Consider the following 72,089-nt stretch of genomic DNA (forward strand, 5'->3'; position numbering starts at 1 on the left):
TTCTGTGTCCCTGAGTAACAATTCTGTGTCTGTCCCTGAGTAACAATTCTGTGTCCCTCAGTAACAATTCTGTGTCTGTCCCTGAGTAACAATTCTGTGTCCCTCAGTAACAATTCTGTGTCCCTCAGTAACAATTCTGTGTCCCTCAGTAACAATTCTGTGTCTGTCCCTGAGTAACAATTCTGTGTCCCTCAGTAACAGTTCTGTGTCCCTGAGTAACAATTCTGTGTCCCTGAGTAACAATTCTGTGTCCCTCAGTAACATTTCTGTGTCCCTCAGTAACAATTCTGTGTCCCTCAGTAACAATTCTGTGTCTGTCCCTGAGTAACAATTCTGTGTCCCTGAGTAACAGTTCTGTGTCCCTGAGTAACAATTCTGTGTCCCTGAGTAACAATTCTGTGTCCCTAAGTAACGATTCTGTGGCCCTAAAGTCTCTTTGGCCCTAACTCTGTCCCTAATACAGAGAGGTCTGTCTCTCTTGAATGACCGGAGGCTAATGGAGAATTCTAAGATGGCCGCAATTTATAGCTCGACCATTACACAGTGCTGGCTGGCTGGCTGCTGATTGGCTAATGCGATCACATGTCATGAATGAATGCATTATGGGTCAGCGCACCTTGTCTGCGCGCCTTCCCAGAGATCCCCGCTCCGTCGCCACACATGTCGCCGCTATTTTTGGAAAATTTCGATTCGCGCATCCGAAGTCTGCTAATATTCGGATTCGGATTTTTCCTAATCTTTGAAACGAATTCCACTTCGCCAAGTTCGATTCGCTCATCTCTAGATACAATGATCTCTGTGATCGTCTTGGTGCTGCTCCAGTGGCTCCCCCTCTGCACACTGACCACAGAGGATCACTTGCTTAGCACCACCGCCAGAATGCCTTGTATGTTTTCAATGAATACAAGACATTCTCTGATTGAATGAGGAAGAGATTACGGCATCACCACCCCACCTCTTCCCCTTGTCCAATCAAAGAACACCTTGTACTCATTGAAAAAATGTTTTTACTGGAATTAATGTTGATCTCTTACATCAGTCAGAATAGAAATAAGAGGTGAGATTTACTGACTTCTTTTATATGCTGATTCCAGGGCTGTCAACCTAACCCTGGCTATGCTACATAGTGAACTATTGGCCTAAAACAATTCTGCAATCACTGAAGTTTAAGTGCTCATGTACACTGCAGCTGCTAAACTGACGTTCAGGAGCTTTTCTGCGTTTTTTTCAGCAGCCCCTGAACTCTCCCTAATGTTTTCCTATGTGTCCATGTACACATCGTCGTTTACAGACACTTACAGACAGTTGAGTTTACAATCGGTTTTTTGAACGCACCAAACTTGCGTTCAGGAGTAGATTTTATAGGCGTTTCAAACGCCAAACGCTTGTAAACGCGGCTAACCGTGTTTATAAGCATTTGTGTTTAGAAGTGATTTTAAACTGTTCCATATCCAAATGCTGTCCAGAGCCCTTTTTTATCATCAGAAATGCATGCAAAGCGTTTTCCGTTTATTCAAATGGACCCAGTACACCAGCGCAGTCAGTTCCACGTTTTGTGTGAAGGAAAAAATGGTAGAACGTGCCGCATTATGCTCATGATAGAATCCATAGTGAATACAACCAGAAAAGACAGGTCATCTCAACACATACTGCTCTCTCTGCTTCTGCTCTCTCTATTTCTCTTAAAATGTCTGAAATAGTTAATTTTTTACTGTTTTTCAGTGCATTCTGGGCATTTTGGCAGGTCTCCTGATGCTATCTTTAAACAATGCTTCTAAACGCAAACACTATAAACGCGGTATGCAAACGCAGCTAAACAGATGTTTTTTAACCTACGTTTTCCAGCAGTCAGTTTCCATCGTTCAGAAGATTTTTCCAAACATCCCGTGTACATGGAGCCTAGATCAACTAAGAGAAATTTGTTCAACTACAAGAGGCATGAGTATTCTTTCTTCATTCTTGGTGTGCTTTGTGCAATTCTTTCCAGGGTGGATAAAAATCGATGATTTAAAAAAAAATCTGAAGATAGTTTTCTATTTAATTATTTAGTTTTTTATTATTATTATTATTATTATTATTATTATTATATGAAATGGAGCTTAGTTATGTAGCATGAGGCTGTATAGTTGGTATATTCAGCTCTGCAAGCTGAGATACCATGCACTGCATTGATGCATTCACAATTTCACAGTAACCATGAGAAAAAACATGAAATAATAGAATTTGAGTCGTTCTCCAGCTATGTGTGATTAAGCTATTAACCTAAAATCGGTTCTGATATCGATGTTTTACGAAACTGACAGCTTATTATTCTAAAAAGGAAACCTTTATGTGGTTTGAAAATATTAAAGATTCTAATTACCAACAAGAATGAGTCTGATTCCTTACATTTAAAGAGCACCTGTCATTTTAGATCCATCATGGCAGTGCCTGTTAGCGGGCATGCACTCACCTGCTGCCGCCTCGTCCCTCACCTTGTTAAATCAAGCATTTTCACTAGTGATTTAAATCATGATTTAAATTGTGATTTAAATCAACTTGATTTAAAATAAATCCACCCTGATTCTTTCACATCTGTGCAGTGAAGCAGTGTGAGGTTTTACCTCTATCTTTATGTAGAGTAAGGTTGCCACCTCATCGCTTTAAAACTGAACACATATTAATTACACAGGTTCTGTAGCTGATTTAATGCAGGTAAGGTACTAAGTGAGTTTAATTACCACCTTAATCAGCCACAGAACCTGTATGGTTAATATGTGCTCGGCTTTAGGGAAATGAGATGGCAACCCTAATATACAGCTGTAATAAAGACCAGTCACTGCTGCTCTCTCTCCTTGTGCAGGGTGACAGGTCTTGTCTCCGCCCTCTCTAGTTTCTGCAGGCAGCCTGTAGTGGGTGTGGCCTACACAACTAGTATAGGTAACTTCTACCTGCAGCACTTTGGGAGTGCCAGGGCCAGCACAAGCAGCCTTTCCAGCTCTGCTGCAGTACACATATGCTGGAGAAGAATGAGAGGAGAGTTTACCTCATCCATGTGCTGCTGCTCCTTCATCATCCAGTCAGTAGTCTGGAGATGGGTGTTTTTTTTTTTTACTGAATTATGTTGCTGCAGTAGAGTTTTTTTTGTGTTCAGATCACAAAACTTTCCGGACAAAATTACAAATCCTCATATATAGTACGTTTTTCCGCTGTGTGTTTAGCTGCTTGTCAGGAGTTTATTTTTAAACTGGTTGTAAACCCTTATATATACCTAGTGAAATGACTGGCCTCAGGTGATACAAAGGGATGAAACAAATCCTACATATGTTGTACCTATTTACTGTATCTGCAGTATTCTCTTCTCTACAGTTATGAAAAGTTCAGAATTTATAAAGCTTGTCTGAGCTGTCAGAAAAAGGGGTGGAGAGCTGAAGTTACACTCTGCAGAGCTCAGTGAGAGCTGATTGGAGGGAAGGGACACCCCCCTCCTCCACACAGCACACAGGAAGAAAGATGAGGCTGTCAATCAGCTGGAGGCCCCTCCCATGTCACCTTTATTCTCTTGGTGTCAGGAAAACTTGTCAGACGTAATTCATGCTGATAGCAGAGGAACAAGACAGCAGACAGAAATTACACTTAATGGTCTGGATTGAGGCAAGTACACGCTGTAGAGGGATAGGCTTTGTTCATATTTCATGTCTGAGGTTTACAACCACTTTAAGCTGCGTGACCCATCTGGCATTAGCAATAAAGGTACTGCATTATATTTCCCATTCTCAGTGTCTGCAAGCACTTGTGCTCAGCACTGTATATAAACAGAAATATTTGCAAAGACATGCAGATTTCTCCAATGTGCCCTGTGTGATAAATCACCGCCTCGCCCATAATTACTCTCAGGTACAGACGCTCTGCCTGAGGCACAATTATAAACAAAGGATTAATACTGACAGTGATACATCACATAGCACATTACAGAAAACAGTGCATGGTCTAATATTATTGTATGTAACGTGTTGCCTTACTCATAACACTTGTCTTTAAAGAAAACTTTATGAGATCTGACCCAAAACACCGACACAAGATTGTCTTTAAAGAAAACTGTATGAGATCTGACCCAAAACACTGACACAAGTTTGTCTTTAAAGAAAACTTTATGAAATCTGACCCAAAACACTGACACAAGATTGTCTTTAAAGAAAACTGTATGAGATCTGACCCAAAACACTGACACAAGATTGTCTTTAAAGAAAACTTTATGAAATCTGACCCAAAACACTGACACAAGATTGTCTTTAAAGAAAACTTTATGAAATCTGATCCAAAACACTGACACAAGATTGTCTTTAAAGAAAACTTTATGAAATCTGACTCAAAGCACCGACACAAGATTGTCTTTAAAGAAAACTTTATGAGATCTGACCCAAAACACCGACACAAGATTGTCTTTAAAGAAAACTTTATGAAATCTGACCCAAAACACCGACACAAGGTTGTCTTTAAAGAAAACTTTATGAGATCTGACCCAAAACACTGACACAAGGTTGTTTTAAAAGAAAACTTTATGTGGTTAAAAAAACATTTTGCTGTGCGAAAGGCTCATGCATTTGCTCAGCTGTCACAATTATTCCCATATTTTGCCTAACATGTTAATTTCCAATGAGATTGTCAGCTCCATCTTGAGGCCATAATGCAGTATTTTCCTGAAATTACTTAATCAGATAAAAACAGCATTATGGCCAACAGATGGCGCTGATGATCATAGAAAAAAAAAACATACTAGGCAAAATATGGGATCATGGCAGTTGTGCAAAAGCTTGAACCACTTGCACAGCAAGTTTTTTTAAAAATCGACCCTAAAGTATATCTAAACCCAAAAACATAATATATTACAACTAACCAATCCTTAGATGAGGTGGCTGCATTTGTTTTATTTTTTTCAGACTTTTTATGCCTTTAATTTTTTTTGGTAATCCTGCCAGCAGCAAAGTTTCATTTTTAGGGTGACACTCACTCACTGTGCTGTATCTATGGAAGAGCAGTGTTGTCATGCTAAGCTCTTCTCCTGATTTGGACTACAAACTTATTACTGTCTCCATTACACTGGGAGGAGAGGTTGTGTTGTTCACAGAAGATAATTTGGGAAGCTGATAACATTTATTTGACATATTGAGGGTTATTTATTAAAACTGGAGAGTGCAAAATCCGGTGCAGCTCTGCTTAGAAACCAATCAGCTTCCAGGTTTCAATGGCAAAGCATAACCCCTGGTTCACATATCCGCGTTCCTGTGGGCCGCGTTTTACGCGGGCATGGGAGCCCATTCATTTGAATGGACTCCCGTGCCCCAGGACACATAGGGAAGAAATCCCTGCACTTCTTCTGAAAACGCAGCCAGCACGGGAACCTCGTTTTTGCATTAGAATTAATGGCACCCACCCGCGGGTCCGCATTTTTCTGCGCGGGTGGTGCGGCTGCACGGAATTTTGTGCAGATCTGCAGTGGCACCACCCACACAAATGTGAACCTAGTCTTAGTGAACAACCTGAAGTAAGAAGCTGATTGGTTGCTATGCACAGCTGCACTGGATTCTGAGTGCTCCAGTTTTAGTAATTCTCCCCCCATTATTTTTGTGCATAGGAAGTTACAAGGGCAATGGATGAGTCAAGATCATTAGGGTTCCGGGGTCTTCTAGCTTCCTGACAAGCAGCCTATAGGGCAAACTGTCCCATTTAGCAGTGGTATTAATATGGCTTCTAAATCTTTTACTTCTCACTGCTGCCAGAACTTCGACTTGGCCGAACATCAGTTTAGTTGTCCATTTGTTGAATTTTTCGAACAAACAACACCAGCATCTTATTCATAGTTAAACCACCGTGTGTACCTTTTGTACTGTGTTTTTGGATACATATAGAAACATAGAAAAGTGATGGCAGAAAAAGACTAAGTGTTCCATCGAGTCTACCCTTTTTTTGTGTGCTTTTTTTTCGGAGGGGGAGGGGTTGTTTTTTTGTTTTTTTTGGGGTGGGTTTTGTGTTTTTTGTTAACTTTTTTGTCTGAGTATAGATCTATGTTTGTCCCAAGTATGTTTGAAGCTATTTACTGTTGCCTGGCTCACTACCTCTGCTGGAAGTTTATTTCAAGCATCAACTACTCTTTCAGTAAAATAATACTTTCTGAGATTAGGGTAGTTCTTTCTGATATTGCGATTGATTAATAAAACTGGAGAGTGCAAAATCTGGTGCAGCTGTGCATGGCAGCCAATCAGCTTCTAACCTCAGCTTGTTCAATTAAGCTTTGACAATCAAACTTGGAAACTGATTGGTTTCTATGCGGAGCTGCACTAGATTTTACACTCTCCAGTTTTAGTAAATCAACCTCATAGTGTTTAGTTGAGGTCATACATTATTTCATGTCAGAAGAAGTCATATTTTACAACCCTTTGGATCCTACAGTTTCAGTATTATGATGCCTGAAAATACATGTTGTCTGTGTTGTTGCTCAATATTTTATTGCTCTATTGTTTCAGATAATAAAGTACTGTATGCAGGGGTGTATTTACCACAAGGCAAACAAGGGAAAAATGCGCCTAGGGTGGCATTTTTTAGGGGGGCAGCACTCCCCCCTGGAAGAAGGGACATATGTGGCATGGGGACCAGGTGAGATCTGAGAGAGGCTGCAGGCTGCTTGACGGCGTATGCAGAGCCCGATTGTTGTCCTGAGCTGTGAAGGTGAGTGTCTTTCTCTCTGTCACTGTGCAGGGAGGGCGGTGGGTGTCAGTGGAAGGCTCTCTTGGGGTGGAGGGGGGGATGGGGTGTTGTTGGTCACTGTAAGGCTCTCTCATTGGGGAAGGGGGTGTTTAATGTTGGTTGGTGTCAGGCTCTCTCATTGGGGAAGGGGGTGTTTGGTGTTGGTTGGTGTCAAGCTCTCACCGTTAGGGAAGGGGGTGTTTGGTGTTGGTTGGTGTCAGGCTCTCTCCGTTGGGGAAGGGGGTATTTGGTGTTGGTTGGTGTCAAGCTCTCTCCGTTGGGGAAGGGGATGTTTGGTGTTGGTTGGTGTCAGGCTCTCTCCGTTGGGGAAGGGGGTGTTTGGTGTTGGTTGGTGTCAGGCTCTCTCCGTTGGGGAAGGGGGTAATTGGTGTTGGTTGGTGTCAGGCTCTCTCCGTTGGGGAAGGGGATGTTTGGTGTTGGTTGGTGTCAGGCTCTCTCCGTTGGGGAAGGGGATGTTTGGTGTTGGTTGGTGTCAGGCTCTCTCCGTTGGGGAAGGGGGTATTTGGTGTTGGTTGGTATCAAGCTCTCTCCGTTGAGGAAGGGGATGTTTGGTGTTGGTTGGTGTCAGGCTCTCTCCATTGAGAAAGGGGGTGTCTGGTGTTGGTTGGTGTAAGTCTCTCCCCACCAGGGTGTCTGATTTTTGTGTTTCCTAGGGCAGCACAAAACCTAAATACACCAGTGACTGTACTTTATAGTAAGCTTTAATGCCATGTGTTCTATTACTGTATAGCACCCTTTGTCAGCCAAGAGTCCTCCTGAACTTATGAGGACTTCCTCGAGCAAGACGCAATGGTGAATTGACCTCCTATGTATAATGACCACCAATGTAAAGGGGACATTTTCCACTAACCACCAACATAAGTGGTCACTTCCATATTGACTGCTAATGTAAAGAGGTGGCACATTTTTTTATTTTAGGATTATTGCAGAAAATGTTTTTATTATAAAGAGCAAATAGGAGATAAATATGTGTCCTGGGTGTCAAACATGCTAGGTATGCCAATTTTTTTTATTGTTTTGTATAAAACCTTCTACAAGTTACTGATCATGTTAATTTACCATGAGCTGTAGGCTTAATAATTTTTAGCAGGGACTCAACGAGACCTGAATATTATATAAAAGGTTCCTTCAAGGTAAAGAGGTTGAGAAAGGCTGCTTTTTAGTAGACGATGATGATACATGTTCAGTATTGTTTTTCTTGGCACAGATCCTAAACAGTTCTAGGGGTTTTGACTTTGGTTGGACATTTAGATTGAAATATTTACTGACATAAAACAAATACAGGCATGCCAGACACACGTTACTTGCTGAAATAATCGTATTTTAATATGGAAATGTTAGTGGTAGAGTGCTTGTACATATTTTTGAGGTCTGGTCTTGTGTATCTACATATTTCCGGTGCTGGGCCCATCTGAATTAGTTCGATTCATTCCTGCAGCAATCACAGAAAATGTAATTATCATCAAAAATAAGAAAGGTTAAAAACACGATATCTGCTTACACATTTTATGTATATATGCAGTATAAAAGTATAAAAACATAGAACTATAAAAATACAGACAATTCATTAGCAGATTTGATATGTCAGCCAAAATTTATTAGCAACTGCTACCAGTGCAACCTCCCCCTTTTTAGGTTCTTTAAATCAGTGCTACAAAAAAGGAGAAAAAAAAGTGAAGAATTAAGAACTTAGTAAAAAAATAATAACAAAATAAAATATAAAAATAATTAAACTTTTAACTATAATTTTTAGGGTTAAAAATAATTAACTTCCTTTTTCTTGATTGCTATGTTCACATATTGTACATTGTTTTAATTCTTTTTCCCTAAGGGCTAATTTACACATGCTTCAGCTTACAGCGCCTACTGCTTCAACATGCTTTTTTGAAGCTTTATTGAAGCTTGGCAAACATCCTATGTGTGTTGATTTTCTATTTGTTTTAAAGGGGCCCAGTAGAACCCTGGCTCGCTAGTACCCACACTCAGCAGATCCCCAGCTCATTAGTACCCCTGTCCAGCATTGGTACACTTGTTCAGCAGATCCCCAGCTTATTAGTACCATTGTCCAGCAGATACTCTGCTCAGTAGTACCCCCAGCTTTGCTGATGCCCTTCTCAGTAGTACCCCCAGCTTTACTGATACCCAGCTCTACTGATCCCCTGCTTAGTAGTAACCCTCAGCTCTGCTGATTCCCCACTTAGTAGTTCCCTCAGCCCTGCTGATCTGCCACTTAGTAGTCCCCTCAGCTCTGCTGATCCTCCTTTCTCTCAGGTCCCTGCTCACCTCCCGCTATATTGCTCCCATGCTGCACACCACATGTGATATTGCTAGTTTCTCCTGCTCTGATCCTCCACCACTCAGTCCTCTCTTTCTCTGGTCCTTGCTCACCTATAGCATTCCCACCTTGCACACCACATGTGCTGTCTTCTAGTTGATCCACTCCAGTCTGGACCCTGCTCACCTATCTGCAGCTCCTTGCTGCCCACCAAATGTGACATCTGCATAAGACACTTCCAGAATATATACACATGAATCAGAAGTGACTATCAATGACATCTTTCCAGTTTGCTTGTTGGTCTCCCAATGCATCCTGGGATATCTTATACTTGCAATACCTCCAAAACAAAGCTAACTCTGAATAAAAGCCCCTTAGAAGCTGCAGGTGCTGTAAGCGAGCTTTGTCATAGACTTCAGTGGAGGCTATGAAGATGCTTTAAAGCACCAAGAAGGTGACACGTGGCATATTTTTGAAGCAAAGCAAACACAAAGTGTGAACATGACTGTAAGCTTACCATTTTATTTTGTGACAGAGGCTTTGACTGGCATTCAGAATGCTTTAAAAAAGTGTGTCCAATGCCACATTTTGAAGCAAGTGTAAATGAGCCCTAACTTTTTTCTTTCTCTCCAGTAGAAAACCTATCTAGATGTATAGAGGTTAGGCCTATCTTTGTTTGCATGTGACTTCTTTTGTTGACTCATTAGGAGGCCATAATAATGTTGTTTCGCATCTCTGGGCGGGCAGCAACGTATTTCAGTTTCTCTGCCCACTTTGTCAAATCCCTGGCTTGGCCCCTGAAACGCGATTCTGCCCAACCACTCCATTATCGCTTCACTCACATACATAAAGCCGTGTACAGCTATGCCTTCACAATGCACATTTACTAGTATGTTCACTGATCTGATAGTGTAGATCTGAAATAGAACCTGACTTCACTGACCAGGAATCTGGAATCTGAAATCTATGTTGGCACTTAGTGTTTAGTGAATGTTAATGAAATATAAGCAACATAAAAATGTTTAATACAATTAGCAACAAAACCAAATTAACACCTTCAATCCACACATCTCTCTCTGTTCTAAATCTTTCAACCTTCCTCTCTCATCAATCGTGTTTATAGCATGCAAGCTATTTACAAGTCCTGCCCAATAGTTACATAAAGAAATCGTACAAACACTTTAAATGCTTGCTCATTATACTACATAAAATAAACTTTATACATTGATTAATGTAACTAGGAAAACAATACGTATCACAACTTTTTGCATGTCTGTACTCTCTGTAATCAATAAAAATCTACTGAACACAAAATCAAGTTACAGGAGAAGTTGAGGTTATAAAAAAAACCCCTTCACACTCATCATACTCACCAATGCTGCAGCTGTCCCCCACCTGCATGCCTGCTGATTGATAAGTTCCTGATCTTCTCAGAGAGGAGAGCAGTGACTGCTGGTCACTGCTCTCTGCTCTGCCCCTCTAGCGCTCACTGGAGCACCAAGCTGGGGAGGGTGTGGGAGCAGATGGCTTCAACTCCAAGCTACTGAGTGGCTTTAGCCTGCTGTCAGCAAATTCCGGGTCACAGGAGAGAAGCTAATGCACTCCTGTGACCCAGAAGAGAAGTGTGACCAAAAAGCTTTGCTCCTAGTTCTCTTTTAATATATAACAAACAAGTGTTAAAGTTGAACCCTCCCAAAAACTTTTAAACTTTAATTTAAAGTCCCACTAAACAATATCCTTATTCTCCAAAAATTATTTATTAACATCCCTTACATAATGGCTCTGTCATCTATTTTTCATGAAATTGTTTTCTGCCTCCTTATAACATCCTCATTGAGCTCCTAAACCTCTCCTTGTCCCTTTTATTTCCATTTGTTTGGAACGAGCATGGCATGTTAGTTGTGGCCATTTGCCCTGCTCCATACACTCTACAAATCAAATGGTTCTTAGTCCTTCTCTGGACATGCAAAAGTGGGGAGCTCCGTTCCTACATTCAGTCGGACGAAGGAGAATGAACGTAGCAACCCTTTAACAGTAAGTCAATAACATCAGAACAAAAAAGAATTTGAATATTTAGAGGAGGCTGAGAGAATTAAAAGTTACATTTCTGAGTTAGGAATACATGCTTGAATACAGTTTTTAAAACTAGAGTTTAGTGTCACTTTAATTCCCTAGGGGACCACGTGCATGTAGCACTCGGTCCCATTAGGATCTGCCCTGCTGTTGATAAGCAGTGTTATTGAATAGTTTACCCACTGCCTTCCAACTACCCCGCTGGCAAGGAGACAGAATTGTGAATGGCAACACTGGTCTTTGACAGCAGGGGTCACTCTGGAGACTAGCATTGCCATTCACAAAATATCATTTAGTGCTGCAGATTGTGTGTCTATATATGGCTGCTTGTAAACATACACAGCCCTGGCATAAATCACACAGCTCTGGCAGATAGATCACACAACCCCGGCAGACAGATCACACAACCCCGGCAGACAGATCACACAACCCCGGCAGACAGATCACACAACCCCGGCAGACAGATCACACAGCCCCGGCAGATACATCACACAGCCCCGGCAGACAGATCACACAGCCCCGGCAGACAGATCACACAACCCCGGCAGACAGATCGCACAACCCCAGCAGACAGATCGCACAGCCCCGGCAGACAGATCGCACAGCCCCGGCAGACAGATCGCACAGCCCCGGCAGACAGATCGCACAACCCCGGCAGACAGATCACACAGCCCCATTCAGCACTCAGTGATCTTTTGCTAATGTTAATGAGCACGCTGAGTGGGCGGGGCTTTGTCACGGACCCTGATAGCACTGATTGTTCACTCATAATAGTGCAGCCAGGTGCTGGAACACAGAAACGTGAAAAAGGAGACATTTCCTTCTCTACAATCAGTTTACTTTCATTTTCTGCTGTTATGCTAAATGCTGTATTGCTCTTTCCCCTCCAATCAGCAGAAGAAGAATTATAGCCAGGAAAGCCTATGGACTTCTATGCAGAATGCTGAAGATTTACAGTACAGTTCCCATAGGACATTGCAGAGGAAGGGAAGTGGTGCAAAAGCTTGTAACCTACTGCCCTAAGAACGTGTTCCTCTTGTCACTGTGGGAAGCAATGAGAGCATACTGCTGCATACTGACTAGACTGTTGAGAGGTAGACCAGTAGAGACACACAAGGCAGTGCAGCACAGACTGCAGAGATCGCCTCTGCACTGTTGCTGCAGGGAGACCAGAGCATCCTCTCACCCTCTACTTCCCCCCACTGAATCTCTGCAGGCATTCCGTGGAGTGACTGAGGGGGCCCCCTTGATTCAATGAGAGTTCACAGCTTCACCTCAGGGACTGGTGTGGGGGCTCACTGCCCATTGTTCACATTGCTAGCAGAGACTGAGTTACTGCAGTTATGACATTAAGTATATTGCACTTTTACTGTATTTTTATTGCACCTATACTGCTCCTATATACACCTGTACCACACCATTGCTACACCCTTACTGCATCTTTACTGCACCTATACTGCATGCTAGTTTACTGAAACTTTTGTTAAGTGCATCAACGCTACATAAAGGGCCCCAATGATAGCCGACAGAAGAACAACATAAGGATTTTATAGGATATTACATATTAATTAACAAGCAGCGCTATTGTAACTGTGATAGGGTTTCCAGTGCCCTATATGTTTGCTAACAGCTGGCAGCTCTATCACACTGAATGCAATGGGAGGCTGCCAGCTCCTGCAGTTAATCGCAGCCATTCGCATGCAATCACTATGCAGCTACGCGACTGTCTCGCTGTCAGCCAGAAATGCAGGTGAGACTGTAGCCTTATAAATGCTTACTAGCAGTACTTACAGCAATTCTCTAGCATAGGCTCCTCCCTCTCTGCATGTAATAGCCCTCTCCTCTTCTGGGAAGCATCTAATTACTATCTGTGCTGGCCCAGCTCTTTGACTCTTCCCCTTACCACCTAATATCCAGCAGCAGTCCTAGGGCTTTTAAATGTCTAATGAGGCATTTACAGGTAAATACCATACATAAAACAACTCTAAATTAAGTGAAGCACTGCTGTAAATAAAGAATTCAATAAAAATATTCCTCAGTATGCTGGAAAATATATATTATAAAACATACATTAAATAGATAAATGCACAAAAAAATTATGGGGGGATGGTTGTTGAACAATATAATATTAGGCGTATTTTTGCGAAGGATTTGCTTCTTCAGGATTCACTCCTTATATCCACAATGAATAAAGTATTTAGTAGTATAGACATAAGGCATAGATCCTGAGGAAGCAAATGCTTTGCGAAACGCATTAGTTCTAGCATGCCTAGTACTATTATATTGGTCATACAAATTGTGTATTTTTTATACCATTTTTTTCATTTCAAGTGTTTTTAAAAATGATGTAATAAAATTGTACTTTTATTTTAGGTTACGTGACTCCTCATTGGCACACATAAAGTCCAAATGACCTTTCCTGCCCTTCCATTGTTGGGAAGTGTCAGGATTCCTGTATTGTCTTTATGTACAATCTGCTCCATAGAAATTACTAGAAAGTTAAAAAAAACATTTTTTTTAAAATTATATTTGGCTATGCTGTGTGAATGGGAACACATTACAATCATACAGCATATCGGGGGTTTTCAGAAATGTGACTGCAAAAATGCAAATGCAATTTAAAAACTGGACCTTTTTATTCAGGTACAATATCTTCTTAACTTTAAAAACGCAATGACACAAAACCTTGTGCAATGTAATTGGGTTTTTAATTTTTTTTCATCAGTTCTTTATAGGCTGCAGTTTTTCACTTACCCACTTGTTACACTGATCCTTGCATGTTAATATTTTCAAACTGATGGCACTAAGGAACCAATCAGAGACAGGATAATCAATCACTATGCCAAGTACAAGACATCAATGTCACAATCATAGGTTATTATTGATGTATCACTGCATGCCTCACACGATGTTCACATGCAACATCAGGACACTAATATGTCCCAGGTTCAACTTTACCTGTGCCTTTGACATATGAGTTGTGTATTATTCATATTTACTTGTTGTCCATTATTCATATATAATCAAGATGGAACTGCATTTGTAATAAAATCTTGGATCCACTGTCCCACTCTTCATCCTGATCAATGCCTCACAGAATGTTAACAAACTAAATCAGGACACTAGTAAAGTGTATGTAAAGTCAGGTTATTCCCCCTTTAGACAGTTGGCACCATTACTGGTGTCCCCATTGGAAGATTAGCAGGAGTGCATCTTCATTTTGCAAAGTGAATTTTCACTTAACTTAGTGAATAGGGTGAAGCCATGCTCAGTGGTGTATTTAGGCTTCGTGCTGCCCTAGGCAACCCACCCACGCAGAGCCTGACATTGACCAACAACACCCCAGCCCCACCTGAGAGAGCCTTCCACTACCACCACCCCATACACACTGGCAACCACCTCCCCACCCCGGCAACAGAGAAGACACTCACCTTCACAGCTCTGGACATCCCCGGGAACAAGAGTCAGGCTCTGCATACACCATCAAGCAGCCTGCAGCCTCTCTCAGACCCCACCTGGTTACCATACTGCGTGTGTCCTTTCTTCCATCCCTTCTTTCAGGGGGCACTGCTGCCCCCCTGAAAAAAACCACTTCCCCCCTGAAAAATGCTGCTGCCCCCCCTGCAAAAATGCTGCCCTAGGCAAATGCCTTGTTTGCCATGTGGTAAATATGCCCTTGGACGTGGTGACCTCGAATGCCCGATCATGTGCAGGCGAAAATCACTTTTTAATTTTCCTTGAATATGATTAGAAATTATTTTTTAAAAGGAATTTTCACTTAACTTCACCAGGTTTTTTGGGGTTTTTTTGAATAATGGACTTATCAAGAACTGTTGCTTTTTTTAATTCACTTTTTCCACTATTTGGTGAATGAGTAGGAGTAATAAGTATCCCATACTCATTCACATAGGGAAAGGGGCTGGGATTTGGGGGTCCCCTGGTGAAGGGAGGCTTCCAGATTCCAATAATCACCCCACCCGCAGACCCCCAACAACCACTGGCCAGGGTTGTGGGGAAGGGGCCCTTGTCCTCATCATCATGGGGACAAGGTTCTTTGGGGGGTCCTTTTGCCCCAAAGCACCCCCCCCATGTTGAGGGCATGTGGCCTGGTATGGTTCAGGGGGGGGGGGGGCACTCACTTGTCCCCCCCATTTTCTGGCCTGCCAGACTGCATTGGATAAGGGTCTGGTATGAATTTGGGAAGGGAACCCACACTGTTTTTTTTTTACATTTTGGCATGGGGTTCCACTTACAATCAATTGCAGACTTGAAGAGCCTGGTATTGTTGGGGTGGGGGACCCCCAGGCTGTTTTTTTCCATAATTTTTAATTGCCTGCAATTGTTTTGTTTATATGATGACTCAATGGTTGTTAAAGGGCCAGGAGTCGCCTGCTCCTTAACAACTATGACAATTACTGGTTGTTAAGGACGCTGGTGCCCGCTGGCTCCTTAACAACCAGTTAAAATAGAACACTTTCGTTAGCCACCACATGCCTGGACCACTACTTAATTACTGTATGCATTTAATTATTTATTTCCTCCTGTGAATTGGTTTTAACCCCTTTGTATGTGGCATTTCGAAATGTTTTGACAGATCACCTAAATACCGCATGCTATCTCCTTTTGTGAATGAGCCCACTGGCTCTTAAATTAAATTCTCGCAATATGAAAACAGGAAAATCTTTAGGTGCCAAATTCACTTTAAAACAAGCTCTGCCAGTGACATAACATATTTGCTGTGAATTTTTCATATACAATATATAAAGTGGAGCCACAATTGTAACCAAAAGCCTGTATCCACCCCACTCCCCCTTCTGATCAATAATCTTCCCCTGCAGGTATGGTTACTGTGTGCCACTTACCTTTCAGAATTGGAACAGCACAGACACATAGAGGATTTCCACCAACACCTGAAATTACATTGACTTTTTATTTGTATGTTAAAGTATAACTAAAGGCAACACTTTTTTTTAGTTCTGGATAGAGGGAGTTGTCCTAGGGGGAGGGGGGAGAGAGAAATAAAATCACAGAGAGGAAGTAAGAGAATATAGAATGAGGAAGAAAAGAATAGAGAATGAGCAAGAGAGAAAGAGGGAGAAAGAAAGGTGGTTGGGAGGAGCGGGAAAGAATACTAAAAAGAAAGTTGGATAAATAGAAGGGGAATGAGATAAATGAAAAGGGAACAAGAGAAAGAGGAGGTGACATAAAAAGGTTAAAGACGGGAAGAACAAGACAGAAGTAGAGGGATGTAGACAGATGGGACAATCACACCAGCACAGCCATTATCTGGAGCACTTCTAGAGTCACGATAGTAATTTTAGAGGTTTGAACATAAGCTGACACTGTAATATTCCAGGACAGAGAATAGTGTAATAATGTACGATGGGTTTATCAGCCATCTACAGTTATTAGTGGTCTGTGTAGCCTGAGGCTAAAAAAGAGGTTTTGTTTTTTGTTTTTACCCACTTGTAAATGATTATCACAGAGTGAATGGAGGAATTTTGGATGTTCGCTGTCCTACATAGGGCAGGCTTTGGCTGGTAAAGCCACCAATCATTTCATGTGTTGACTCGATTTTATTGACTCCAGCATAATTATTGAGAAATATCCTGACCACACAATGACACCTCTAAGACATCTAGTAATATTGTGACCCCCCCTAACATTTCATCACAATTAATTTTGGAAAGTAGAGAGAATGAGCTCACCATTTGGGCAGTCTTCAGGACATGGGTTTTCATCGGTGGGGTTGAATACTCCGATTCTGGGTGGGACTGATGCAAGAGGTGGAAGTGATAATGCTAAATGTAAAGTACAAAAGAAAATATTTTCATCTTGACGTGGAACATTTATCAGATATACTGTATGTGTTTAGCAGGCATGCTATGTTATATGTAAGTATAATATATACAGTGGTGTCCCTAGGCAGGTGCGGGGGGTGCGCGCTGCACCGGGTGACACCTATCGCATGGGGTGACACCGGACTCGCTCCACGAAAAGGTAAGTTTTAAAGCAAGCTGATGATCCCCGCAGGATGGATCGGATCTGCGGATTAAACATAATGGATCGGAGTCCGATATATTATGCTCCCCAATCCACAGATCCGATCCATCTTGTGGGGATCATCGGCTTGCTTTAAAACTTAGCTTTTCGTGGAGTGATCAGTTAACCCCGTATAGGTTGCAAACCAACAATCCCCGCAGGATGGATCGGATCTGTGGATTGGGGAGCATAATGGATTGGACTCCGATCCATTATGCTCAGTCCGCAGATCCGATCCATCCTGCGGGGAGCGTCGGAGGGGTGACACCAACCCTAGGGACGCCCCTGTATATATATAACAAGTGGGAGGCACATATGCAAACTGTTGTAATTCCTACACCGTTCACCTGATTTGGATGTAAATACCCTCAAATTAGAGCTGACAGTCTGCAGTTAAAGCACATCTTGTTCGTTTTATTTCAAATCCATTGTGGTGGTGTATAGAGCCAAAAATGTTAGAATTGTGTTGATGTCCCAATATTTATGGACCTGACTGTATATATATATACATACATACACTGTCTGCATTAAGTAACACATTCAAATACTGACACCTTGTGGTCACTAATTGTATTGCAAGAGGTTGTTTGTATTTACTGTATTTAGTATTTCCTTACAGCATTCCAACAAACATAACATGTAACATAAACATTTCTTACCAATGGTATTTGAACTAGTGCTTCCAGAAGTCACAGTGGAAATTGCTGAAACATACAAAATTTTTAAAAAACTAATAACAAGGAAATTTTACTCATTTACAGAAATGCCTTTATAAAGTGTTACTAGCCTAGATGATAGTACAATTATTACTATTATACAGGATTTATATAGCGCCAACAGTTTGCTCAGCGCTTTACAATATAAAGGGAGATGATACAGCAACAATACAGTTCAATACAAGAGGGATAGGAGGGCCCTGCTCCACGGAGCTTATAATCAGAGTACAAGAATCCATACAATAAAAAACCAACACAGAGGAGGCGTCTGGAAGCGCTATAAATGCAACACAACCACATAACAAAATGTGTGCAAAAATGCATCAATAATGTATCTTAATGCAATAGAGTTGTTAATGGGTGTCCAAGGTATCTAAAATTTCAAAGCATGTCTAAACAAGCCCTTTAGAACAAAATGAACACTGTTGACAGTTTTTGGGCTCATCCACATTTGAGGATGGGGGACAGCAAAACCAAGTGGCTGAACTACAGTATTACAGCCCACCAATCACCTGCATGAAATCATAGAGCTGCTCACAGCTGTACACATACCATAGCCGTGATGCTGCGCTTTGTTACAAAATTTAAAGTAGCATGTCACTTTTGGCGTGCCATGCTGCCACAGTTCTATAGGGCTGTGCTGGAACTGCACTGTAACCAAATGCAAAGCGGTGCAGTAGTATGGCAATTATCGGGTTAAATCAGCCAGTGGGGAGGGAACATATTGCCTCCTCACCATGTGTCAAACACCTCTGTAAAGCAATGTGAGCGTGGATAACTTTTCATTGGAGTGCCTGCGACACTTCAGCACAATCCCTAACTAGATTTTTGTATACGGGTCTTTACATCAAAACCTAAAAGAGACAACTAATGAGGAAAAGTAAAAAATAAATGCAGTGCTTACACCAGTGAGCAATAAATATACAGTATGTATAAACAAAAGTATTGGGACGTCCCTCCAAATCATTGTATTCAGGTGTTACAATCACCTCCATGGCCACAGGTGTAAAAAAACATGCACCTAGGCATGCAGACTGCTTCTACAAGCATTTGTGAAAGAATGAGTCGCTCTCAGGAGCTCAGTGATTTCAAGTGTTGTACCGTGATAGGTTGCCACCTGTGCAATAAGACCATCCATAAAAATTCCGTGCTACTAAATATTCCACAGTCAACTGTTAGTGGTATTATAACAAAGTGGAAGCGACTGGGAACAACAGCAACAGCCATGAAGTGGTAGGCCACGTAAAATGACAGAGTGGGGTCAGCGCATGCTGAAGCACCCAGTGCACAGAAGTCGGCAACTATCTGCAGAGTCAATAGCTAAAGACTTCCAAACTTCATGTGCCCTTCAGATTATCACAACAAAAGTGCGTAGAGAGCTTCATGGAATGGGTTTCCATGGCTGAGAAGATGCATCCAAGCCTTACATCACCAAGTGCAATGCAAAGTGCTGAATGCAGTGGTATAAAGCACGCCACCACTGGACTCTAGAGCAATGGAGACATGTTCTCTGGAATGACAAACCACGTCTGTCTAGCAATCTGATGGACGTGTCAGGGTTTGAAGGTTGCCAGGAGAACAGCACTTGTCTGACTGCATTGTGCCTAGTGCAAATGGTCCGGGGTTGTTTTTCCAGGGTTGGGCTTGGCCCCTTAGTTCCAGTGAAGAGAACTCATAAGGCGTCAGCATACCAAGACATTTTGGACAATTTCATGCTCCCAACCTTGTGGGAAGAGTTTGGGGATGGCCCCTTCCTGTTCTAAGCAAGCACAAAGCAAGGTCCATAATGACATGGATGAGCGAGTATGGGGTGGAGGAACTTGACTGTCCTGCACAGAGTCCTGATCTCAACCCCATAGAACACATTTGGGATGAGTTAGACTGGAGACTGCGAGCCAGGCGTTCTTGTCCGACATCAGTGCCTGACCTCACAAATGTGCTTCTGGAAGAATGGTCAAATATTCCCATAGACACACTCCTAAACCTTGTGGACAGCCTTCCCAGAAGAGTTGAAGCTCTTATAGCTGCAAAGGGTGGGCCAACTCAATATTGAACACAATATATGGACTAAGACTGGAATGCCATTAAAGCTCATGTGTGTGTAAAGGCAGGCGGCCCAATACTCTTGGCTATATATATATATATATATACTGTATATATATATATATATATATATATATATATATATATACATACAGTATATACAGTGGGGATCGAAAGTTTGGGCACCCCAGCTAAAAATTTGTATTAATGTGCATAAAGAAGCCAAGGAAAGATGGAAAAATCTCCAAAAGGCATCAAATTGCAGATTAGACATTCTTATAATATGTCAACAAAAGTTAGATTTTATTTCCATCATTTACACTTTCAAAATAACAGAAAACAAAAAAATGGCGTCTGCAAAAGTTTGGGCACCCTGCAGAATTTATAGCATGCACTGCCCCCTTTGCAAAGCTGAGACCTGCCAGTGTCATGGATTGTTCTCAATCATCATCTGGGAAGACCAGGTGATGTCAATCTCAAAGGTTTTAAATGCCCAGACTCATCTGACCTTGCCCCAACAATCAGCACCATGGGTTCTTCTAAGCAGTTGTCTAGAAAACTGAAACTGAAAATAGTTGACGCTCACAAAGCTGGAGAAGGCTATAAGAAGATAGCAAAGCGTTTTCAGATGTCAATATCCTCTGTTCGAAATGTAATTAAGAAATGGCAGTCATCAGGAACAGTGGAAGTTAAAGCAACATCTGGAAGACCAAGAAAAATATCATACAGAACAGCTCGCAGGATTGTGAGAAAAACAATTCAAAACCCACGTTTGACTGCACGATCCCTCCAGAAAGATCTGGCAGACACTGGAGTTGTGGTACACTATTCCACTATAAAGAGATACTTGTACAAATATGGTCTTCATGGAAGAGTCATCAGAAGAAAACCTCTTCTACGTCCTCACCACAAAAATCATCGTTTGAACTTTGCAAATGAACATATAGACAAGCCTGATGCATTTTGGAAACAAGTTCTGTGGACCGATGAGGTTAAAATTGAACTTTTTGGCTGGAATGAGCAAAGGTACGTTTGGAGAAGAAGGGGCACAGAATTTAATGAAAAGAACCTCTGTCCAACTGTTAAGCATGGGGTTGGATCAATCATGCTTTGGGGTTGTGTTGCAGCCAGTAGCACAGGGAACATCTCACGAGTAGAAGGAAAAATGGATTCAATAAAATTTCAGCAAATTTTGGATGGTAACTTGATGCCATCTGTGAAAAAGCTGAAGTTAAAGAGAGGATGGCTTCTACAAATGGATAATGATCCTAAACACACCTCGAAATCCACGGGGGATTACATCAAGAGGCATAAACTGAAGGTTTTGCCATGGCCTTCACAATCTCCTGACCTCAACATAATTGAAAATCTATGGATAGACCTTAAAAGAGCAGTGCGTGACAGACAGCCCAGAAATCTCAAAGAACTGGAAGACTTTTGTAAGGAAGAATGGGCAAAGATACCTCAAACAAGAATTGAAAGACTCTTGGCTGGCTACAAAAAGCGTTTACAAGCTGTGATACTTGCCAAAGGGGGCAGTACAAGATATTAACTCTGCAGGGTGCCCAAACTTTTGCAGACACCATTTTTTTGTTTTCAGTTATTTTGAAAGTGTAAATGATAGAAATGAAATCTAACTTTTGTTGACATATTATAAGAATGTCTAATCTGTAATTTGATGCCTTTTGGAGATTTTTCCATCTTTCCTTGGCTTCTTTATGCACATTAATACAAATTTTTAGCTGGGGTGCCCAAACTTTCGATCCCCACTGTATATATATAGCGACGTGTATTTCTTTCAACCATCACGTGTTGAAATAGTGGTTGATTTCTTATCTCAACAGATGTTAAAGCCCAAGTCCAGCTTGGCTAAAAAGAATCGAAGAATGCATTGCTCGGCATATTTAAAAAATAATGTAACAGCTCCAGTGCGGTCCCCCGCAGACTCAGCCACTCAACAATCCAGCACCACTGTTTTTTTCAGGTTGAATGAAGCATTATTCAACCCTGTTCTCATGAGTCTGGCCTCACAGGTACCCCCTGGGAACCTTGTCACATCACCAGTGTTTCTGGGAACTCTCATCTGATCTTGCACATATGTTGTACAAGATCTGGGGTGGCCTGTTATTTTTCAATATGGCACATGCATCAGATATGGCACAACATTTTTGAAAATGGTGGCATGGAGTTAGTTTAATCCCTCTCACTTAAAGTGGAGTTCCAAAAACTGTTGCTGCTGACTTTTAATAAGCACACACTTACCTGTCCCAGGATCCAGCAATGTGCTCACCCGCGCTGTCCCTTATCTTCCCGGTGCCGGCATCTCAGCTATGGGCACCAGGCCATGACAGCTTGCGGCTTTACAGCCGGGTGCCCACTGTGCATGCGCGAGTCGTGTTGCGCATCTTGATTGGTCCGGCAGTTTTCTGGGACCTGTAAAGTGCTGGAAGAAGGAGGGGGGCCGAACTTCTGGCTAACTTCACCACGGCAAACTGAGCTGGAAGTGGCAGTGGTGAGCTGTCAAAACCAGGCATTTCCCTTCTGCTTTTTTTTTTTAACACAAAATCGGAAGAAAAACGGATCCAAGTGAAGAAGTCTTAAGGTAAACATTCCAATTAGAACTGAAAAATTGGTGTTTGATAAAAATACACCATTTACATCTATGTCCAACCTCACTAGGTGTCCCGACTTCTGAGCAGCATTTGTGAAAACCTAACCGCTGGATTTATCCATTTAACTGTGAAGGAACATAGCAGACAGTATGTCAGAGCTCATCAGGTATCAGAATGCTGCACAGTGTGTGAGGATGAAGGTGGCCCTGATTCTGCTTTATGATTGCTGTCATCATTTCTGTACAGTAAAGGGAGAAGCCCGCACTCACTGTACCATCCAACAAACTCTATCAAAGTTAAAACTCAATGTTCAGCAAGTATCCTTACTTTGGCTACAACTATCCTCAATGGTACACTGAAGAAAATTTTAAAAAATCAAATGTATTATTAAATGCTATAAAACTCACAGTTCGCTGTGGTAACTGCATTTGAAGTAGTAACAGATGGGATTCCAGTAGTTGGAGTGATAGTGTTGCCATTAATTGATCCTGCAAACAGATCAACATTTAATTCACATTACAGCTTTGCCATGTAACTTAATATTTTCTAACTATATCAGAATGATATTCTTGTTAAAATATTTATTGGGGAGTAAATAAAGGGTCAGTCCACACAAAGCTGGTATTACAGGCACAGGTGGCCTATATTTCTTCAAAACCATATTGAGTTCCTGCTGGTGTTCTGGGCTCTGTTCCTCCTTACTTCTTATTTTGCATGTTCTGAAATGTAAAATGCATGGCTGTCCAACAGGGAGAGAGAACAGGGACCCTAGAAATGATCATAACTGATATGTGGACCTAGGAATTAAGTTGGAATGAATATTATGCCTGAAACATTTAGGATAGCATGCGATTAAACCTGCCTGAAACTCATATAATTTTTAGTTGACCACCTCTTTAATTGTCATATGCTTACATAACTATTTTTCCCATGTCCCCTTATAGTTTGATTTTTGTTGGTAAGCTTTCTTTAACCAGGTGGGCCTGATGAGTTATGATGTAATGCAATGACTATATTGGTATTAACATTTTAATTAGCAGCTAAAGACAACATGATTCTCACTGCTCTGAGCCATGTATGTCTCATACCAAAGTGAACTCCCCCATATCCTGACCTCTATACTCTTTTACATTAAGACATGGTAAAAAAAAAGCAATCTTGTGCTATATGTGCTTAAAACTGAACTTTAACCAAGCCAAATGGAAACATTTGCCTCCAACATTGGTGGCCCCAATTGCCACAATATGGAGCTCTTCCATTTTAAAAGCATACCTCCTACCACTCTACTTTAAGTGCATCGTACTGTCAGGTGCCTACTGGGATAGGGCCTATTTAAATAATGTCTGGTCACTCCAGATATAGTACTACTGGGAGATAAGACTGGGGAAGGGGCTTAATGTCTCCAATTTTTCATTCTCCGTGGTTTGTCTAAACAGTATTATTGAGCACTGAGACTGTGGAGAAGGTATGCTGTGTCCCATTTTTCATTCTGCACCCAATTATGGTTGTTGCTTAGGAAGACTGGGCTTAAAGAATGATTTGTTTCATTTTAGCATTGTATTACATTGAAATGTATGCAAACCATCTTGGTGGGGATTGGGGAACTGTTTGGATGGGGTTTACCATAAATTGCTTGTGGTATGAGTAGGCCTGTCATCATATCACCAAATGTATTTTACCTGAAGTGCTGTTGGAGTTGTTGTGAGAAGCTCCTGGCACCGTGGGAGAACCTACAGGGTTACAAAAAGAAATGTAAAGCTAAAGTCCAATTTGGAACATTTGCCTAATCTTCATGTTTTATTTACCCCTGCAAGTTCATGTATTACATCTTACCAGAGCTGTTGTTGGCTGTTGTGACAGAGCTTGTTGCCCCTACAGAAACTTAAAAGAAATGAAAAACAAGATGGTTATTATATAATTCACAATTAAGCATTTTGTTAGTTTGAAAGTTTAATTTCACTCAACAAATGATTGCTTTAAAAGCAAACGTGTTGTGGCAGAACACGAAATGAAGCGAGCGCTAACTGGTAAGATGAAAAACATTCTTTGGTCTTCTGGGTAACTTGGCAAATGATCAGGTGCCACAACTTAGCTTGAGTTTACCTAACCTTTACTAAGCAGAAAACAAGTTTCTACAACAAAAAAATCTAAAGATACCTCTTACTATGATAAACACACACTTTACTCTCTGCTATTATAGACTCACCAGTGCTGGAGTTCGATGGATGGCTGGTCACATTGACCAGTGCAGGTGAAACAGTATTCTTTACAGTGGGCACAGACCCTGCAAGAAGAGCATGCAATCAGACAAGCAACAAATGGTTCAGAACAATTATTACAGCATCCCACATCTTCCTTCACCCTTGAGTGGTCTTCTGACCTGCACCCATCAAGCTGCTAACTGCTTATTGAATTATCATGACAAAAGCATTACAGTAAGAAATGATTAAAAGCTAATGCTACAGCTCTTGAATTTTGTACACTAAAGCCATCACCCTGTAGAGATGCTTATCGGATAATGTTATTGACATCATCTTGATGGCACACGTTTACATTGTAGAATGCATGGTCTGTCACTACATGGTGGTGGAGAATAGCAGAATGTCTTTGCAAACCAGCAAACCTGGAATGAAGCCAGTAAGATTAAATACCTGGTACGGTGGTCACAGATACATTGCTTGTAGTAAATCCAGCATTCCCACCAGGAGCTACCGTGGCATTGGAAACTACACCTGTTATTGTATAAAAATGTAGATGGTTTGTTATTAATTTTTCAGCAAATCTTTCAAACCTTCAGAAAATTCAAAGGATTATATTGCATGGCCAATGATTTGTCCTAAAGTGCACCTGTGCCAAGACTATAGACATTAAATCATTTACATATTTTAATTAGCAGTAAAGGAGTTTTAAAACAAACCATCCCTGACCTCTCTAGCTGGATGCACTGTAAAGCAATTTACTCTCAAATATCTTCAAAGATCACAACAAACAACAAAGACTCTAAAGTCAGTTGCCATTGGTTTTCTAACAGCTTAGAAACATCTGCTGTGTGTTTAGAAGGCTGGCAGTTGTCAATATTTTGCTCTTCATAGAATACATCTGAGATGTATGTGTATCTGTCGTAGGCTTTGAAAATGGATTCCCCCATAATGTCCATATTTTCTGCAAGGTTGCATCTGGTGTAGGACAAGAAGGATTTATTAGACAGGTAAAGTAAGCCCTGCTTTTTATAGGTTAAAGCTGAGTTCTAAGCAGGTGCAAAATACACAAACGAATGCAGCTCTGTAGTTTTTATTACATCCCCATATTTAAACTGGGTATCAGCTACTTGCAGTCCTTTTACTACAGAACTGGAGAGCGAGAGTAAGAAACAGAACAAAAAGCTAATCAGTTCGTGTGCTAAAGAGAAGCATGCTGAAAGGAAGAGAAAGCAGATTGATGGAGGAATTAGTTAATCACAGTGGTGCTTCTCCTTTCATTGTCAAGTATCAGGCTGGGGGGTGGGTTCCAACATGACTGCGCACCAGTGCAAAAAGCAAGGTCCATAAAGACATGGATGAGTGAGTTTGGGGTGGAGGAACTTGACTGTCCTACACAGAGTCCTGACCTCAACCTGATAGAACACCTTTGGGATGAATTAGAGTGGACACTGCAAAGCAGACCTTCTTGTCTAACACCATTGCCTGACCTCACAAATGTGCTTCTGGAAGAATGGTCAAACATTCCCATAGACACACTCCTAAACCTTGTGGACAGCCTTCCCAGAAGAGTTGAAGCTGTTATAGCTGATGAGGGTGGACCAACTCAATATTGAACCCTACAGACTAAGACTGGGATGCCATTGAAGTTCATATGTGTGTTTATGTAAAGGCTGGCGTCCCAATACTTTTGGCAATATAGTCTCTCTCTCTCTCTCTCTCTCTCTCTCTCTCTCTCTCTATATATATATATATATATGTGTGTTCACCTAGATGGATGTAGCATTTCTATGATGCTGCATCTGTCCCCCTGTTGGCTCTAAGACAGAAAACTGAGTGTAAAATCTAGTGTCACTCACTGGCTCTCTGCTCTGCCCCTCCAGTGTCAGGCTTTTGGTAGATTGCTGAGAGGCTGAGCCAGGTGCTGGTCAGGCATCAGGGTGGATCCTGACCATATGGTAGGGATCTGTTAAGAGCCTGGACCGACTCTGTGATGTCAGCCGACAGTGGGCTTTTAGCCTGCTGTCAGGTGAAAATGGATCACAGGAGTGCAGAATGAACTGCACTCCTGGGATCCATAGAAGTGCAGCCAAAAAAGCTTTGCCTATACTTCTCCTTCATTAGGCTAGAAGTTTTTATCTTATCTTAGCCTGGGGATCCTCTTTATGGGTAGAATAAGTTTAAACGTTTTAGGAACTTATGATAAAGCTGGTCAGCTGACACACATTTCTAAGCACAAGGGGTATATGTCTTCATTGTCAGTCCATCAAAGTTGGGGAATGCCTCTGTAACTTAGGGATGGATAGCAAATATATAGTAATACCTTATATTACTGAAAACATACCTGCAGTTACTGAGGATGGCTGTTTAGTTGTAGCAATAGATAAAAATACTGGAGATAAAAAGGAAAACCATGTCAGTAAAAACAGGGGTACAAAGCCACTGGCAACATCTTCTGCCCTCAAGCGAGGTTACACATTAATATCACTACTATAGTAATACACAGTCATGCTCTAGGTCTTTTTGTCAGGTCAGTTAAGCAGCTAGATTGAGGAAGGAATCCTGAGGGCTTTGGAGAGTACCCACACAATACCTCCTGCAGTTTCTCTGGGAGTTGACCCTAGGATTCCAGTACTGCAAAGCCACAAGCACTAGCTATCAAACCAAAATGCTGACTGTTAGCTAATAGCTTTAGAATTTTTCATTATAGCTAAGCACAGGATAGGATTACAGAAGGTCTGCCAAATATCTCAGATATGCTGACCTTTGAAGGGACCCTGTGATAAAAAAAAAATGTAAATATAGTATCTGGCCACTTCAACTATTTAAAAATGGAGGCTCAGAATATGCTGCCCAGATCTTGGCTTCACAACTTGTCAGTGGCTGATAGTGAAATCCAAATTCTGTCCTGGATCCCTTTCCAGGAATGCGACTCAACTACTAGAGCCTGTACCTCCAAAAGTCCAGACAACAGTTCACTTTAAGATGACTCCTATCAGATTAATAAATATCATGATCAAAGGCATTAGAAGACCTTTTAGACTCAACTATCTGGCAACCTATGTCTTCTACCTTGCCTCTGTTCCAATGCTACAGACTCTTTCTGAATCTTTGGCATTTAACACTTCTTGGGAGTGTCAGATGCCTGTGCTCCCCTCCATACTCCTTGATTTCATCCTCTGACTGCCACACCACTGCTGAGTCCTATAGAGTTGTAGAGGTGGAGGATGAAACCATGACGTGCTATGGGGGACACAGACATCTGACAATCACTGGAGTGTTACATGCCAAAGAATCTGACAAAGTGCTGGAAAAGAGGGAAGGTAGAAGACACAGCCAAAAGACCAATGAGTATAGAAGTTTGGAAATACCTTTGCTTCAAAAATCACAGCTTTGTATTTGAGTCCCCGTCTTGTATGTTAAGATATGATAAGATATAACATAGATCTATATACCTTATTTAAAGGAAACCTGTTTTATGCCCATGCAACCTCCTCAGCAACTTCACATGCTCACCTTACCTACAATCCACCATTGATTGGTCACTGGCAGTGAAGAAATATACCTGGTACTTCCAGGTATGGGAATCTTGTGATGGACTCCCCTTCCTCCTATCTAACAATGTTGGTGATTGGCACCTCATCCCTCCAGCAATATCATGGGGGTGGGAAAAGAGTCCCCAGCCTGAGAGTCCTTTAGGTGCTTTTGCTACTGACTCGTAAAGACTGACTGTATTCAAAGAGATTCACAGTCCAGGATCTTTTTCTGTCCCTATACATTGCTTCAGTCAAGTTGGGCATTCCATAATCCCTATTACCCAATCCAAGTTATTTCCCCTAATAACAAAAACAAAGCTCACAGACTGTTCACTGACTGCTGATGTAAGTGTGGAAAAAAGCATGTTGCCTGGCTGTGTGAAGCTTATGGGGAACCAGAAACACAGCAGCCCTCAAGAGGGAAGTGCTACAATGATAAACTAATTTGTCAGACAAATGTACCCTCTTATCTTGTCAATTAAGGTCTGAGAGGAGGAGAGAAACTATCATCTACTTTATCCCAACAGTCACCCAACTGTAGGAGGTACAATGTGGAGCCCACAAGCAAACTAAACTAAAGCCTTTCCCCTGCAGTGCCCCCTAGTGGCAGATATGCATGTTTCTCTTGTTTGAGAACTGCATTGAGAAGTGCAGTGTTACTTGAATGTTATTCCAGGATTTGCTTCAGCTGACAGAACTTGCAATAATTTAAGACATTATGTAAAGTATCATAAATCTTTCATTAAAGTTTTCATGTTATAAAGTTTGGATAACATGTCATAGATATATTATTTATCACTGTAAAATAACATATTCCAAATTTTTTTTTTCCAGAAAAAAAAGAAGAAAAGCAAAAGTTTTCCCCAATTTCCTGTTTTTCTTTTTTCACGTCTTCCCATTTTTAAAGCAAAGGTTAATTTTATAGAAATAAGTAGGATTGTTTCCAAATAATAGAAAACAAGTATTATTATTATTTCCTACAAATTTGTATCTGGTAACTCAAGTTTATTTTTTTGTTAAGGACCAATTGTAGCTTCATAGTAAATATATTAAACAATGAGGGTCTATAAAAAAATGTTTCTGGGGCTCATTCACACAGCCCTTGTTGTCCACCATGATGGTTGGTTGGCTGTTTTAACCCTGAAGAGCCTGCGATATCTTTGCAAACTGTGTGCATTACATGCAGCTGCAGGGTGGTTGTGGTGCAGACCCATTCACTTGAATGGTCATGTTTGACGGTGGTACTGCCCGCTGAATGTAACAGGGGGTATGCTGTGGCATGTACAGCCCTGAGCAGCTGCATATTCTCCATTAGGTGGATGGTTAGGAGGATTTTACCATTGCCACTCATGTGAACAAGGCCTTAAAAGTCTTCTTTTTTTGGTGCTCCAGCCATGTCAGACATGCTGTTACTGGGAACACCTGTACAGCAGCAGAATCACCCAAACAAAGGAACCAATTTACCCAATGGTATATTTCCCTCCCTGGACTACTGCAGAATCTCCTTCACTAGTGAGGGAGCAGAGAAAGTGCAACAACCTGCTGGTCCAGCTAATGAGCAAGCAACTCCATGGGAAAATGTAAGTGGTCTGTCTGCGACCCTGTTACTTGCGAGTTGTCACCACCATCAGGGCTGCTCATCTGACATGGTCCCAAGACTAATAAATAAATAACACTGAACCTTCTCAAATAAAATAAAAGCTTAAAAAAAAATATAAATAAAGTAGCTTCCTCAAATAACAGATTATGAAAGTATATGTGAACCCTTACCTTGTAATACAATTAATAAAATTTAAAACTGAAATGAAATGCCGAACATTTATGTATAGATATAAAAATAATTATATATACCCCTTTTCCCTTTTTTTTTTTTTTAAAGTAATCGCATACCATCTTTTCTCAGCTGCACAGAGAGGTGGGGGAGGGGAAACAGCAGCTCACTGAACTTCTGAGTAAATGGCTGAGCAGGGGCTGGGTGTGTAAGCAGAAGTCTGATCATTGGAGGAGAGCACACTGAATTCCCAGCACAGCAAGAGAACTGACCATGCTGTGCTCTCCTGCCTTGTGTAGTCAGTTTTTAATAGGAATGCAGAGGTACTGGCAGGAGCACCAGGGATTTCATACAAAGGAAGCAATACAAAGAGAACAGGATTCTTTTTCATACAAGTACATGGTACAGCAGGCACATATTAGGAATATGAAATGTTTGGTTTACATAATTTTTACATTAAAGTGCAAAAATAAAGAAGCTCTCAACGTATACAAAAGGAGCAAACACTAAAAATCTCACATATAAAAAAATGGTGTACTGTGATAGTCCATAAATAAGAAACAACAAATGCATGCAATAGTAGAATAACCCTTTAAAACATTTTAAAAGAACAGAGAAAATAGTCACATTTCCATAGTGCAACATACTACTAGATAACAGCACACCATACGAATTGCCCAATATGGGCTCACAAGGCAGACTGACTCCAAATACTTTCAGGTGACACAAACACAATCAATGCCGGGACAAGCGCCCAAGGCAAAAATGTCAAACGGCGCTCCCCCCCAAAAAAAAGTATGCAAATTTTGTGTACAAAAATTCTCCCCCCCCCAAAAAAAGTACAGCACTATAGAGACTATAGAGGGCTATAGGATCACAGCTTCAGGGCTCTGCACAAGAGATGCTACTGGCTGTCAAATTGCTACTGTGGTGCTTGCCTACCTGCCCCCTACCCATGTTCTTTGCTGGAAGGAGATGGGGGAGGATAAACAAACACTGCACAGATGTGATTTGGCAGTTCTGATCGAGCAGAGCTGCAGTGGCAGGAAAAAGAGCTGAAGGGGAGAGAGAGCACAACCTACCCCTCCTCCTGGCTCTCTCCTCCTACCGTCACTACTCCTGTCAGCATGTAGGTAGGAACTCTCCATACGGTACCCCCCCACCTCACATGATACCTCTGCACTCAGGGCAGCCGCCCCTCCTGCCCACCCCTTGTCCCGGCCCTGAACACAATGATGCCACTCAATTCCACCCTACCCAGTTTAGTGTCTTGGGGGGACTACCAAATAGCTTCAGAAGCCATATCATATGGGATATCGTATTCCTGGTACATATATGCGGATTGACCTTCCTATTTCTTGGGGTCAAAATGACACAGTGAGCAGTACTTCAAAAGGTGGTGGCACATAGATGGTGATCTTCATGTCAGTGTGGAGGTGGATTTATATACTGGACATTTAGACACTATCATAATATATTGCTCTTTACATATATTTAATTTGCTTTTTGTTATGCAAATTTAGCACTTCCTTATTTTTGTATGTTAATGGCCCTAAGACTGTTATTCAGTGATGAGCGGGCCATACACTAGAACAAGGTTGTCAAACTGGCGGCCTTCCAGCTGTTGTGAAATTACAAGTTCCATCCTGCCTCTGCCTTTGGGAGTCATGCTTCTAACTGTCAACCTTGCAATGCCTAATAGGACTTTTTGGCAACAGCTGGAGACCCGCCAGTTTGACACTCCAGCATTTTGTTTGAAAACTTTTGTTTCAGGAACATTTAGTTGATTTGTAGATTATTAGTGGGGTCAAACTGACATTTGTTTTTGACTACAGTAATGAGAAAATTTGAAGGAGCAGGTTGGAAAAGTTTTCTTGAACAAACAAATTTCAACAGTGAATGAGGTTTTCATTTGGGAAATTACATTTTTTCCACAAAATCAAATGTTAAAAGTTAACAAAATTAATTATGAAGTACCCTCATATGTCAAGTCATCGAATTTACTGATGAGAATTCTCATATGAATGTACATAAATACACTAGTGCATGGTCAGCTTTAGAGTAATGGTCTTTAACAGCCCTACACACTGGCTGCACAACTATGGCTCTCCAATCAGCAACACTGACCAGTAGGGTAAGCATTACTGAGCCCAGTAGCTGTGACTGTTCAGGGAATGTTCCAGACCACTGGAGAAAGAGGTCCTTATCTTCAGCCTTCTGCTGGGGTCGGGGTTTTTCGAATGAGTTGGATTGCAACTACTCACAAAAAAGAACAATTGGACTTCAAAGACTTTCAAAGAAAAAAGATATATGTTACTAACCATCTATCTTGCTGGAATTTAAATTAAAAGGAGGCAGTGAAGAAGTGTCAAGTGGAGCAGCATCTGTTAAAAATAAATAAGAATGTGATCAAAGTCATAAATCTGCAAAAGCAAGGCAAGGATGAAAACACATCACTACAGTGTAGATTACAGAAGTAAGGTAACATAGGATACTGGATATGTAAAAATATCATTTGACATACCTGACAATCTGCCAAACCACATCAGTCACTCTCGCCGGAAGATATTAACCTTTCTAAAACAGAGCTCATAATATTCCCCATGCTGGTGCCCCACCTTGCCTTCTCCATCAGGATCAATATTACAACTAACAGTCCCTTCACTTAAGCCAGGGTGCTTTCTCTAATCGTGGTCTCTGACCTGTCCTTTCAGCTCCAAATTCAATCCAAAGCCCCAAATCAAGCCCCTTTTTTAATCACTTCTGGGCCATCTTATAGCAGCAATAGAGCTACAGGTGCGCAAAATCATGAATATATATGTGATTTTGCAGTTCCGGGTAGGGGGTGTGCATGCACCCTACCCACACCACCATTCGCAGCCTTGGCTGTCAATCACCGTGTCTCGGCCTGCCGGAACCTGGCGATCTCCGAGTATTACCGATGGGGGAGAGACCTATATGTAAACAATACAGATCTCTCCTCTGTCAGCTCCTGCACACTGCTTTACAGTGTAAAGCACACACAGCCCACATAGTAAAACAGCACACAGTTAACCCTTTGATCGCCCTACATGTTAACCCTTTCCTGCCCAGTGCCATTAGTACAGTGTCAGTGCTTTATATTAGCACTGATCACTGTATTGGTGTCACTGGGAATGTCAGTGACACCAAGTCAGATCCCCCCAGTGTCAGAATGCCCGCTGCAGTCCCGCTATAAGTCGCTGATCGCCGCCATAACTAGTACAAAAAAAAAACCATTCCATTATATATACTGTCATTTGTAAATGCTATAATTTTCACATAAAACAATTAATTTACACGTATTGGGATTTTTTTTCACCAAAGTTACATGTCGCAGAATACATTTTGGCCTAAATTGATGACGAAATTTTATTTTTTACATTTTTTACTGGACATGTTTAATAGCAAAAAGTAAAAAAAATTTTTTTTATTCAAAGTTGTTTTTTTTTTGTTTAGAGCGCAAAAATAAAAACAAATAGAAACAATGCTCTATTTGTGGGAAAAAAAGGAAGTAAATTTAATTTGGGTACAGCATTGCATGACCACGCAATTGTCAGTTATAGTAACGCAGCACCTTATCGCAAAAAATGGCCTGGTCGGGAAGGGGGGTAAATCCTCTGGAGGGCAAGTGGTTAACCAATGAAACCACCAAGCAATTCTTTCACTCACTTGTTATCTCTCACCTTGACCACTGTAACTCCCTCCTCATAGGCCTACCTCAATTCAGGCTATCCTCCCTTCAGACTATCATAAATGCTTCTGTTGGTAAGGTGGACTCATCCACATTACCAACTGCTCAGTGTTCACCACCACTCTCTGCCAATCCCTCTACTGGCTTCTAATTTCCTAACAAATAAAATTCAGAATACTAAAATTATACAAAGCTATTCACAACTCTACCCCAAGCTACATCATTAGCCTTGTCTCAATTTATCACCCAAACCTTCCTTTCTGCTGCTTCCAAGACCTCCTGCTCTCTAGCTCTTTTGTTTCCTCCTCCCATACTCATCTCCAGGACTTCTTCAGAGTCTGTCCCATCCTCCAAAACTCTCTACCTTAATCAGTCCAGATATTTTCCATGCTGTCCACTTTTAGGCAATCCCTGAAAACTAATGTTTTCAGGGAAGCCTAACAGTTTCCATCTGTTCTCTTGTGAACATGGTCACCAGAGAGAGTGAATTGCCTCAGTGGGCAACAGGCAGTAATACAAACCTGACAGAATTTTAAATTTTTAATATACTTTAACCACTTAAGGTCTTCCCGCCTGAAATGTACTGCGGACAGGCAATAACTACAGGCAGAGTGACATACTGGTAAATCGCTGTGGCTGTACTAACACAAGGGGGCGCTGTGCACCCAATCACAGCACCCTGTATCATGTGCTTAGCTGTAGCCAATCACGGATCACTAGTATTTTGAACTGTCATGAACTTAACCCATTCATGACAGTTCAAAGCAAGCATTGCATTGCAGGAGCAATAATCTTTATTTCAGACTATCATAAATGCTTCTGCCAGACTCATCCGCCTTACCAACTGCTCAGTGTTCACCACCACTCTCTGCCAATCCCTCCACTGGCTTCTAATTGCCCAACAAATAAAAGTCAAAATACTAAAATCACACAAAGCTATTCACAACTCTACCCCAAGCTACATCATCAGTCTTGCCTCAATAAATCACCCAAACCGTCCTCTCTTCTGCTTCCAAGACCTCCTGCTCTCTAGCTCTCTTGTTTCCTCCTCTCATATTCATCTCCAGGACTTCTTCAGAGTCTGTCTTATCCTCTAAATCTCTCTACCCCAATCACTCCGGCTATTTTATACTCTGTCCACTTTTAGGCACTGATGACTGTATTACTGCCACAAGCAACATCAGATAGCGTCAGGGTTAGTTAGCGCCCCTCCCAGCCAGGGTCAGCTAGCCTTAAATTGCCCATACACTATAGCCCTCATTACTAGTATAGTGTTTGAACATCAATATATTGATCACAAACAGGACTATAAAGTTAAAGCTGCGTAAATTCCAGTATCTATACCATAGTTTGTAGATGTTATAACTTTCACACAATCCAACTAATATACATGTATTGGGATTTGTTTTCAAAGGCATGTAGCAGAACACATTTAGGCCTAAATTTATGACTAACTCTGAGTTTACTGGAAATTTTTTAAAACAGAAATGAGAAAATATCGTTTTTTTTGTGTATATCACAAAAAAAACCCCTGTGGTGATCAAATATCCCCAAAAGAAAGCTCTTTTTGTATGAAAAAAGAACACAAATTTAGTTTGGGTACAGCATTGCATGACCACGCAATTACCAGTTGAAATAGCGCAGTGCTGAATAGCAAAAAATGACCTGGTCAGGAAGGGGGAAAAGCTTCCGGGGATGGAGTGGCTAAGGAGGATTATTATGATACACAATGGTTTCCAAAGCGGTTCTCGGGAAAGGTCATCCATTAAACATAATTATCACAAACTGCTTGTGTCCTCCTCCCATAGAACCTATTAAAGGTGTAAAGTTGTTTTAGATAATGATGACAATTATTACTGTGTCAAATAATATTACATTTAACTAGTTTTCATTTTATTTTTTTATTTATTTATTTTTTTCATTTTAGTTTTTGTTAAAAGGGAAACTACTGCCATTTTAAATATGTTTATTTATGTTTTATGCCCTTTCTATGCCGCTAAACATGATGTAAAGCAGCTGTGTTGGCCTTTCCTGTCTCTTGATGTATGAAACTGTTGTTCGGACACATCAGGGATTAGTGTAGGCATAGACATCAGTGGACACGAAATGCGTGGTATATTATTTAAGTATGCAACAAGAGAATCCACTATGGCTAGAAAAGAATGCTGTGGGGAAAATGTACTAATACTGATGCACAAAGAATCTGGTGCAACTGTGCCTAGTAACCAATCAGCTTCTATGTTTTATTGTCAAAGTGTAATAGAACAAACTGAAGTAAGAAGCTTATTGGATACTTTGCACAGCTGCACCAGATTATCTGTGCACCAGTTTAAGGGCCGGTTCCCACCAGAATGTGGTGCGGGAAAGCTGCGATCTAGGTTTGTTAATGGCACCCCCAATGCAGTGCGTCTGCTCATACCATATTGCATGGTACTGAAGGAGATTGTACAATCAGATTGTATAGTGTATAGTGAACTTTACAGATTTCCAGGGACACACGTTTCCTCTTTTCAGTACTACAGCTGTGCTCCACATAGGCTGTTAGGTGGTCGCTCAGCTCCTGCACACTGCCAAATGTAAGAAGAAGGTAAGGTACAAACTAATCGATCAGCAGAGGAAGATACTGGCTATATATTCAGTAAGAACAGTGTTCACTGACAAAGATTGCATGTAAGTAGAGAGGTGTCTGGGAGCAATCTCCTGGAGGGGGAGGACAGTTGCAGAGTGTGTTAATGAGGTCAACTGCTGAAGTACTTAGTCTTCTAACAGTTTCCCTGTTCCAAAGGATGGATAGAAGGAGGTAATTAAAGTGGTTGAAAAGGATCAAGGTTTTTTACCTTCATGCATTCTATAGCTGCTTGCTATGGGGGCACTAGACCGGAGGGAGGAGCCAGGAGCACCAGCGGGGACCTGACAATAGGAGGATCGGGGGGTTGATCTGTGCAAAACCACATAGCAGGCAAGTATAACATGGATGTTATTTTTTTAAAAAAACAGATCTGCCTTTAATATCACTTTAAGGAGTTTTCTATAGAAGAAACTGGAGGCTGAGGTAATGCCTGCCCTAAAATATAGAAAAAAGCTTTTTCTTTTCTATAACAGAGGTACAATGTACATTACTGGTATATTAGTATACAAAGGTCTATTTCCCTGCAAGATGTAATTAGTACTGGGCTGACTAGGTTTTTGTACATATCAACATACATTTTTTTTTGCTGTGAACAATTTACACCTAAGGTATGCTGGAAATGCTGTTTATGCTTTTCTAATGCATGCATGCTATAAGGCTGCCTGTAACTAGTTTGACATCAGCCCTGCTATGTAAATTCTCTTTACCAGTACAGAAAAACGATACGGTTTACCCTAGGAGAAGACAAGGCTGCTGAAATTGCAATACATATCATCTTGTGTTTGGTTCCTCTTTGTATCTACTCACTGCTGAACTGAAGATGAAGACAAGTCACCAAGAAAAATGCCACAGATGTTTTAAGGTCCACCATCCTCTTTCAAGAAAATCACTCCCGTATATTGCCAAGTGACGGTCCACCTTTCACTATACAATTCCCTCTGAATTGTCTTCCCATGTGTCTTTATATGTTTAGTATTACACAGAGGCAGCCCTTGTGTTTGTGTCTCCACCCTCTCTTTCCATCATTTTCCTTGAGGACACTTACAGGAGTTAGTTATAAGCTCCACGCCTAAAAATTACTGGTCTCCCTTTGGTTTATGGACCAGGTATTAATCATAATCACTTTGATGGGTAGTCACAAGTGACTACTCTCGTTCCATGGAATCTGTAGACATTTGAGTACATGTGAGCAACCATTAATGTCACTAGAGTTGTTTCTTTTTAATAGAGGATGTGAAAACTCAAGATTAGGAGCAGAGGGCTTGACGAGCTTCAGCAATAAAAACTGGAAGAGCCAGATGAACCACCAAAGTGACATCTAGCCCATCAGAATAAAGGAGAGAGTGTGTCAAATATAATATCGGGGAGTAACTATGAGGGATTTTAATGGGTCATGTAAAAATTAAACCATTAAATAATTTTACACCTTCGATCACTTTGCATAACCATATAATTGTGCACAGACAAGTCATCATTTTAGCTGTGCTCAACTTAAGTGCCCTTCTGCTCTACTTTGAACTTTTTATATATATTGCTGCTGTAGACATCTGGTGTTTTTTTTTTTGCTTAGTCAGGATTTAGTTAGTCATTATAGTGCTGGATAAGAAAACATGAACAAAATAATAAAAAAGAATCAATTCAAATCTACTAATAAAATTAAAACTAATATTAAAACTAATATTCCTTGTATAGTTCCCCCTATAGTCCAGCTGCTGAAGAACTCTACATCCCCCTGGAGATGTAGAGTGACTAGATATTAATATGATGCAGCACTACAAAGTGGAAAGCTCCCTTAACTCAAGAAGTGAGTCCTCTTGCGCTCACAAGGTCCTGTGCTCTTAATAGACTCCAGTTCTTGGGTACTAGATTAGCAACCCCCTCTCCCACCCCCCAGGTTCGGTGTCCAAGGGCTGCAGTCTATAAAGAGCAGAGGAGCTTTTGAGTGCAGAAGGACTAATTTAAAGAGTTAGGGGGTCATGTATATCTGGTGAGTGAGAGCCACATTGGGGGAGCATGAGCATGATCACCTTCAAGTATATGAAGAGTTATCATTTGCACTTTGGACTGCATGAATTTGGGGCTTTTTAACGCATACATTTTTTTGGAGTGGACTTTGTGCAAATTTGCACATATTGGATTTTAAAGCAATGAGGGAGGAATTTATTTATGATTTGATTTATTAAGTAAAGGTGTATATAACCACTTATGCTCTGAAGGATTTTACCCCCTTAATGGCCAGGCCATTTTTTGCAGTTCTGCACTGCGCTACTAAAACTGGCAATTGCAAAACACTGTACCTAAATTAAATTTATAGTTGAAGTGGAGAAGGACCCTCCTAGTTGGGAATTTAAAGGCAACAAACCAGTAGATAAAAGTTGCATCAATCTTTATTAAACATAGATGTAGTAAAATTTGTCATTCATAAAACAGGCGGTAATTTAGACGGTAAGTACAATAATACCGTACAGAATTGTAGAAACATTACAGAGTTCCTTAAACAGCATCCAACACATTTCAGAGTAAGTTTACTCCTTCTTCAGGGTCTAGACTCTGTACATGAATGGTATAGCCTCTAGAAGCTGAAACATACATATTCAAATCATACAGCAATTCTTTCGGCAATTATATACAGCATCATTGTATAAACGTTAAAAACTGCAATACTTACAGCATTTTACAAAAGGAGAAAAAAAATAAAATTTCCACCATATTGATGGCATTTGGTTTAAAGCCAGGTTTGCATATTTTCCCCAGACCACATCTGGACAAGCACTGACCAGGCCGGGGCCCCCCAAGGAGGCACTGAGGTCACACTGACAGCCAAAGAGGTGAACTACATATAAAGAATGATAACAATGGTAACTACTGTACAGTATAGGCAGGGAAAAAGGATATAATATACCGTATTTTTCGCTCCATAAGACGCACCTGACCATAAGACGCACCTAGGTTTTAGAGGCGGAAAACAAGAAAAAAAATAGGCTGAACCAATGGACTGCAGACACAGTACAGGGAATGACCAGAGACTGCAGACATAGTACAGGTGATGGCCAGTAACTGCGGACACAGTACAGGAGATGACCAGAGACTGCGGACATAGTTCAGGAGATGACCAGAGACTGCGGACACAGTACAGGAGATGACCAGAGACTGCGGACAGTATAGGGGTGACCAAGAGACTGTGGACGTACTACAGGAGATGACCAGAGACTGCGGACATAGTACAGGAGATGACCAGAGACTGCGGACACAGCACAGGAGATGACCAAAGACTGCGGACACAGTACAGGAGATGACCAGAGGCTGCGGACAGTATAGGGGATGACCAAGAGACTGTGGACGTACTACAGGAGATGACCAGAGACTGCGGACAGTACAGGGGATGACCAAGAGACTGCGGAGAGTACAGGAGATGACCAGAGACTGCGGACAGTACAGAGGATGACCAGAGACTGCAGACAGTACAGGAGATGACCAGAGACTGCAGACAGTACAGGGGATGACCAGAGACTGCAGACAGTACAGGGGATGACTAAGAGACTGTGGACCTTTGGGGAGGGATGGGGAGCGGGTACCTGAATTTGACTGTTGTCCTCCCTTTTAATATGGGCACCCGGCTGATAGCCGGGTGCCCACTGCGCATGCGCGAGAAGCACTGCGCTTTGTGATTGGTCCGGCATCTTCTGGGACCTGTCATGTGTCCCAGAAGACGCCGTGCCATTCACAAAGTGCAGCGCATCTCGCGCATGCGCACTGGGCACCCGGCTGTCACAGCCGAGATCCCACACTAAAGATGCCGGCGAGGGAAGACTGTACAGTGCTGGACCAGGTAAGGTTCTACTGCAGAGAAGAGATGAACAGCCGGCCTGGTTTTCTGACACGGCGGTGGTGGCGGTGGGAATACTGGACCGGCCGCTCCATACTCGCTCCATAAGACGCACTGACATTTTCCCCCTTTTTTTGGGGGAAAAAAAGTGCATCTTATGGAGTGAAAAATAAGGTAATTGTATTATAAGGAGTATAATAGCCAGTAGGTCTAAAAAAATACCCACCGTTATAAAGCGAGTGCACACATCTCTGCTCACTGCGCTGGCAGGCTGTCAGGTGGCAACTCTGCACATCCCTGAGAACAGCCAAGAGCCTGTGTAAAAATCCTTGTTCTTAGGAGGCAGTGATATCCATGGGATTGGTGAGCAGGCGGATGCCCAACCTCTTACAGTCGCCACTCTATAGACTCTGCATAAAGACATCTTTACACCTCAGTATCAGGAGATCTTTGCTTTGAGCAGTATCACAGCAGTATCTGTTTAACTTAAGTGAATTACCAGTATTCTGTATTGTTTATGGACCCCACCATTGCTATCAGAAGACAACGGACAACACCATATCAACATCACAGGACTGAAGTTGCAATCTCTAGTTAAATTGGCCTCCCCCTCCCCTTCAAAGGCCATTGTTAGTTAAATTAGAATACTTATATATATTTATGTCACATAATTCTGCATCCATCATTGTGGAGCTGGTGGCCTAGAGGGGGCTGATAAGTCAGCAAGCCTTTTCTTCCCCCTCTTAATACTGGCGTTGCAGTTTAATAGTTGAAACTTACTAATCATGACTGAATAATTTGTTAAACATTGATAATTGATTATTTTTATTTTACCAGTGTTCTATTATTATGTGTTAACTGGGGTTGTTTATCCTAAACCCATTATTCTGGTGGCCTACGCTTTTGAACAAATCTAATATAGAGGAGTTACTAAAGAACCATACCTTTTGCGTTAATATTTCATACTGTTGAAATATGTCTGAACCCAGAGTGTCAGAGGTGTCAGGAGGCTTGCAAGGTCAGGGCAATCATCACTGGGGACAAGCATTATCAAGGGGCCCCTGCAGGGGTAGCAATATATATATAAAATATAGGGGTAGATATATTAAAACTGGTGCACTCAGAGTCTGGTGCAGTTGCGCATGATAGCCAACCAGCTTTTAACTGCAGCTTGTTCAGTTAAAGAATAACTAAAGGCAAAACTATTTTTTCCATTTTTGGACAGAGTGGAGAGGTATCAGAACACCTATTAAACTTTTATTACTGTCTGTGCCCCTGTTAGGGAGATTCACCCTCTATATTTGTCCTGTTTACCATTATCAACAGTGAAAGTAAAAGAAAACCCCAAATTTTGGGTTGTCCCCAGAAAAATAATAGAGGAGAAATTTTCCAATGGGGACACTAGTTCTGTTGAACTGGGGGTCCTGAGGAATTCCCTTAATTTGCATGAGGTGATTGTAGCCGTATTAGTGCTGCTTGGACCTTGAAGAAGGGGACACTCCCCGAAAGCTTGGGGAGAGAACGGACACTGACCAGCAGGGGTGAGAGTGAGGACATCTGGGGGTAGTGCAGCAGCTCCTTCATCATGGATCCTGCATCACTGGGCTATCTGCCCATTATTGACACTGCTAACAGAGGCTGAGCCACTAAGGGCAGGAAACCAAGTGCATCCAACTGCATCTATACCATTTGTCTACCGCACTTCCATCAACCCCATACTGCAGTTATCCCAAACTGTCACTGCATTAGACCCAATTCTACACTGCACCTGTACCACACGTATACTGCATCTCTACCGCATGCCGGTGTACTAAAACTCTCACTAAGTGCACCACTGCTTCTTATAGTGTCCCCACTGATAGCCGGCAGAAGAACAACACAAAGGACTGCCCCTTCAGCAAAACTATCCTGCAAGTCCCTTTTGACTCCTTCCCCTTTTTTTATATCTTACAGACAGTGCCTATCCATTCAGTGTAGGCCTAGCATAGTTGCCATTATTGCACTGTGGCAGTATAGTCTTCTGTATTCAGTAATTCAAGCTTATGTACTGCCCACTGCTGCACTTTAGGTGACCTTGCTATGGTTTATGCTGATCTGGATGCATGTAATCTTATGCCTAGTCCTTATTACTAATCACCTTGTATGCTAGATTGTGTTATTGCCTTTGGTAATCAATTTTCATGCTTGCCTCTTTACTCACCAATATATTCATTTTGCCTTTACTAACTGGTTCAGTGCCTGTTGTCTTGAACATGGTAGTAATGGCAACCAAATAAGGCTTTCATTGATTTTCTGTAGTATTGCATACTTTGTACACCTAATCTAGTGTGTCAGAGGGGCTGAAGTTCTTCTTATTAGGGGCCTGGCAGCAGCTATGGGAGGCCCGTAATCTGCCAGCACCCTATGACAAAAAATGGAACACACCAGCAGTGTGAGGAGACCTGAAAGTGGCACATGGCAGTGTGTGGCGATGGAGACAGCAGCAATGGGAGGCCGTACAGGGACCCATGAGAGACTCTGGACCTGGCAGCAGCATGAGGAGGCAGTATAGGGGCCCATGGCAGATTAGGGGCCTGGCAGCAGCTATGGGAGGCCCGTAATCTGCCAGCACCCTATGACAAAAAATGGAACACACCAGCAGTGTGAGGAGACCTGAAAGTGGCACATGGCAGAGTGTGGCGATGGAGACAGCAGCAATGGGAGGCCGTACAGGGACCCATGAGAGACTCTGGACCTGGCAGCAGCATGAGGAGGCGGTATAGGGGCCCATGGCAGATTAGGGGCCTGGCAGCAGCTATAGGAGGCCCGTAATCTGCCAGCACCCTATGACAAAAAATGGAACACACCAGCAGTGTGAGGAGACCTGAAAGTGGCACATGGCATGAGACACTGTGGACCTGGCAGCAGCATGAGGAGGCGGTACAGGGGCCCATGGCAGATTAGGGGCCTGGCAGCAGCTATGGGAGGCCCGTAATCTGCCAGCACCCTATGACAAAAAATGGAACACACCAGCAGTGTGAGGAGACCTGAAAGTGGCACATGGCAGAGTGTGGCGATGGAGACAGCAGCAATGGGAGGCCGTACAGGGACCCATGAGAGACTCTGGACCTGGTAGCAGCATGAGGAGGCGGTATAGGGGCCCATGGCAGATTAGGGGCCTGGCAGCAGCTATAGGAGGCCCGTAATCTGCCAGCACCCTATGACAAAAAATGGAACACACCAGCAGTGTGAGGAGACCTGAAAGTTGCACATGGCATGAGACACTGTGGACCTGGCAGCAGCATGAGGAGGCGGTACAGGGGCCCATGGCAGATTAGGGGCCTGGCAGCAGCTATGGGAGGCCCGTAATCTGCCAGCACCCTATGACAAAAAATGGAACACACCAGCAGTGTGTGAGGAGACCTGAAAGTGGCACATGGCAGAGTGTGGCGATGGAGACAGCAGCAATGGGAGGCCGTACAGGGACCCATGAGAGACTCTGGACCTGGCAGCAGCATGAGGAGGCGGTATAGGGGCCCATGGCAGATTAGGGGCCTGGCAGCAGCTATGGGAGGCCCGTAATCTGCCAGCACCCTATGACAAAAAATGGAACACACCAGCAGTGTGAGGAGACCTGAAAGTGGCACATGGCATGAGACACTGTGGACCTGGCAGCAGCATGAGGAGGCGGTACAGGGGCCCATGGCAGATTAGGGGCCTGGCAGCAGCTATGGGAGGCCCGTAATCTGCCAGCACCCTATGACAAAAAATGGAACACACCAGCAGTGTGAGGAGACCTGAAAGTGGCACATGGCAGAGTGTGGCGATGGAGACAGCAGCAATGGGAGGCCGTACAGGGACCCATGAGAGACTCTGGACCTGGCAGCAGCATGAGGAGGCGGTATAGGGGCCCATGGCAGATTAGGGGCCTAGCAGCAGCTATGGGAGGCCCGTAATCTGCCAGCACCCTATGACAAAAAATGGAACACACCAGCAGTGTGAGGAGACCTGAAAGTGGCACATGGCATGAGACACTGTGGACCTGGCAGCAGCATGAGGAGGCGGTACAGGGGCCCATGGCAGATTAGGGGCCTGGCAGCAGCTATGGGAGGCCCGTAATCTGCCAGCACCCTATGACAAAAAATGGAACACACCAGCAGTGTGAGGAGACCTGAAAGTGGCACATGGCAGAGTGTGGCGATGGAGACAGCAGCAATGGGAGGCCGTACAGGGACCCATGGGAGACTCTGGACCTGGCAGCAGCATGAGGAGGCGGTATAGGGGCCCATGGCAGATTAGGGGCCTGGCAGCAGCTATGGGAGGCCCGTAATCTGCCAGCACCCTATGACAAAAAATGGAACACACCAGCAGTGTGAGGAGACCTGAAAGTGGCACATGGCAGAGTGTGGCGATGGAGACAGCAGCAATGGGAGGCCGTACAGGGACCCATGAGAGACTCTGGACCTGGCAGCAGCATGAGGAGGCGGTATAGGGGCCCATGGCAGATTAGGGGCCTGGCAGCAGCTATGGGAGGCCCGTAATCTGCCAGCACCCTATGACAAAAAATGGAACACACCAGCAGTGTGAGGAGACCTGAAAGTGGCACATGGCATGAGACACTGTGGACCTGGCAGCAGCATGAGGAGGCGGTACAGGGGCCCATGGCAGATTAGGGGCCTGGCAGCAGCTATGGGAGGCCCGTAATCTGCCAGCACCCTATGACAAAAAATGGAACACACCAGCAGTGTGTGAGGAAACCTGAAAGTGGCACATGGCAGAGTGTGGCGATGGAGACAGCAGCAATGGGAGGCCGTACAGGGACCCATGAGAGACTCTGGACCTGGCAGCAGCATGAGGAGGCGGTATAGGGGCCCATGGCAGATTAGGGGCCTGGCAGCAGCTATGGGAGGCCCGTAATCTGCCAGCACTCTATGACAAAAAATGGAACACACCAGCAGTGTGAGGAGACCTGAAAGTGGCACATGGCAGAGTGTGGTGATGGAGACAGCAGCAATGGGAGGCCGTATAGGGACCCATGAGAGACTCTGGACCTGGCAGCAGCATGAGGAGGCGGTATAGGGGCCCATGGCAGATTAGGGGCCTGGCAGCAGCTATGGGAGGCCCGTAATCTGCCAGCACCCTATGACAAAAAATGGAACACACCAGCAGTGTGAGGAGACCTGAAAGTGGCACATGGCATGAGACACTGTGGACCTGGCAGCAGCATGAGGAGGCGGTACAGGGGCCCATGGCAGATTAGGGGCCTGGCAGCAGCTATGGGAGGCCCGTAATCTGCCAGCACCCTATGACAAACTGGAACCCTGGGCTGGGGCAGGCAGAACCGCCGTATCTTTATCACGGTTTTCCCAGGCCACCAAATGGCGACGCTGCATATGCTGCCGCAACGCTGTAGTCCCAACATGGGCCCCCTGGCCACGCTTGACTTTCTGGCCACATAGTCGACATACGGCTACGTTTACTTCCTCGGGCGGCTTGACAAAAAATTGCCACACCGCCGAGTAGGAAACTTTGCCCCCGATACTCCTCACTGGCTGACTGCTGCTTCCTCCGTGCACACCGGCACCACTACTGGCCGTGGTGGTAGGCTGCAGTGGAGCTGGTGCTGTACTCCGTGGCCGTTTGCCTCCACTGACACTGCTGCGACCCTGCTGCCTCCTGGGCAACCCACCGACTGTTTTGCTCGCTGCCAAGCTGCCACCCTCTTCTCCTGATGATGCGGAAACAATAGCCTGATGACGACGAGGCTGCCAAGTGCGATCAGCCTCATCATCATCAATTAGGGTCTCCGCCTCACTACTAGCCCCCTCGGATGCGTGTGGGTCAGGAGACAGACCTGTCTCTAGACCGGCTACCGAGCCACTCTCCTCGCCACTACTTCTTCGCCTGGCTGCTGAAGAGGCGGATGTCTCCCCCCGTTCCTGACCGCCCTCTGTTAGCTCTTCCTCACTGTACAGTGGGGCTGAGCCCACAGCATGCGATACTTCGCTTGGTGAGGGAACACCAAAGGACAGGGGCAGGTCGAGGACACGTGATTTCAGTGGGCTTGCTCCCGGGCCATGCCAACTAACGGTTGTGTCTGACGTACCCACCGACCGTTGGCTGTAGGTGTCAGAGGTGACCTGGGAAGAGGAAGACGACCGAGCCAACCAAACGATGACGGCAGGGTTGTCGGTGGAGACACGACCGCTGGATGACACCGGGAGCACTGGCCTCTGGCTGCGACTAGTGCTGCCTCGACCCCTTCCTCTGCTGCCACGTCTGCTCGCTCCTAAAACATTGCCTCCTCTGCCACTCCTATGCATCTTGTCTGACATACTCTTTAATTAAACGATTCTGTGTCCCTGAGTAACAATTCTGTGTCTGTCCCTGATTAACAATTCTGTGTCCCTGAGTAACAATTCTGTGTCCCTCAGTAACAATTCTGTGTCCTTCAGTAACAATTCTGTGTCCCTGAGTAACAATTCTGTGTCCCTGAGTAACAATTCTGTGTCCCTGAGTAACAATTCTGTGTCCCTCAGTAACAATTCTGTGTCCCTCAGTAACAATTCTGTGTCCCTGAGTAACAATTCTGTGTCCCTCAGTAACAATTCTGTGTCCCTCAGTAACAATTCTGTGTCCCTCAGTAACAATTCTGTGTCTGTCCCTGAGTAACAATTCTGTGTCTGTCGCTGAGTAACAATTCTGTGTCCCTCAGTAACAATTCTGTGTCCCTCAGTAACAATTCTGTGTCCCTGAGTAACAATTCTGTGTCCCTCAGTAACAATTCTGTGTCCCTCAGTAACAATTCTGTGTCCCTCAGTAACAATTCTGTGTCTGTCCCTGAGTAACAATTCTGTGTCTGTCCCTGAGTAACAATTCTGTGTCTGTCCCTGAGTAACAATTCTGTGTCCCTCAGTAACAATTCTGTGTCCCTCAGTAACAATTCTGTGTCCCTGAGTAACAATTCTGTGTCCCTCAGTAACAATTCTGTGTCCCTCAGTAACAATTCTGTGTCCCTGAGTAACAATTCTGTGTCCCTCAGTAACAATTCTGTGTCCCTCAGTAACAATTCTGTGTCCCTCAGTAACAATTCTGTGTCCCTCAGTAACAATTCTGTGTCCCTCAGTAACAATTCTGTGTCTGTCCCTGAGTAACAATTCTGTGTCCCTAAGTAACGTTTCTGTGGCCCTAAGTAACGGTTCTGTGGCCCTAAGTAACAAATCTGTGTCCCTCAGTAACAATTCTGTGTCCCTCAGTAACAATTCTGTGTCCCTCAGTAACAATTCTGTGTCTGTTCCTGAGTAACAATTCTGTGTCTGTCCCTGAGTAACAATTCTGTGTCTGTCCCTGAGTAACAATTCTGTGTCCCTCAGTAACAATTCTGTGTCCCTCAGTAACAATTCTGTGTCCCTCAGTAACATTTCTGTGTCCCTGAGTAACAATTCTGTGTCCCTCAGTAACAATTCTGTGTCCCTCAGTAACAATTCTGTGTCTGTCCCTGAGTAACAATTCTGTGTCTGTCCCTGAGTAACAATTCTGTGTCCCTCAGTAACAATTCTGTGTCACTCAGTAACAATTCTGTGTCCCTCAGTAACAATTCTGTGTCTGTCCCTGAGTAACAATTCTGTGTTTGTCCCTGAGTAACAATTCTGTGTCCTTAAGTAACGTTTCTGTGGCCCTAAGTAACGGTTCTGTGGCCCTCAGTAACAAATCTGTGTCCCTCAGTAACAATTCTGTGTCCCTCAGTAACAATTCTGTGTCCCTCAGTAACAATTCTGTGTCTGTCCCTAAGTAACAATTCTGTGTCTGTCCCTGAGTAACAATTCTGTGTCCCTCAGTAACAATTCTGTGTCCCTCAGTAACAATTCTGTGTCCCTCAGTAACAATTCTGTGTCCCTGAGTAACAATTCTGTGTCCCTCAGTAACAATGCTGTGTCCCTCAGTAACAATTCTGTGTCTGTCCCTGAGTAACAATTCTGTGTCTGTCGCTGAGTAACAATTCTGTGTCCCTCAGTAACAATTCTGTGTCCCTCAGTAACAATTCTGTGTCCCTCAGTAACAATTCTGTGTCCCTGAGTAACAATTCTGTGTCCCTCAGTAACAATTCTGTGTCTGTCCCTGAGTAACAATTCTGTGTCTGTCCCTGAGTAACAATTCTGTGTCCCTCAGTAACAATTCTGTATCCCTCAGTAACAATTCTGTGTCTGTCCCTGAGTAACAATTCTGTGTCTCTAAGTAACAATTCTGTGTCTGTCCCTGAGTAACAATTCTGTGTCCCTAAGTAACGTTTCTGTGGCCCTAAGTAACGGTTCTGTGGCCCTCAGTAACAATTCTGTGTCCCTCAGTAACAATTCTGTGTCTGTCCCTAAGTAACAATTCTGTGGCCCTACGTAACGTTTCTGTGGCCCTAAGTAACAGTTCTGTGGCCCTCAGCAACAATTCTGTGTCCCTCAGTAACAATTCTGTGTCTGTCCCTAAGTAACAATTCTGTGGCCCTAAGTAACGTTTCTGTGGCCCTAAGTAACAGTTCTGTGGCCCTCAGTAACAATTCTGTGTCCCTCAGTAACAATTCTGTGTCTGTCCCTAAGTAACAATTCTGTGGCCCTAAGTAACGTTTCTGTGGCCCTAAGTAACAGTTCTGTGGCCCTCAGTAACAATTCTGTGTCCCTCAGTAACAATTCTGTGTCTGTCCCTAGGTAACAATTCTGTGGCCCTAAGTAACGTTTCTGTGGCCCTAAGTAACAGTTCTGTGGCCCTCAGTAACAATTCTGTGGCCCTCAGTAACAATTCTGTGTCTGTCCCTAAGTAACAATTCTGTGGCCCTAAGTAACGTTTCTGTGTCCCTAAGTAATGTTTCTGTGGCCCTAAGTAACGTTTCTGTGGCCCTAACTAACGTTTCTATGTCCCTAAGTAACGTTTCTGTGTCCCTAACTCTCTCCCTGAATACAGCCAGGTCTGCCTCTGTTGAATGACTGGAGGCAAATGGAGAATTCTAAAATGGCCGCCATTTATAGCTCGACCATTACACACTGCTGGCTGGCTGGCTGCTGATTGGCTAATGCGATCACATGTCATGAATGAATGCATTATGGGTCAGCGCGCCTTGTCTGCGCGCCTTCCCAGACATCCCCGCTCCGTCGCCGCACATGTCGCCTCCATTTTAGGAAAAATTTCGATTCGCGCATTCCGAAGTCTGCTTATTTTCGGATTCGGCGCGAATCGAAATTTTTCTAATATTCGAAGCGAATTCCACTTCGCCTACTTCGATTCGCTCATCTCTATAGAAGATGTTGGCACATGCAAGGGAGCCTGTGGACGTTGTGTCACTGGAGATTTCTGTGGATGTTTACGGATTCCTCGATTTATATAGCAAAATAAAAAAATAAATATAAATCGATATATCTATATATACACTTTACTGCCAAAAGAATTGGGACACCCCTCCAAATCATTGGATTCAGGTTTTCCAATCACCTCCATGACCAAAGGTGTAAAAAATTAAAGCGGAATTCCAACTGAAAAAAAAAGTCAGCTACAAAAACTGTATCTACTGACTTTTTAAAATACAGCCATTTACCTGTCCCTTGGTGTCCTCACCACCGCTGGTTTCACTGGCTGTCTTCTCTCCCTGGCACCGGCATCTTTAGTGTGGGCACCCGATTGTGACAGCTTGCGGCTTCACAGCCGGGTGCCCACTGCGCATGAGCGAGAAGCGCTGTGCTTTGTGATTGACCCCATAGTCTTCTGGGACCTGTCACATGTCCCAGAAGACTACGGGGAGGGAGGACATCTTGCGCTTCCGATCGCCTAGGTGATCGCAGCGGAAGTGGGAGCAGGTACTTGTCCCGCTCCTCCCGCTCCCCAAATCCTTAATGGGGAGCAGGGGACAAGGCACTAAAGCGGAACTTCACCTTTTGGGTGAAACTCTGCTTTAAGCACCTAGGGATGCAGACTGCTTCTACAAACATTTGTGAAAGAATGGGTCGCTTTCAGCAGCTCAGTGAATTCAAGTGTGGCACCTGTGCAATAAGTCCATCCATGAAATTTCCTTGCTACTAAATATTCCACGGTCAACTGTTAGTGGTATTATAACAAAGTGGAAGCAACTAGGACTAAGCCCCGAAGTGGTAGGCCACATAAAAAATGACAGAGCGGGGTCAGTGCATGCTGAAGCGCACAGTATGCAGAAGTCGCCAACTGTGTGCAGAGTCAACAGGTAAATACCTCCAAACTTCATGTGGCCTTCAGATTAGCACAACAGTGCATAGAGAGTTTCATGTAATGAGTTTCCATGGCCAAACAGCCGCATCCAAGCCTTACATCACCAAGTGCAATGCAAAGCGTTGGATGTAGCAGTGTAAAGAACGCCGCCTCTGGACTCTAGAGCAGTGGAGACATGTTCTCTGGAGTGACGAATCATGCTTCTCTGTCTGGCAATCCGATGGACATGTCTGTGTTTGGTGGTAAGATTTAGTAAGCTACAATATATTACACTCAGTACAGAAGCATAACTAGAACCATCAAGGCCCCCTGATCCCTGGCTGAGGCCCTCCCACCGCCCGCAAGTCCAGGGGCTCTTTACTTCTATAGTGGTGCCCTTTATCACTATCCCCTTTATTACTGACCCTTTCACATGTTCTGCAGGGGGCCCCTTGCTGCTCTATTGCCCCCCCCATGGTGGCGGAACACCAAGGGTTGGTTGCAAGTGCAACCTTTGTGACCCTGGTAGTTCTGCCACTGGTGTAAATAGAACTTTAAATGTCAGTCAGTAGGGAAGTGGACTTTGTCATTAGGGCAGTGGACATGGTCAGTAAGGCATTGGACTTTGTCAGTAGGGCAGAGGACAGGGTCAGTAAGGCAGAAGACGAGGTCAGTAGGGCAGAGGATGGGGTCAGTAGGGCAGAGGACAGGGTCAGTAGGGCAGAGGATGGGATCAATAGGGCAGGGGATTGTCTCAGTAGAGCAGTGGACATGGTCATTAGGGCAGTGGATGTTGTCAGTAGGGCAGAGAATGGGTCAATAGGGCAGAGGACGGGGTCAGTAGAGCAGTGGATGGGGTTAGTAGTTTTTTATTTTCGTTATTTGTTTTCATTTCTATTTAAAGAAAACATTTAGAAGCTGTGCTGGGGGCTTTGGTGAGATATTAGGAAGATAAACAGACCTGATGTTTCACCTTTAGAGAAAGAGAAAGGAGATTGAGGACACAGCCCTCAAACTCTACGTTTGCAGCCTCAGCTGCACAGAATGAATAATAAGGAATAGTTCTGTATAGAGCTTCTCATTATTTCAAAAACTGAAGCATAGTAAACACAGTTAACTATGATTCTGTTATGAATTGACACAGATCACTGACTGTATCCATTCAGAAAAGGAAGAGGCCAGTAAATTACATATTAACCGACTTCTTCCCAGCTCTCCATCCTGAACATTGTGCCCGTAGCAGCTGGCAGGAGAGGGGAACTCGGCTCTCAAAGGGGAGGGGGGGAGCAGTTGCAGTGCTGTGTGGGAAAATGGGGGAAGTGGCAGTACTGGAGGGTGTGATTACTGGCAGTGATGGAGGGTTGATCAGTGGCAGTGGTGGTGGGGGGGTATCAGTGGCAAAGCTAGGAGGGGGTGGGATCAGTGACCATGCTGGGGGGATGACAGGATCACTGGACAGTGGTGGAGGGAGAAATGGGATCAGTGGCAGTGCTGGGGGATAGTGATCAATGGCAGTGCTGGTGGGGTGGTGTGATCAGTGGCACAGCTGGTGGGGGGGATGGGATTAGTGATGGAGATGATCATTTGCCTCTCACTGTCCATTACAGCTTGGTGTCTTCCCGGCGCCCTCCATGTGTCTCTGTGTATCTCGAGGTAAACCTCCTCCATTTCCTCCCCCTTCACTGACCCAGTAGTAAGCTGACATTCTCTTCCAGTTTCCACCCCCCGGTTCCCATGCCCCATCTGTCTAAAGCTGCAAACTCTACCATCTTTGTTGTAGGCAAAATCTATTTGGTGGGCACTGCAGAGAGGCTGGGTGGGTGGCCCACTGTGCGACATGTACAGAATATGCGAGATCTGCAGTCAACCCAGAGGCGCATCGTAACTGTTATCTTCAGTCACTGGGTCCCCACACAGTGGCTGAACACAAGGGTCCGGTCGCTAGTGCGACCCTTGCGACAGTGGTAGTTTCGCCACTGATTCATTATTTATTTTTGGATTTAGATATGTTTAAATAGCCTTGGTTATTCATCCAGAGGAGTTAAAGTGACACTAAAATCTGGTTTAAAAAGAATATTTTTTGAATGTGGAACTTTAGTCAGAAAATTAAGTCCTGCTAGATTACTTCAGGCTGGCCCCTTCTGCTGGTATAGCTATGTAAAACAATAAATATAAGTGTGTACACTGTTTAAAATCCAGTTATACCGTCTCACCCTGCTTTGCACATGCTCAGTTGCCCTCTATTTTTTGGCACTGTGCCGAAAATGTAGAGGCCGATATGCTGACAGCCTAAAGATTTACTGCTGCACAGGGGCTCAGGGCTTCAGCAAAATGGCAGCCTACAGCAAGAAGAAACAGGAGCAATGCTGGAGGCATTTTACAGCACACATCTTTTGGTAGCATAATTATTAATGTGGAATGTATGTTCCTTGCCTAAGAACTGTTTTTTAAAAAAAATTGTTATAGGTAAAGTTCTGCTTTAACTCAAAAAACTACTCTCTATTGCTCTCATTCTCCTCCAAATAACCAAATTCTTAGTGGATGTGTAAGGATTATTCTTGAAACATAAGGATAATGATTAGTGTCACTTTAAAAAATAATGAATACACTCTAGATGATATCATGTGAGGTCTCAAGTTTCCTCATATAAAGCACAGGAAATTATGTTTAATCCCTGGAGATCATTACGTGTTTATAGTGTGTTAACATTCTTAACTCCCATATTTACAGACAATTTTCTCAGCAATCCTTTCTGAATCAGAATTTGTAATATCGGTTAAGTAAAGCATGCATTCTAGAGGATGAAAAAATGACAAGTCACAAAAAAAAAAAAATCAGTGATTCCAGTAATTCTAGTAAAACAAACATTATGTTTCATAAGCATTGCAGACGTCACTATGAATTATACCCAGCAGCTTAACTACTTCAGCACCAGGCACTTTCATCCTCTCCCTGTCCAGGCCAATTTTCAGCTTTCAGCACTGTCATACTTTGAATGGCAATTGCTCGATCATGCAACACTGTACCCAAATGAAATTTGTATCATTGTATCATTGTGTTGACACAAATAGAGCTTTCTTTCAGCAATGGGTTTTCTATTTTTTGCTAACTTTTTTTTGTTTCTGTCTAAAATTTTGCAAATAAATAATCTTTCTTCATAAATGTAGGCCAAAATGTATTCTGCTACATTTCTTTGGTAAAAATACCCCCAAATCAGTGTATATTGTTTAGCCTGTGGGAAAGTGGTGGATTCCATATGTGAATATTCACACATTCACACTCTGCATTTGGCGATTTTGCACATTATCAACATAAGGACGTTTTTATGCATTACGTATGCTGGATGAATAATATTTATCATTTTGATATATACAGTCACGGACATTATTTATTCACTATTTTGCACTTTATTGCACTGATCAGTACTTTCTACTTGTGGACTTTATTTATTGTTGCTATTTGGTTTTTTTATATACGCAAAGCTATTTATCCATCTGCACTTTATTATTCCACCTCATATGTAGTTTGTGTGATTTTAGCGCTGCACTTCTATATTCATATATTTACATTACTGAGTCTGGCCGTGCCACATAGTAAAAGTACTGTGGGAGGGCAGATAGTGGTTAAAGTGGAACAAAAGTTTGAAAAATATAAATTGCGTATAGGCAGGCTCTTTATAGCAGAACAGACACGTATTAAAATACACTTACCTTCTGGTTCGCAATCCCCTGTAGAATGTACAATAAGCTGCGCATGAATGGGAGCAATGTCATCCTGTGCTGGCCAATCTTGACAGCCAAAGACCAGAACCTTGAGGAAGCTGGGGTGAAGATATTGGTGAGGGACCTCATGGGTGTCAGACCACTGAAGTAGAGGTAAGTATTTTGTTCTTTTGTTCTTTTTATTTGTTATTTTGTTCTTTTATTCTGGTTTGAATCTGTTTTTTTCTGACTTCTCTTCAGTGCCAGTTGCTCTTCCCTGAGATGTCCTTTACTGCTCACAGAGGCACTCCTATTGGACAGGAGAATGGCAGTTTGTGAGGTTTACCCCTTAAAATGACCCTTTTGCTAAACAAATTACACCAGCAGTCCAATGTAAAAGAAACTGTTAAACATTTACCTGTCTGGGGGTGTCCAATCCATTCCTTTCTCTCAGCCGCTCTCTGACAATTCTGGGCATGTCCCCCACTGTATACTATGGCTTTTCCCATCAGTCACTACATCACTACTGTGTCCTGCACTGATGTAAAAGCTGGCAGGATGAACCACTGGGACCAGCAGGGGGCCAGGTATCCACCATACCTGGAAGTATCAGATAGGAAGGGTACCTGTCAATTCAATAAAGTAAATATTTCACTCACCTCCTTCCAGAAAGGGTAGAAACCTCCTTTACAGGGTGGCTTTGTTTACCATTTTTTACTGTTGTAACAAATTTTATAATAATGTTGTAATATAATTTTATAAACACATTTTATAAACAAACACTTTATAGGATGAGTTCACCTTTTTTTCTAAATTCCAGCTCCCTTATGTACCAATATAGCATTAAAGTGTTACTAAACCCACAACAGTAAAATCAGTCTGTATATGCAGTAAATCATGCTTGTTATATTCACTGTGGAACCTAAGGGGTTAATCCTCTGCAATGTGTAAAAAGGCTGTTTGATCCTGTATTCTCTGCCCCTCCTCTTGTTGAAATTTCCATCTGATACAGACTGAAGCCATAATCACATGCACATGCTCAGATTGGTGTGTATTGCTAGAGAGGTTTTTGTTTTCTTGGGAGAGTGCATGTGATCAGCACAGGGCCAATCAGCACTGTCCAGACAGAGTTCAGAGGTTTCACATCCTCCTAAAGCAGAAAGAAAACTCCTCATACAAGCTTTAACCAGTGCTCTGCTGAAGTCACAAGACTAACATCTGATGAGAAAAAGTATTTAGAGGTTTATATTTACTAAAATAATTGTATTTCTATGTTGTTGTGTGTACTGTGGGAGACCAGATATAGTGAATGCAGGGTCCTGGGTTTAGTAACACTTTAATCTACTTATTTTGCAGAAATTCAAAACCTTTCCATTTTTTCTACCCAACTTTATGTCAGTGTCCAGATGGCTGTCCAAAAAGCTTCTATATTACTTCTGCTATATTTCCTGCAGAGACTTTAGGTCATGACACAGGAAGGAGCTGACCAGCTGACCTCATTAGCACACACCCTGCATCATCTACCCTCCTACCTCCCACCCATTTCCAGGTGCACGACTATTCAATGAAATGCAATCAATCAATGATCACTGTTGTCATTTACTGCTTCCCGACCACCCTATATCAGTAAATACTGATACAGGGTGTCAGGGCTGCGCATTTTCGGGTAGGGGGCATGTGAGCCGCCCTGCCAGCGCCGCCCTACACGCGCCGCCATTGAGGGCTACAGATGTCGATCACGGATACCGGCCGGAGATCCACCTGCCGGCACTCAGCAATTGCTGAGCATCATTGACAGGGGAGAGACCTGTGTGTAAACAACACAGATCTCTCTCCTGCCAACTGTAACATGCTGCTGTGTATTTCTCTGCACAGCATGTTTCCCTAGTGAAACACACACAACACACATAATAACGCACATAATAACCCTTTGATCACCCCAGATGTTAACCCCTTCCTGCCCAGTGCCATTAGTACAGTGTCAGTGCTTTTTATTAGCACTAATCACTGTATTAGTGTCATTGGGATGTCAGTGGCAGTTAGCTAGTTCCTCCCCAGTGTCAGAATGCCCACCACAGTCCCGCTATAAGTCGCTAATTGCCGCAATTACTAGTATAAAAAAAAAATCCAGCATATATACCGCAATTTGTAGACACTATAACTTTCATGTAAATCAATGAATTTACATGTATTGAGTTTTTTAGCAAAGACATGTAGCAGAATACATTTTGGTCTAAATTTACGACAAAATTAGATTTTTAAAATTTTTTTACTGGATATGTTCTATACCAAAAAGTCAAAAATATTATTTTTTCCCTACCCGTAAATCCGTAAATGTAAATATTTATACGTGATTTTGCGCAGACCTGACACCCTGTTGCAGTATTTCTGCTATAGGGCGGTTAAAGATGGAAAGAGAATCCCCAACAATTAACCTGGTGTTGAAATTATGGCGGACAATACGAGTATTGGGTACATAGGATTTAGAGAATATGCGCCGATATGGGAAAATACAAATCTACCGAAGCTTGAAAAATTAGAGAATTTTGAAAATTGGAAACAGAAGGGAATTGTGAACTTAGCACAGTTTACGTCTAGGGGAATGAAAACTTTTGAGGTATTGAGAGAGGAATTTGGGCTCTCGAACAAGTGTTTCTATCAATACCTACAGTTGAGACATGCTCTGACAACCCAGTTTAAAGCAGGCCATACCAGGGTCGAATTCCGAACGATTTTTCGATCGAAAATCTAAAACACCGTTTATTCTGTAATCCGATGGTGCCACTAATGATTTAGAAAATTGGTTGCTTTTCACGAATTTTCCAGCATGCATGATAAATGAAATGGGGAGGAACCACGAAAATTGGCCGATGCCATTGCCCCACTAACAGAGCGAAAATTGGTCGATTACTCTTAGGTCCGATTTTTGAACAAACAATCGTTCAGAAATCGACCCATGTATGGCCGGCCTAAGGTAAAAGAACTAGAGTGGAGCGATGCCCCTTTATTAAAGACCTTAATAAACGCCCCATCTACTAAAGAGTTAATATCGAAGCTGTACATTAATATACAATTAGTGGTGTTGGATAAAGACGAAGAACTACCTTGTAGAGTTAAGTGGGAAGAAGATGTGGGTAAATTAACGGATGAGCAATGGAATCGGTGAAGTTAATATCACTATCCCCAGCACAAAAACTGACACAGATTTTTATTATCCATAGAACATACCACACACCAAGGTGTGGAGATCTGTCGGGAAGTTTTTTCGACGTGATCTGGAGGTGTCCCATACTATATAGATATTGGAAAAACTTGATAGAGACAATAGGATTGGTATTTGGTATGACGTTAGAGATGGAGCCCAAGTTGTGCATATTGGGGATAATGGGAAACTATGGAACATCTTATTTTATACATCTAGCAGTGCAGAGATTCTATATCTGGCCAGAAAACTGATTGCCCAGAGATATCCCCTGTACCTCCTATCTATGAAGATTGGTTAAAAATGGTGGACAATATGATAATAAGGGAAAAATCAATATATGAAAGGAGGGGGTGTGTTGGAAAGTTTGAAGAGATATGAAGACCATAGAATGCATCCCCCAGATTCGTATGAAGACTTATGGATAAATAATGTAGAGGTATAATAATGTATTCAATAAATTGGTGTCTCTGAGGGTGGGAGTGGGTGGGGTTAAATTGCGGGGAATTGTTTTTTTTTTTTGTTTTGTGGAAGGCGTTGGGAAGAGAAAATGTATGTATGTAATGTTTGATACACTATATAACTTTTAAATGAAAGTAATCATTAATAAAAATAATTTGAAACAAATCTGATTTGTACAATCAGATTGTATAGTATGTGAAATTTACAGAACCCAGAACACAATTCTCCTGTTTTCAATACTACAGCTCTATTCACATAGGCTGTTCATTCAGTACAATCTGACAAAATGAATGATCTATGCAAGATGAAAGTTAAGGTAGAAAAATAAAAATCGATGTCTGTGTGTTTAGTGAAAACAGTGATCATTGATTGATTGCTTTCACTGAATAGTCGTGCACCTGGAAGTTGGTGGGAGGTAGGAGGGTAGATGATGCAGGGTGTGTGCTAATGAGGTCAGCTGGTCAATTCCTTCCTGTGTCGTGACCTAAAGTCTCTAAAGTAAGGCAGAAGTAATAGAGAAGCTGTTTGTACAGCCATCTGGACAAAGGTTAAAGCTGGGTAGAGAAAACTGGAAAGCTTTTGAATTTCTGCAAAAGAAGCAGATTAATGCTATATTGGTACAAAGGGAAGCTGGAATTTAGAAAAAAAAAAAAAAAAGGTGACCGTATCCTTTAACCAGTTTGTGATTTTTTGCGCATATGTTGAAATGTTTATTTTAGGCCATAAAATTACTTAAACCAACAGATCAATCTAAAAGCAGAGACCCTGGAGAAAAACAAGATAATACTTGCTATTTCCTATGTCGCACATACAATACCCTTTTTTTTTGTAAAATGTAAAGATGAGGTAGTTCAAGTAAACAGATACCACACGTCAAGTCTTAAAATTGAGTGTGCCCACGATATCGCAAAGAACTACGGGTACCCAAAAAACTCCATGGGTGATTCTGTCAAAACTTATACAGCTCATCGGTTTTCAGTTAAAGTGGAACTACACTGCATCTGAGCACCTCAAACCAAAAACTCTGTTTAATTCTTCTTTTATATTCACAGTATATGAGGAACTGTTTATGCTGCATTAGGAGGTCTAGCAGACCCCAATATCCCCCCTGCCCTTCAATGCATGTAACTGAACACAGATTCCATCTGCTACATGTGTCCTCTGGCTGTACTGGACAGCCATGATCTGAAACCAGAAATTATACAAATCGCCGTTGCTTGCAATTTCTTTGTTTACACGTGAGATTGAGACATGGATATGCCTCTGTCTCCCCCCCCTCTCCATCCTGAAGTGGCTAGATGTGATCCCGGGCTGGGAATCATGGGGGGGGGTGTACCGGGCGGGGGGACACTGCTCCACCCGCTCTTTAAAAGTGGTCTGCACCAATACAGCCACCACATCACTTTCAAGCCGGGAGTCAGCTGAACAAAACGTTCTCCAAAGAGCTCAAGTGGCCAACTCTTTCCTGCTGCTTCCTGGCATCCCCTTAAAAGAGTGTTAACTCCCAGCAGTGGTTTCCTGATCATATGATTGCTGTGATTTTCTACCACACAGTTACGTGATCAGGAGGACATCTTGTCAGATCCCAATCACAAACAGAGACTGGGAGGTGTGGGTGACAGCTCGGTCAGTGTGCTGGGTGTGAGCAGTGAATGCGCTCTCAGCATACAATATCGGAGCACACTGATATGATACCTATAGTAATTGCTACATGTTTAATTGTGCCATCCTTAAAATCTCAAATCCAAAAATTGTATATGTAGTTGGGACTTTTATAGGTGTAATATTATGACCAATTTAAAATCACTCATTGCTTATTTTAACACCAAAGGTAAATAAAGTAATGAGTGATTTTGAATTGATCATAATATATTGGTTTAGTAAGTGTCTATAAAAGTCACAGTTACATTTACAATTTTTGGATTTGAACCCTGGAGTCCAATGGACCTGTAAGTGCAGTGGCTGGGCTTTAAGGCCCACCTGCCCTGCCGTGCATGTGTGTTAGGCTATCCCTATTATGCATCCTTACATGCATAATAGTTCATGGTCAGTAACTAGGAAAGTATTGAAGTCACTGGATCAACATAATGTTTAGGCCAGTTTTTTTTAAGAGAGAAAGATCAGAAATCATTGCCATTTATTTTCCTAATATTTTTCAAGAGATGCCAAGAAAAGACTCTTTATTGAATAATAAAGTTCATAGTGAGCATCTTGTAGTCAGGACTGACCATTTGGAAACTCGGGCCCGGGGTCAGTAGGGGGCCCCATGAGATGTTCCTATAGATAGCATAGGTAAAGAGTTGCGATGAGCCGACAAGTTCTGTTCAAACCTAGGTTTGATCCAAATTATGGCTTTTAAGACGTTTGGATAAATGCCCAAACTTTAGCCCGATTGCCACCCTGTTTGGTGGGAGCTGGAAATTCTATATAGAAGTGTTATTTTTGCAATCACTGGTTTCTAAAGAAGCTGCCGGTACTCACACCTGCAGCATCCCTAGGAATCACTTATGTCACAGGGTAATCCCCACTTTCAACAGTGAATATGGCCATGGTTATCACAATCCACACCCCTTCCCATATACAGCTAAGAACAACTCGGGGAGCTGTAATTTCCTTCTACATGTACCATCGGGATAGGTTTTGTGCGGCGGGTCATCAAATTTATTTTTCAATGAGTGGTCGGGTAGCATTGTTATTGACAATGGAATTACAACAAAGGACATTTTTGGAGATTTGTATTATTTCAATAAACAATTTGTCAAACATTTGGGTATCTTTATTTATTTCAGGTACGTGTATATCGCCGTCAATTATACGCAGCGCTTTACATATATACTGTACATTCACATCAGTCCCTAACCCTCAAGGGGCATACAATCTAAGATCCCTAACTTACATTCATACAGTGGGGCCAATTTAGAGAGGAGCCAATTACCTACCAGCATGTCTTTGAAGTGTGGGAGGACACCAGAGTACCCGGAGGAAACCCACACAGGCACAGGGAGAACATGCAAACTCCAGGCAGGTGGTGCCGTGGTTGGGATTCAAACTAACGACCCTAGTACTGCCAGGCGGAAGTGCTAACCATTTAGCCATTTTATTTGTAGGTTAAAACTTTTTTTTGTGACTGAGTAGGTTTACTATGTACCCCATACTCATTCACATTTGGGGGGGGTGGTATCCGAGGGCCCCCTATTATTCATGAGAGTTTACAGATTCTGATAAGCCCCTGTCTGCAGACCAAACCCCCACTGGTCAGGGTTATAGAAATGTGGTCCTTGTCCTCATCAACATGGGAATAAGGTATTTTTCATCACCCCCTACTGAGAGCATGTAGCCTTGTATGGTTCATTGAAGAGCTAGAGAAAAAGAAAAACATAATAATAATGTTTGTGCTGAAGACTGTGCTGGACTGACTGGTTCAGTCACTGGTCATAGGTGAGTGGTTGCGTGGTTGGGTAGAGAGAAGTCCCTCCAGTCAGTTATACCGAATGGTGGCTATTGGTGGTAAACCCTCTTAGGGTTTGGGCTGCTGCCTCTTTGGTATGGCCTTGAGGCCATTTTCACACTTATACTGGGAACAGTAGAAAAGAAGGAGCGCCCGATGTCCAAAAGAATGCACTTTTATGATAGATTAGGAGGCATTTATTGAGCGTATTGTATTAAAACATAATAATAAGGCCAATAGACAAAGGGGAAGGAATAGTCATCCTGAATAAGGATGATTATGTACAAGAATTAAATCGATTAATATTGGATGAGGATACGTATGAGAAATTGAAGGGGGGGCCTGGAAATAAATTAAAAGCTAAACTATTGAAATTGGTTAAAAGAGCACAAAAACTTAACACCAGAAACACCCATTATCTATCAGGTCCCCAAAGTACATAAAGATATCAACAGCCCCCCAGGTAGGCCTATTGTTAATGGGATGAATTCAATATGCTCCAGAGCTGGGGAATATCTGGATCATTTCCTCAAACCTATTGCACAAACTTATCCCTCTTACATTAGAGACAGTAAAGAGCTTATTAATTTAATGCAGACAATACAAACCAATGATAACTGTATATTAGCCAACATAGATGTTAATTCCTTATATACCAACATTAAACAAAAAGATGCATTGGAAGCCATATAATGGGCTTTAAATGAGAAGACTACATTTAAAAACAAACAAAGAGAGTTTATGTTTAATATGCTAGAATTAGCTATGAAAGGAAATTACTTCTGGCATGATAAACAACTTTCTGCGCAAAAGAAGGGAGTTGCTTGTGTGGAGTAAATTAAATGTTTTGACTGACATTCTGCAGTTTAGCCACAAGATGTCACTGTTTTTCTAACACAGCCTCAGACTGCATAGATATTTCTATATTCATGAAGAGGTGGAGTTTTCACATAGAGTTGAGAGAGAACAGGAATAAGAGAGAGGAGCCATATTCTGGAGAATGGTGAATGAGGGGGGCTGTGTGAGCTAAGAATCTGATGACATCCAGGTGTGAGAGCATCCCTCCGTAACCAGAGCTTCAGCTAAGTGAAGCTGATGAGATTGCTGCCAGGAATGCTGATGAGAGCAGAGAAACTAAGCAACATATACTGCGATACCATATGCTTGTTGGAGAGACATTTGTTCTGTTCAGAGTCACCAGCGGATGGAAAGCAGACCCGGGTCGGTAATATCGTGCACACACCTCATTTCAGTGTTGGCGCCTTGAGACTGAGTCCAGGCTTATAGTTAGTTAGTTAGGGTCTCTGTTTGTGTCAGGCCACAAGTGTTGTTACTGATCATTGGAAGGACTCCACAACTTAAAGTGACATTTCACATTGGAGAGCTGATAAAATCCTACAAACTCAAGCCAGACTGGCGTTTTGCTCAGAAGGAATACTCAGGCACGTGCTATAGGACCAGTTATGGGAGGGGGAATACTGTAGATTTGTGTAAGATTGTAAGCTGTTGTGCTGCACCGCAGGCTAGCCCATACCGTACACCCATACACTGATTCCTGCTCTTTTAGGGTAATAACAGGTAAGGTGTGGCAGCTTAGTTGTGCCAGTAGGTAAATTACTACACTTTCTACCTTCATCCATCAGAAGGCGCCGTGCTGTGCAGCACAATGGTCTCAGCCTTTGGGCTGGGTGTATGTAAATTTATTGTATGTTCCCAGCATTTGTGGTTGTGTTTATTTGCCACATCTAAGTAAAATTCTGTTGTGGCAAAAGCTGGTGTTGGGGTTGCTTTCCTCGTTCGTGACTTCACTGTATGCTGGGGAGCCCACACCGGTACACGGCCTACATTGCCATGAGCGCTCAATATGCCCTCACAGTAGCAAACATATTCAAGAGTAAATGGGAGGCTGAGTGTATACAGTATACAGTATGTTCGCAGCAGAGTGCTGGGGATGTATCATTGTTCGATGTGACCAATTCACCTTCTGAATATTATGCTTTTTTTTGTATCTAGCTACTTGATATTTTCTTATACTGTATGTAAGAGGTGTAGAAAATAGGCAGCCCCATAAAAATTTAATCCAAAGCCTAATACTTAATATAACAGTAATCTATCTTTGTCAATAGAAGATACTAGTGATTGCATTTTTATTGTACCATCACAAGAGGGCAGAACTACTTCCTGTGATAATAGGAAGACACAGAAGTAGGAACAAAAAAGTCTAACACTTTGTTTCCTACAGGACAGTGATTACAGTGAACATATCCAGTCACATGTAATTAAGGGTTTTCTGTGTTTGTTACAGGTAAGCAGGAGGCTGTTTAACATGATAAATAGGACAAAATGACTTAACATGCCCTGGTGGTTAGTAAATGTCGCTGTTACTATGATGCAATCAGATTACTTGTAGCATAAATGTGAATATATATTGCAGCTATGTGATTTGGCGCTAAGATACAGGGAATGTGATTTCTCTATTGTAATACGCTATTGTTATGCAGAATAGGTCATTAGCATATCTGCAGAGGTCTAGATATTCAGTATTGCAATTAAAGATGTTTATTAATGTATATGAAAATACTTATTAATGTATATGGAAATATTTAGTAAGGTATAGAGGACAGTGATTACAGTGAACATATCCAGTCACATGTAATTAAGGGTTTTCTGTGTTTGTTACAGCCATTCCTAATAAAACACTTCTGGTTTCACCCGACCCATCCTTTGCACAGTTGAATTATTTACCGTATGTGCAACAAAATTGGCGCCCAACGTGGGGCCGGGTGAAAGGAACGCCAAAAGGTCCGGAAGTGAAAAGGAGTGACTACGCTGTCCGTGGTGAAGTTACAGAAAAATATTAGGAGTATGGATATCGAAAAGTTGCAAGACAAAATCAGTGAACACCTGATTCACATGACAGTCGATGATCTCATGGAGACTTGCCAGTTTATAAAGGCCTCCGAAGCAAGTATGGCAAAAGGAAAAACCCGGCGCCATTACATGCGGATAGTGAATGAGGTGTTAGATGAACTGTTAGATGAACTGGTAGAAACTGAAAGTGAAGAAGTGGTGACACAATTTCTGCAGGCAACTAAGAAATTAATTGGTGATTTAGAGAAGAGAGATAACATTGAAGCACCAAGCAATAGTGGCAAAGACCCTCAAGTAGAACAACAGTTAAAGGATTTAAAACAGCAATACTACAGTATACAGGAAAAACTTCAAGAAACGGCCAAGATGATAGAGGGACAGATGAAAGAACTTATCACTAAAGACAAAGAGTCAAAAGAAAGTCCTGCAAATCAAGACCCTAATCTAGTTGCTCAGAGACTTTCCCATACTAACTTGCCAGAAGTTACAATCAGAATGGACTTTAAAATTGCTGGTCAGATAGGTGAAAAGGAACAGAAAGATAAGCTGTCCTATACTAACCTCATGCACCAGATTGACATGGGACTGCAAAAGGGATATCCCGAGTCAGAGCTTGTGGAAGCTGTGGTGAAAGCCATTAGTCCTGGGTCAAGTCTCAGAGGCATGCTAGAGCTGAAGAGTGGACTGACCCTAGTGCCACTCAAGAGAATCCTAAAAAGCCATTATAAAGAGGAAAATGCTTCCGAACTATACCAACAATTGATCAATATATCACAGAATAGCAAAGAGACTCCCCAGAACTTCCTATTTAGGGCCATTGCATTGAAGGACCGTTTGCTGTTCGTTTCACAAGGGGAAGGTTCAGATGAACACTTTGGCACTGAATTTATACAAAAGAAATTCTTAAGGTCAGTGGGTACTGGACTGAGAAGTGACCATATCAAGTTTCAACTAAAACAACACTTGGACGATCCTACAGTCTCAGATGAGTTGCTCATAGAGAAGATGAATGAGGCTACACATATGGAGATGGAAAGGGAGCAGAAACAAAAGAAATCTGAGCACAGTAACCTGGCGAAGGGAAGAGAGTGCCAGGCCAACATCTTCCATTGTTCTCAGGTACCAGGCACCCTCCCTTTGCTTCCATCACAAACAAGTAGTCTGGCAATCCAACAGCCTTCAAAGAGTAACTCTGACCTTGAAAAGATAGTAATACAGTTGCAACAAGAAATATTCGATATGAAAACACTTCTCCAAGATTCGAGAACTCGACAAGAGCATGGCTTTGGAGGACCTAGAACAACTGCTGGACGAAGGACAGGGACTTGTCAATCTTGTGAAAAGACTGATCAGAGAACTGCATGTGACCATTGCTTTAACTGTGGTCGAGCTGGACATAGGGCGAGACAATGTAGAGCGGCCAAACAAAATCAGTTAAACGGGAGAAGGTTGCTGTTAAGGGACCGACAGTAACCTGTGCCAGAACCAAACCTGCGTCCCAAAGTGCAAATGTCAGTAGTAAAGAAACCAGTCCCCAACCTACCATCAGAGCCCTGGCTGGAAAGTTAAACGCAGACTACTGGAGGAAAACACCAACCTGCCCTGCTCAAAGGCTATCCCCTACAGCTGAAAAATTGCCAACCAATGTGAATGGCATCACTTTGAAAAAGCACAACAAGCTACTGGGTCTTATTGGAAAGAGATGCCTTGTGAACTGCGAAATAGACAACACTCCTGTCCAGGCCTTATGGGATACTGGCTCTCAGGTTAGCATTATCAATGAGGGCTGGAGACAGCGAGTACTGCCACACACTGTGCTCCGATCGTTTGAAGAACTGCTGGGACCAGGGGTACTCCAAGGGAAAGCAGCCAATGAGACAGAGATTCCGTTCTCAGGTTGGATTGAGGTAACCTTTCAGCTTACATCGAGCAGTAATACTACCAAACAGTTATTAGTACCACTAGTAGTCTCTGAGGATGAGAAAGTAGCTGAGAAGCCAATTATCGGCTATAATATAATTGAAGAAACATTCAAAGAGACAGTTGCTGATGGGAAGAAAGTTATCCCAGGTTTTGTGGACATATTAAGAAGAGCTTTGGAACTGCCAACCCCCAAAGCAGAAGTCCTTGTAAGCTTACTACAAGCCAACTGTAGGGAAACCAGTGGTGCTATCGTAAAGACTGGTACTAAGAACCAAAGAATCCCTGCAAATACTGTAACATACATCCGGTGTAGTGCTCACACCAAACCGTCCTTGCAGGCTCAGACAGTTTTGTTTACACCGAGTGAGGCTTATCACCTGCCGGATGGACTGCATATTGGTGAGACACTAGTCTCATTTCAAAGAGGACAATTCTCCAAACTGACCATTCCAGTTTGGAATACAACTAAACGGGACATTGTGTTACCAGGTCAAACAAAGATTGGAGGTGTAGAGCCCATAAAAACAACATATCCGGCTCAAGTACAATTGAAACAATCAGCAAATGTGTTTACTAATTCGGTGACCTCTGAACCACAGACACTCAAGGTAGGACCAAAAGGGAAAATTGGAAATCCAAATGAGACTTATCCGCGGGTGGGGGATGACAATCAGAAGTGCTGGGACCCGCCAGTGCCTTTGAAACACCTCCCCCCTGAAGATCAACAAATCGTCAAAGAAATGCTAAGGGAAGAATGCAATGCTTTTGCCAAAGATGACTCTGATGTAGGATGTATTCCTTCTTTACAGTTACAGATTCGTCTCAAAGACAGTACACCGGTCACGAGAACTTACATGTCTGTGCCGAAACCACTGCACCAAGAAGTTAAGGAATATCTGCAGGATCTGATAAATAGAGGATGGATTGCAGAATCAAAATCATCATACTCATCACCCATTGTGTGCGTAAGAAAGAAAGATGGCAGTTTAAGACTGTGTTGTGATTATAGAGAGTTGAACCAGAAGTCCATTCCTGACCGTCATCCAATTCCTAGAATCCAAGACATGCTGGACAGTCTAGGAGGAAGTTCATGGTTTTCTGTGCTAGACCAGGGGAAAGCATACCATCAAGGATTTATGGAAGAAGCCAGTCGACCATTGACAGCATTCATTACACCTTGGGGTTTGTATGAATGGATCCGAATACCCTTTGGTCTGAGCTCTGCACCAGCTGAATTCCAACGCAGTATGGAGACATGTTTAATAGGACTGAGAGATGAGATTTGCCTGCCATACTTAGATGACAACCTTGTTTATAGTAAATCATTCCAGGAGCATGTGGAGCATGTCCGGTCAGTACTCCAACGTTACCAACAACACGGAATCAAGTTAACAGCCAGGAAGTGTGAACTTTTTCAAAATAAAGTCAGATTCCTGGGCAAGATTGTGTCAAAAGAAGGCCACTCTATGGACCTGGCCGACACGGCACCTGTTCTTGCCTTAAGAAACAACCAACCAAAGACTGTTGGAGAACTCAGGAAACTATTAGGATTTATTTCCTACTATCGCCCTTATGTTCAAAACTTCTCCAGAATTGCCAAACCTCTCTATGAACTATTGTCAGCAGGTTTGACACCTACCACAACCTCAACACCCAGATAACCAGACAAAGAAGAGGAGGAAACCAATCCCAAAGTCAAAAGGTCAACTTCCATCCTATCAGTCTATAGCCTGGACTGACCATCATCAGGTAGTACTGAACAAGCTCATTGAAGTGTTAACTCATCCTCCAGTTATGGGTTACCCCGATTATTCCAAACCCTTTGTTCTTCACTGTGATGCCTCACAAGAAGGACTAGGAGCCGTATTATACCAAGAGCAAGAGGAGAAACTAAAGGTGATTGCTTATGGGTCTAGAACTCTCACACCTGCTGAGAAAAACTACCACATGCATTCAGGGAAGCTCGAGTTTCTAGCAATGAAGTGGGCAATATGTGATAGATTCCGAGATTACCTATATTACTGTCCATCATTTGTTGTATATACTGACAACAATCCACTAACCTATGTCCTCACTACAGCAAAATTGAATGCTACAGGACATCGATGGGTTGCAGAACTAGCTGACTTCAACTTCACTATTAAATATCGTCCTGGGAGAAGGAATGCTGATGCAGATGTACTTTCTCGTATGCCATTGAGTCCTGAACAATACATGCAACAATGTTCACAAGCAGTAGACCCCAAAGTCATCACTTGCATAACCCAAGCAATTCAAGCACATCAAAAAGAAAGGATACCTTGGCTATGTCCAATGACGATTGCCAATACAACTGATGCAACACCAAAGAAGGTAACTCAAATACCAAAAGAGACAATAAGAACTGCACAGAAGGAAGACTCTGTGATTGGAAAAGTATGGAAGTACAAAAGCCAAAACAAGTTTCCATCGAAACAGGAACGACAAGGTGAACCTGTTGATCTTTTCATACTTATGAAACAATGGACCAAACTCTACCTCGACGACAATAACATTTTGAGACGGAAAACATCATCTGGTTCTCAACTAGTGTTGCCCAAGTTGTACCATCACTTAGTATGGAAGGAGTTACATGAATAGATGGGACACTTAGGAGTAGAAAGGACTGTAAATTTAATCAGAGAAAGATTCTTTTGGCCACATATGCAAAGGGACACTGAGAATTATATCACACGTCAATGTACTTGTCTGAAAGACAAACGGCCAAATAAGCTTGTTCGGGCCCCGTTGAACAATATTGTGACAACTTATCCTTTTGAGATGGTCTCCATTGACTTTCTTCATCTTGAGAAATGTAAAGGTGGATATGAGTATATCTTAGTGGTAATAGATCATTTTACAAGATTTGCTCAGGCATATGCAACCAAGAACAAGTCTGCAAAAACTGTTGCTGACAAAATATTCAATGATTTTGTCTTAAAATTCGGATTTCCTACCAGAATTCACCATGATATGGGTAGAGAGTTTGAAAATCACTTGTTTTTGACATTAGGGAAGCACTGCCACATCCAAAATTCTCACACAACGCCATATCACCCAGAAGGTAATGGGCAAGTTGAAAGATTTAATCGTACCCTGCTATCCATGCTTCGTACCTTGTCACCAGATTCCAAAAAGGACTGGAAAAATTCACTAGCAAAGGTAGTCCATGCATATAATTGTACTCGAAGTGAAGCTACAGGACAATCTCCATTCTTTCTACTGTTTGGAAGGTCTCCAAGATTACCCATTGATAGTATGTTTGACACTCCAGTAACTGAAAAATACAAGAACTACTCTGAATATGTGAACATATGGACAGATAGAATGTCTGAGGCCTATAAGGTTGCTTCAAAAATAGCTACTCAAGCTGCACAGAGAGGAAAAGAACACTATGACAAGAAAATTCATGGAGCTGAACTTCTACCAGGTAGCAAAGTTCTAGTCAGAAATCTTACTGAAAGAGGAGGTCCAGAAAAACTGAGATCATTTTGGGAAGATACCATACATGTTGTTATTAAAAAGAAGTGTGCAGACAGTCCAGTGTATGAAATCAAACCAGAAACTGGAAAAGGCAGAACAAGGATCTTACATCGCAACTTACTATTGCCATGTGATTATCTACCTAGCGACCAAGGTCAACAGATACCCAAAAGAACCAATGCAAGAAAGCAAGTGAAGGATCGAAATACAACTCAACAACCTACACAGATATCTGAGGGAGAATCAGAAAATGAATCAGATCACGAACAAAGAAACTGGAGATCTTTCATCCCAGTCACCCAGCATGACCACCCAGAGGAAAGTACAGAGCTAAATCCAGAAGCTATTGAGTTCTATCCACGTCAGCAGGAAGTAAGTGAGTATGATTTAGAAGGAGTCAGAGAGACTGAGCCTATAGATCAAATTGAACAAACTGAGTATGCATTTGGAGGTATAGAAGAAGAATGCCCAGCAACAGAGAACACAGAACAACTTGTTGAAAGTGATGTAGAGGAGAATGAGGACCTTTCAGATTCACTTCCTCAATGTAGAATACAACCCTACAGGAACAGGAGACAACCAAAGATTTTGACATATGACACTTTAGGTCAACCCAGTAGTGTTACCAGAGTTTCATCTATACAGGTTATAGACAGTATTCCTATGTTACCTGTTGACTCTAGCTGGTATTTCAGTTCAGAATGTTTTGCTGAAGACTATAGAAGTTGGTAGAAGTGATTATGTTTATTGATCCACTGTTTACTATTTGGGACACTCTACCAAAGTTAATTACCAAAACCAGAATAATTATATGTTGCTTTTCTGTTGGTTCAAGTAAGGAAAAATGTAATTGCATTTGTACTGCAGATATTGTAGCTCAGGCAGAAACAGTTTTAGGTGAGGGAACTAGATGTTACAAAGAGACAGAGTCGGCCGATAAAAGTACAGAGCAGTTGATGGCAACGTTATGCTGCATTGTTGATAACCAATGGGTATTCCGCCATTATGATAAAAGGTATAAAAGTAATAAAATGTTCCCTAGTTTCTCATCACCTTTGTCTAAACTTAGTAACCTATACAAATATGTATAGAAAGGGGTTTTACTAAATAGTTGGTTACACGCAACTATATCTTGCCAGGTACTATAGCGCTGTGGGCCTGGTGGGAAGCTGTGATGTAATAGGGAGTAGATGTCACAGGGAGGATGTTTCCTCAAGTAACTTGGTTACTACTTACCATTGGCTTCCTATGGTTACTACTAGACAAGTAAAAGAATGTTTTCTTAAAAAAATTCTGCGTATGTCAGGGACGACATAACAAATTTGTGGGGGAGAGTGTAAGAGGTGTAGAAAATAGGCAGCCCCATAAAAATTAAATCCAAAGCCTAATACTTAATATAACAGTAATCTATCTTTGTCAATAGAAGATACTAGTGATTGCATTTTTATTGTACCATCACAAGAGGGCAGAACTACTTCCTGTGATAATAGGAAGACACAGAAGTAGGAACAAAAAAGTCTAACACTTTGTTTCCTACAGGACAGTGATTACAGTGAACATATCCAGTCACATGTAATTAAGGGTTTTCTGTGTTTGTTACAGGTAAGCAAGAGGCTGTTTAACATGATAAATAGGACAAAATGACTTAACATGCCCTGGTGGTTAGTAAATGTCGCTGTTACTATGATGCAATCAGATTACTTGTAGCATAAATGTGAATATATATTGCAGCTATGTGATTTGGCGCTAAGATACAGGGAATGTGATTTCTCTATTGTAACACGCTATTGTTATGCAGAATAGGTCACTAGCATATCTGCAGAGGTCTAGATATTCAGTATTGCAATTAAAGATGTTTATTAATGTATATGAAAATACTTATTAATGTATATGGAAATATTTAGTAAGGTATAGAGGACAGTGATTACAGTGAACATATCCAGTCACATGTAATTAAGGGTTTTCTGTGTTTGTTACAGCCATTCCTATTAATATATGATCTAGTCTTGAATATCTCTTATGCATATTTGAAAAGAAAGTATAATCTCTATCTTGCATATGTGTAATTCTCCAGGCATCTACCAATTGACTTATGTGTAATTCTTTTTTCAATAATTTCAGGGCCCTATTTCCCTCTCTTTTTATATGGGAGGTGGCGTCCCTTTGTGGATCCATACAAAAGTTAAAGTCCCCTGCCAGGATCAAACGTCCTTTTTTAAAGTCCATCAACTTCCTCAACACTTTTTTCAGATACGCCTCCGGTTTTTTATTAGGACAGTAGATGTTGGCCAGTGTACACTCAATCTCTTGTAACTTGCCCTTTAAAAACAAGAATCTCCCATCTGGGTCTGTCTTTCTATCTTCCAACTCAAACCTAATATTCTTTGCCATACCTATTGCTACCCCTTTTGCTCTTTTAACCGGGGAGTCTGCGTAGTACCATGTTGGGTGATTTCTAGACCTCAGCCTAACATTTGACTTTATCTCAAGATGTGTCAATCAATTGACCATCTGATCCAAGTAGAAATAGAGCCAATATCTTTATCAGACCATGCCCCAGTTATCATGAAAATGGAATGGGGGAGGAGGAAAATCGGAGGGCTGGGATGGAAATTGAATGAGACA

General features: G+C 42.4%; 1 protein-coding gene across 1 annotated transcript; it reads right to left on the reverse strand.

Annotated features, from left to right (window-relative positions):
* Positions 1-8,044: 8,044 nt before the first annotated feature.
* Positions 8,045-37,316, reverse strand: LOC149460318 (uncharacterized). Its single transcript, XM_089679937.1, has 13 exons — positions 37,159-37,316; positions 32,332-32,394; positions 27,048-27,095; positions 25,157-25,237; positions 24,712-24,789; positions 24,339-24,386; positions 24,185-24,235; positions 22,913-22,993; positions 17,794-17,838; positions 16,801-16,893; positions 15,955-16,002; positions 13,847-13,895; positions 8,045-8,176 (listed from the first exon to the last, which is right to left on the reverse strand). The coding sequence occupies exons 1-12, from the start codon at positions 37,220-37,222 to the stop codon at positions 13,882-13,884; spliced, it is 714 nt and encodes a 237-aa protein (XP_089536063.1). The 5' UTR covers positions 37,223-37,316; the 3' UTR covers positions 8,045-8,176; positions 13,847-13,881.
* Between the last annotated feature and the right edge of the window lie 34,773 nt (positions 37,317-72,089).

This window comes from Staurois parvus, unplaced genomic scaffold (assembly GCF_062004578.1).
Source record: "Staurois parvus isolate SC_StPar_1 unplaced genomic scaffold, SC_StPar_1.0 ptg000232l, whole genome shotgun sequence".
NCBI lineage: Eukaryota > Metazoa > Chordata > Amphibia > Anura > Ranidae > Staurois > Staurois parvus.

Excerpts from the sequence above, each read along its gene's own strand:
- LOC149460318 (XM_089679937.1), bottom strand. The coding sequence starts at position 37,222 with ATGGTGGACCTTAAAACATCTGTGGCATTTTTCTTGGTGACTTGTCTT. Across the intron at positions 24,236-24,338 it reads AACAGCCAACAACAGCTCTG|GTTCTCCCACGGTGCCAGGA; the intron begins GTAAGATGTAAT and ends GTAACCCTGTAG. Across the intron at positions 16,894-17,793 it reads CACTAGTTCAAATACCATTG|CATTATCACTTCCACCTCTT; the intron begins GTAAGAAATGTT and ends CTTTACATTTAG.